The following is a 72089-nucleotide window of genomic DNA, read 5'->3' on the forward strand; positions in this document are numbered from 1 at the left end:
CTGCAGAAGTTTTTAAAGAGCTTCATATGCCTGATAATGCGGATGGCTTCAGAGTGACACACAAAAAAAGGGATTTTCTTTTTTTCCCCAGTCCTGAGGGACGTGCAGTTGCTCCTTGCTTATGCAGGCAGGCCATTCTCAGTGGCTGGAAGCATCTTTTTAATTCATACCCTAAAAGAGAATGCAAACTGATGAATGAGTTTGATTCTTTCCTTGTTTTAGAGGGAGCAGCTTCAAAAGAAAGCGCATCCAGCACTTTTACATGGAATTCAGGTCAGGCATGCACAGAAATTCATCAGATGATGGGTTTCTCTGTCTGACATCGGGGAAATTGGGCAGACTTTTTGACTGGATCGTGTTGGACCTTTGCTCTTTGGGGAACAAAGGAGAAGCCTTATTGTTTTCTGCTACATGTGCTTTCCCCTTTTCCCTTTGGTCTCATTCATGTAAAATGGAGATAATTGCATCTTCCTGCCACAGGATACTAAGGAAGTCGGCAAAAATAAAGGCTAGGAATGGGGATGTGACAAATGGGCTTCAAGATTCCACTCCTCTTTTGTGCATGTTTTTCACTTGTGTTGCTGTGTACAGGAGTTGTGGGGTGCTGTACATGTCCAGGAGGAGAGGGCCCTCACAGCTGCAGTGCTGGAGGGAGCACAGAGGGAAGCAGTGAGCATCCCTCATGTGTACATCTCTGGAGCAAGACGTGCTGCAGACTATTATTGAAGCTTACTGCATCTCTTAACACCACTTTTTTTTGGTGGTGAAACATCCCCAAGAGACTCCTGGACAGAGATGAGCACAGCTGCTCCTGGCTTGGTGATCATGTCTCAGACAGCTTAATAGTTCCCCCTTGAGGAGGAAATTCACTTTGCTCCTCAAAGCATTGCTCATGTGTTGAAGAGCTTCCTTTGGGAAGGAACCGGGGAGTTTTCTGAAGCGAGAAGAGAGCAGTTTGGGTTCCACAGGGCTGTATGTGTTGTGGCTGCAGCCGCAGAGCAGTGCCAGCACTTTCACATACCCATGGGCACTCCCAGCACTTCTGCAACACAGGGCCCCTCCCTGTGCCATACCTCACCCTGCTTTGTTGGGGGCTCTTTTTGGGAAAAAAAAAAACACTGCAAGTCCATCTATTACTGCAAGAAACCACGGAGGTTTGATCAAAATATGGTGACTGAGTCATTAAATAAGTTGTCAGATGCCATCAAGAGGGTCATGCGTGGCTGGAAAACGAGTATTATTTGGGATTATCCACTTTGACCTCCACCACTGAAACCTGGTGGTATGGAGCTGTGTACGCTGCGGGCTTGAGGCAATGTCAACCCCCACTCTTGCAGCTCTTTCTGGTGCCACAGAGAGTGGGTACCAAGGGCAACATTGCCATGATGCTGGAAGTTGTTGTCCCTGGAGGTGCTCAAGAACCGTTTAGATGTGGTACTAAGGGACATGGTTTACTGGGGAAGTACTGGTGGTGGGTGGATGATTGGACTAGACGACCTTGAAGGTCTTTTCCAACCTTGATGATTCTATGATTCCACGATTCTATTTGACTACCACATTGGTTAGTCTGGATGAGATGGCATTAACCCAGGCAACCCACTGCTTTTGTGCAGTTGTATTGTCTGGGAGACAGGAGACAGGGTACTCCTGGACCATGCTTTGTAGTACTAAAGGGACGTACAGCCATTGTCCTTCTGCTTCTGGATCCTTCACTTTGACAGGAAGAGCCCAATGCATGGATGCAGAGTGGGCAAGGTTGCTGCGTTTGCACCCCAAGGGAAAAGTGGACAGACTCTTACCCCGAGAGCTTTTGTAGCTGAACTCAATATATTGTTCAGCAGAGATCAAAATGTTTTTGTGGGAACATGTCAATTCTGACGCCGTTTTCTAAAGAAAGGAGCTGAAACGCATCGTTTCAGCTCCCTCATTTTGATAAAGCAAAAATATGTCAATAACAGTGAAATGTTTTGATGATTTCCCAAACATTCCTTCGGATAAAACTGAAAATGTTTTGACTCTCCTAGCGAGCATAAATGCAGATGTTACTCTTGCGTGCCTTTTACCTATGAAGTTTTACCAACCACCGATGCGCTCTTCTCACTTGATGAGCCTCGCACCAGTGAGTTCCACTCATTACTCAAGAAATACAAATAAATAAAGAAAATCCTCCCCCCCCCCAGAAGTACTGTGTTCCAAGGTAATTTACTATGTGTTCCCTTTTGCTGATTGTTCAGTGTTCCCAAGTTCACATCATGCAGTGAGTGGGAGCCAAGAGTGCCAGCCTATCGAGAAATTGAGATATTTTTCAGACCATGGCTCAATATGGCCGACACAGAATGGGTTAGCAGTCATTTCTTCTTAGGAATTTCATCTGAAAAAAGCTCAGTGGTGGATTAAAAAGTATTCTCTCTTTCTTTCCTGACTTCCTGCCTGCTCTATCAGGGGCCCTGCCTGGGTATCTATGCAGGCTCAGCTAAGCCAGAAGATTTTTTCATTTATTGAATCAAATCTAAGGTCTTTCTGTCCTAAAAATATATGTTTAATAAAGTACTGTGGGTTTTTTGCCCGTATATTCAGATTTTAGCGGTTTTCTTTCATTCTTCTGTAGCAAACGTCCTGCTGCTTGCCATCCGTCTGGCAAAGTGGTCTGATGTTGAGCCCCAGTGCTCCCCCAGCCACACTTAGCTTTTCTCTTCTCTTTAGAGAGGGAGCTGAAGGGTTGTCAGTGGCAACGAGAGCAAAGAAAGATGACGGTCTTTAGGTTTAATCTAGAGAGTAATTTGAAAGAAATTCCCTTAATTTAAGCATAGGCTTGAGTCAATAAAGCCATTACTTCCAGTACATCCATAACTGGAGTTTGGATGCCTCTATAATATGCGCATGTACATGCACACATACACACAAAGCCCTGTTAGATAACAAGTTGTGAAGCACTTCAACATACACTTGGTTAAAAAAAGCTATAATAAGCATATCATATGCTTATGCACTATGAACTCATGTATTTGCTTGGGACTGGGCCCTCGGGTGACACATCCTAAATCATTTGCAAACCTGAAATAATCACCCAGGCCCACGAGGTCTGGGGCGCACCAACCCCTTTCACCAACCCCTTTGTGCACGCTGGTTTTGTAGCTACCACGTTGGCAGTTTTTGAGTCTGCAGCATCAGAAGGCCCAAAGCTTAGCAGGTGCTTCAAGCTTTGGAAACTGTAGAAAAACCCAGTGCAAAGAGGTTTCAGGATCAGGCTGTGTCTCGGTATTTTATGAGACCCAGTTTATGCAGGACAGCAGTTTGATCATCTTTTTTCCCCCATGAAATGAAAATAAGTTAGTTGAAGAGCTTTTTCCTTTCTATTTGACCTAGAAAAATCAGGAATGCTTTACAGAATTAGCATTAATAAGTGCCACAGGAAAAAGGCAATAGGCCATTTAATTGATTGTGGCATTTGTTCTCTGATCACTCCATTGGTTTTTAGATGTTTTACAAAAGAACTTGTGCTCAGATAAACAAGTGGTTTTCTGGTACCCAGATTACTTTCCCCTTGGGCTCATTGGTAAAGAGGAATTGTTTGCATGAGTGTGGCTTTAATTAATATTTTGTAACATGCTGAGATGCAATTGCACATCACTAGTTTTGAAGACACTGCTTCCTAAAGAACGAATGGAAAAGCTGTCACCATAGGACTTTTTCTTAAACAACTTCTCTAATTAAGAAACCTGCTGAGCAAAGCATACAAACACATGATTAAGTCCATCTGTAGTCAGCCAGGCACGTAAGCACATGCATAAAGTTTGGCACGTGCTTTACTCAAGAGAAACTGTCTGATGAATTGGGACCTAAAAGAAAGCAGGGGAGATACGCTGCGCTTTTCTCTTAATGATACAATATTTCACATTCTAGCATCCAGATTTTTTTTTCTTCCTTCTTCCCTCAACGTAATATTTCTTGGCTTATTTTTGTCAAACTTAGTTTTGATTTTGAATGACTTGATGAATAAAGGAGCTTCGCATTTCAAACTGCCCTGAGCTCTGAGCACCCAGAGTTCAGCCCTCTGTTCCTGACGGCAATGACAAAGAGGTGCCCTAAGCATCTCATACATTTCCATCTAATAAGAGATTTCACATTCAGCATCAAAGTGGGAATTTTGCAAGGAAAGGGATCCCAGTGACAACACAACGCCCTTCACAAGCTAAGTCAATTTTAATTTTTTAAGCCATTATTATTATCACACAGCAAAATGTGCAGTGCATAAATCTCGCCCATTACCGACGGCTTTTGTTTCACAAATAATCAAGCCTGTTCAATTCAGAAACGGGCAAAATAAGATAAGGCAGCGAATGTCCTTTGCAAATGGCCACACACGAACACGTTGAGCTGGGCTGAGCCCACCGCACCCACCTGGGTTTGCACCCTCAGAGGATCTGCCCCTGTTGGATATCCCAAAGGGGCACTGGGGGATCCACCTGGGGTGAGATGGCTTTTCCTCACCTTGGCTTTCTGAAAGTCCTTTGCTTGGGGGTGCATGGTTCAGCAGCGTGTCCTGGTGGGAAGTGACAACCATGGACAGTGATGGATTGAGGGGGGAAATCTGGGACTACACCAACCCGGCCAGCACCATGGCCTCCCGCTGACCACCCGACATTTGCACATTTTGTTCCCCATTTCCTTTCGGACATCCCAATTTCCATCAGCCTGAGTGATCGTTTCGGTTTTGCTAAATTAAACCATCACCTTCACAATTTTAATTCCCATAACTTATTTTTATGAGGCAATGCTGAAAAGGGCAGAAATGAATAATTTGAATGATGTGGAAGCCAAACCTATGCTTTCCCTGAAAACTGAGCAGGGGGTGCCTGTAAGAAATGCAGAAATAATAATTATTTCTCAAAAAGAGGTGTGACCACTTAAATACGTTTCTATTAGTCCTGTAAATCCTAATGAACATGTTTTAGATTCAGCAGTGTAGATAACTGCACTGTCTTCTTGCCTTCCCATGAAGAAGATCCTATCGGGTAGCAGAAACCTTCCCATTCCAGAGAACTACAGCTCTCAGTGTGACACAGTGCTGAGAAAAGACTGCTATAAGAAAGTGATCTGGATGTCCTGGGAAAGCCTGCTGTCATTAAATGACATTATAAAGAAGTGAAATGGAGATAGCTAAAGAGGAAGGTTGTTGCAGGTGATCGTTCCTCCTTCCTCACTCTAGGTGCTGTCACTTCAGTGGCCGTAGCAAACAATGCTCCTGTAAAACCAAATAACACTGTGTGAGGGGGGAGAAAGGAGAAGGGGCTGCATGGTCTTCATGTGCATGCGTAGGGGCATAGGAATGTGGGAAACAATAGCATCTCTGTGCCTAGCATTACTGAAGCCGTTACTGTAACAGTGGGTCCGCTCTTGGCATCTGGTCTCTGAAAGGAGATTGATAAATTGAAATGTCTGCACGGAGCTGCCATTAAGGGGTTCTTTACAGGCGGACACTAAATGCATTCAGTGGCTTAAAGAAAAGAAAGTTAGTAGATAACTTGAGCGCAGTGTATAAAAGACCCAAGAAACGGCGAAAACATTCCTCTTCCTGAGCAGCTCTTTAATTCCGTATCCCGAATTCAACAACTCTAAACAAAAGCCAACAGAGCTGATCCGGTAGGAAAGGTACCCATTGGGGTTTGGGTTGGGGTTTTTTTTGGTGATATTTTATTCATGGGGTTTTAGAAATAGGCAAGAAGGGATGGATGTAGCCAAACCTTCCCAGCTCCCAAGCTAAGCCTGCAGAACTCCCTGGTGTTGTGGTCGGCCCTGGGCATGGTGGAATAGCCATAGTGGTCACTGTGGCCATTCATCTGCTGGTCAGGGCTGGCCATTCCAGTCCTCCCTTTATGAACCTGGGAATCCTCTTTGCACTTCTAGGCTGGGGTGAAAAAAATATCACCATGAGCTGATTTTCTGGCTCATCGTTTATGCTATAAATATTTTATAAACCAGCTTGCTGGCCAGGCCATGAGAGACATGGAAACAAGCAGCTTCATTCCCATGAAGCTTCTTTAGACAATATAATTCAGTTCAAAAGCCTCAACATCAGACGTGAGCGTGCATTTGACTTTTAATTACGATAAAAACATAGAACTGGCAACTAGTTTGGATGGTATCACTAGATCAAATCCAAGCAGGGCCATAGGATACCACAATCAGGGTCTGCCTACTGCCACCATCATTGGGTAGGGGGTCACCTGCTGGACCATCTGTGGTTGGAGGCAGTTTCTTATAAAACTCCTGAAACTGGGCTCAAATTCAGCCAGAAACATATATTCCCCCACTCCTAGAAAAAAAAGAAGGCAGTGGCTTGAAGATAAATTCTCAATGGCTGCTCTGGCTTGGGGGAAACGCTTTCTGCAGTTGTAGGGCTCTTGTGACCATGGTCTGTGTCAACGGTTTACAGGCGTTAGGCCCGATTCCGTGACAAAGGGGACGGGGGACCCAAGGGCCCACGTCCCGAGAAAAGGGGAAAGGGGAAAAGGGTAGGGAGATGGCCCTGAGAGCAAAGAACAGCGGCAACAATCTGAGGAGAAACAAACTAATTTACTAAATAAAATATCGGAATGCAAAACAACACACTATAATACAATATAATTACAATTTAAGCTGATAAATCCAATACAGAGAGAGAGAATGTCCCAAAATCAAGGTAGGCCTTACTCTACTACCGACGATAAGACGGCTGGAGAGCGAGGTGCTGCCAAGACGAGAGACGGCGGAAAAAGGGACGAGGTCTCGTGATCTGCAAGTTTTTATACTGCGAGCTTCTATCTTTTCCCTCCGGCTGGAAAATGGTAACAAAGGAGCAAAGTACCGTGGGGAATGTAGTAGTCCTTCTCTTCTGAGAACTAGGTATGTCCACTACATGATGTTATGATGTGGAATACCAATAACCGAAAATCACAAAACCATGACAGTCTGGAAAAGGCGTCCTGCTTCTCCCTAATGTAATTTTCCAAGATACATTTCGGAGCGTTGATTGGTGCCAGATTTTGCTTTATTTTTAGACAACGTTTTTCACACCTGGGTTTTGAAGGGCCCGCAAATCCAGAGCGGTGCGAGCCGGGCTGCCTCACACACAGCAAGAATTGAAATGGCTTGATTAATGTTGTGAATGCTGTTAGAGGGAGCAGGAGGCCAGCGGGTTACTGCTGGCAGCTTTAAAGATGTCTTTTAAAGTTCTTAAGTAAAAAGAAACCCCAAACCCACAGCATTAACAACACAGAGGGCTTTACTTGCGCTTACCCTCAGGTCATTAACTCCTCTGGGTCCTACAGTGTCCCTGAACTTTAAAGCCCTTTGTACTTTCACAGGGGCGTAGTGGGGTGTTGGAAGTTCAAAATTAGGTATACCTTTTCCTGAAACATATTTCTGGTTGCAAATTAGCAGTTTTCAGCTACCGGCTGGGGACTCTCGTCGCTATCGAAAAAGAAATTCACACGTAACAAAATGTAGGACCGATATTTTGAAAAATTATTGCAGGGGTTAGAAACACTTCTCTAAAATAACTGCTGTGCAATCTACAGCTAGGAGCATTGGCAGGTAGTATGCCAGTGGAGAATAAGATAAACTTTGTACTTTTTCTATTTCACAGAACTATGTGGCACCTAGCACATAATGGTCTATGGATTGCCAGCATTCTTATCAAGGAAATCAGAACCCACGTGTGCACAGGATGGTTATTATGGATTTGACAATCAGGATAAGGCTTATTGTACCCACCAGTAGCTCTCTGTAGAACAAATGTCTGCGTCTGAACCAGCTGCTGAAACAATCGTCATCTAGGGAAGAAAGGTTGGAATTTTTATAGGACAAGGGGCAATGGTTTCAAACTAAAAGAGGAGAGAGTAAGACTGGGTATAAGGAAGAAGTGTCTTACAATTACAGCAGTGAGGCACTGCACGGGCTGCCCAGAGAGGTGGTGGTGCCCCATCCCTGTAGACACCTGAGGTCAGGGGATGGGCTCTGAGCACTGATGGAGCTGTGGGTGTCCCTGTGCATTGAGGGGAGTGGGTCTAGATGCCCTTTAAGGGACTCGTCCAACTCAAACCATTCTGTGATCCTATGATTCTATGAATTTCTGGAGTGTGACTATTTTGGAGTATTTCAGTCCTCTGTATTACCAGATGATGGAGCATAAAAGGAGTTTGAACCCGTGGGGAGCCTGTAGAATTCTCACTGACAACTCCAGCCCTGGGCCCCAGATTGTAGCTCATAATACCCATATCTCTAACTGTTCATGATTTGCATGCTTACTGCCTTCAATTTGCTCAGGAAGGCAGAAGCTGGAAGAGATAAACAGTATCTACCTGATCTCATCTCAAAGAAGGAAATAAACCCCAGTAGAAAGAGACAAATGTTAACAGAGTGGTTAAGAAAAGCCCCCCAGCTTTCCAGGAGCAGCTCTCATGTAGGAAATGTATCAGAAAAATGAAATAAAATACAGAAACCCAATGAAAAGGTCACTGAGAAACCAGGAAGAGTATTGGGATGAAAGATCTCTGCTCCCTTGCGGAGAGAACATGCCCAGCACTTGACACAGCTTGCTACACAACAAGGCCAGCAGCAAAGAAATGTCCTTCTCAATCACAGCAGGGATGGAAGGTGTCTGGCAAAGTCTGTGTCAAAATGTTTTTTGTTTTCGGTTGTCAAAGACCAAGCAGGATTTTTTACCGTACATCTGAACCATCAACATAATGCTTCAGCCTGCGCCAGTTTCACACTGACTTAATTCTCCCGCTTTCAGGAATTTCCTCTCCACTTTATCCTCCTCTAAGGGAGAATCTTCACGTCTCTTAGCGAGACAAAGGCTTATACTCTGTGCAAAGAAATGGTTGTGGTTCAATGTATTAACTCGTGTGTTTGCACTGAACTCAAAGAGAAAAAAATGGCAAATAAAAAAATCAGATCCTAATGAAATGCTTCTATGAGGTGTAAAAATATTTGTCACAACAGAACTAAAAATGTGCTTAAAGCATCTTCGCATCATCTGCCAAAGAATATTTTTCATATCCTCATTTAACAGAATTCGATAATATATTTAAAGACGTAATTTAGCCCAAACGCAACAGAGGAATCTACTATAGGAGATGCTGTATGACATTACAGACCAAGAGGAGGAGGACAGCCAGACTGACCAATTCTCACCAAACTATGATTGGCTCTTCTGGGTTTTTAGCAGTGTTACCTAATGATAGACAAAATGGGAGAATCTTCTCTTTCCAAGTTTTGGGAACGCTTTTTCAGTGACAGTGACAGGACAAGGGCTAACTCTTTCAAACTCAAAGAGGGGGGATTTAAATTAGATGTTAGGAAGAAATTCTTCACCCAGAGGGTGGTGAGGCCCTGGGCAGCCTGAGCTGGGGGGCACCCAGCCCACAGCAGGGGTGGGGCTGGTGGGGCTGTAAGGTCCCTTCCAATCCAACCATGCTGTGATTACATATATATATCTTTTTTTTTTTTCAAAATTATGCTCATTTTATCAGCTCCGTTTTTAATTTCAGGACGAAGTCCTGTTTCTGTTTCCAGTAATAATTTCTATATGAATTCCTTTCGTTTAAGCTTGGTGCTTGATCCCCATCATGGCGTGTTTCTATTCTCTCTCATCCTGGCAATAAGCCAATAGCTCATCATTTTCCATCACTATCCCACTCAAATATGCCATGGAAATTCAGCTGGCAGGCCCTGCCTCTCATGCATACGCTGCTGTTAATCTAATTCTGAAGGTGACATGCTCAGTATCATGTATGCTTCCCAAAATATTGATCTGTTGGGGATTCTTTCATTATCCCTATGTCATTCATTAGGTTGTAATGAAAACACTTGTATAACAAAACTGGACGTCAATAATAAGTACTGAAAGGCTCAACATCTATTCACGTTTTTTTTTTTTTTGGTGCACATCTTTTGCCACATTAGACCTTTTTGGTGAAATCCAGATGAGAGAAAGGATACAAAAGTAGGCTGTGGGAGAATGCAATCTGACTAATGTACCAAGAAGCAAAGTCCTTAGGTCAACATAGAGACCGCTGACGGAGAGGGTCACAAATGAAATTTTAGACAAGATGGAACACGAAGTGAGAAATTTCAAAACCCCTGCCTATGAAAGAAAGCAGCTGATGAATCACAATGTCTGTTTTTTAATCTGACCATATTTCTGTTAGTCAGTTCATTTCTATTTTAGGGATGGACCTCAGGGTAAATCAGAAACGGGTCCATCAATCTCACTGGAGTAACATCACTGTAAAATTGGTCTGAAATCTGAAGCAGATTCAATATCTGCTGGGTAAGCATTAATCAGCTCTTACCACTAATTCCTTGTGCAAAACAACACATCATTTGCCATTTCCGATAACATCATTGCTAAGGGAGTGGGGAGAGATGATGAGAAGGGCAGGAGGTCTTTCCAGAAATACCCTATTTAAGTTTTTGAAATATCGCTCTGAAGAAATCATGATTTGAGAACAGAAGATAAGGCAGAATGAGAATTATTAATAGATTTGATAAGAGGGTTGGGGTTTTTTTGTTTGTTTGTTTAAGTGCCATTAATAATGTACAAAAGTAGAGTAAACAGCCCTTTCACTACTTGGAAATAACATATCATTATTGCTAACCTTGCGGAAGCTTCAGAGCTCCCAAGGAGATAATGGGAGCCTATAACTGGTTTATCAAATACTATATCATAGCTTTAATACACCGCTCACTATAACTGGAGTTAGAACTGTAAAAGCACTTAGGAATAGACACACACAGAGAGGCACAATCCGTTTTATAGATCAGTTTAAACTTCATCTCCTGCGTTTGTCATTTTGAAGCCTAATTCCCATTTCCATCCGAAGTCCAGCAGACATTTTTAGCCCCACCATCTTTTCACACTTTGCTGCTTAAATCAGTTTCATGCGTGGACTCATTCACCTCTGTTGTAGCAGCTCTTGAACTTTTACTTACCCTTTGAACAGCCAGCTATAAACCGAGTTGAGAGCCAGCTGCTAAACTGAGTAGGGTCCTTTCCAAAACTTCAGTTTCAAGGACCCTCCCATCCCCTGCAGTGCTGTCTGTGAAAGCATCTTCCCAGCAATGCCATCCTCCTCATGAGTCATTCTAATGGAGATTGAAAGATTGTTTGTGTCTCAAAAATGAACAGCTCTGACCTGCGGGGAGCGGTGACATGGTTAGCAGGTGATTTCCCAAATCTATTGGGTTTCCAGTAACTTCTGTCTGCCCGTGCTATTAAATTTAGAAGGTTAAAAAAAAAATGAATTTTGAGGGGTTTTAATTGTTTTAATGACTAAGCGTGCTGATTTCATAATGAATTAGGCTATTCAAAGAAAGTTAACAGTTAAAATAAAAGATAATACGGCTTAAGCAAAGGCACATACTTCCATTTCCACCAGTATTTCCAAGCAAGCTGTTTGCTTTCTCTATTCCTTCACATAGATTATAAATAAAAACTGCAGAGCTGAAGAGCTGTCAGTAAAGGCAATGGGAGTTTGCAAACACAACGGCTTTTTGGCTAATCTTGTCTCACATCAGTGGCTCACATACTAATTTGATTTGATTCTGGATAAAGGTCCAGGAGGTGAAATTCTCCTGCTGGCAGCACAGTTCTCCTGTCCTGGAATAACACACCTGTAGCAGAACTGAAACGAAAATACGCTCAGTTGGGTTGGAGGGCCCAAACACAAGCGACATTCCAAATCTTTACAGTAACAGAAATTTGATGACCAATGTTTTACCCTTGTTTCTACCAGGATTTCCTTCTCAGTATTTCATTAAATCCCCCTTCATTTAATATTCTTGCTCCTAGTTCTACCACAAGGTACCAACAGGAACAATCCTCGTGGTGACACTGGAGTGGCACCTCAGCCTGTTAACCCTCCCTCAAACTACACCACGTAAGCTACACCGATCTTCTTCATTCCACCCAGCAGTGTATTCTTCATTCCTGCTGCTCTCCTCCTGATTTTTATTATCTGTTGCTCTCAAATTTAGATGTTAAATCTCTCAGATAATACATTGTGCAGAAGTGGAAACCAGATGCTTTGAGCCATGAAATCAGAGCTGTACGGAGGTTCATGTCTTGCTTTAAATTATACTGGAGAGGTGCTGATGGTTTTCATGCCATATCACGTTGAAAACTCGCATTGAAGAAGAATGTGTAGGAGAGTCACCATGTTATACCGAACAGTCCGCTACCTGCTCTATGGCAACGGTCAATACTAAGGCCAGGATTGTCAGCTGCAGGCAGTCTGCCAGCCAAGTAGTGCCTGGGCGTATAACCATACAGCTCTGGTTCAGGCTCCAAAAACAACATCTCCCTTCCCTTATAAAACTGTACTCACAGTGATTAAGGCATCAGGTGCTCTTGATTTTCACAGGCTGGTTATTCTTTTTTAGTGATTTTTCAGAATCAGCATGTTTTCTTTAGCAATGACCTAACGTGGTTCTCATGGCCCAAAGTGACAACACTAACATCTGCAGCCATTTGTGTCTCCATTCCTCGTTGAGTCACATCCCTTCTCCAGACTCAACCCAAGGAAGCTTCAGGAAATGCGAAACTGAATTTTCCATCCATAGCAACAGCGCTCTCCTTGCTAGCCATGCAGAATCAGTAACAGCCTCCACGAGTTAATGAACAGTGATAAATACAGTGGTTTTTTTCTGTGTTTCACCAGAGGTGAATATTTCTGGCTTTGCTGAGTCCACTTTTCCATATGCTAACAAAGCCTGAAAAAAAACACAGGAAAACAATCTAAAAGCTCTTAGTTCCTTAAGCTCTCATCTTGTTTTCTAAGCTGAGGTCCCTTCCAACCGCTGCAATTCTGGGATTCTGATGTTAATTCTGTGAGATCCTCATGGATGTGCAGCAACAATTTGAAAGCAACACTTCCCCTTTTCTGTACATCTGCTTACCTTTTCTGTACATCTCCTGCACTACACAGACATCTGTTTTTGTTTTGTTGGACCGTGCAGTGACTCGGGAGAGAGGACACAGAACGGCAGGCTGGTTAATAAATAGCTCAGGAATGAGGAGTAAACCACTGGAGGAAATTGATTAGGGTGATGTACGGCAAAGATAATTTATCATTATTAATTCATATTGGGAAAAAAAATAGGAAAAAGTTTTGGGTCTAATTTGGGATGGTGTAAATAGTTACATCCTTGTTGGTGGGTAACTGGGTCACCTGAGTTTTGAGTGTGACCCACCGGGTCATTCCAGCAGTAGTGTTGGCATATGAGTACCAGTGTATGGACGTGTTTTCAGGCATTTCTTTAGTTCCTGAGAAAATGATGCCTTCTCCTTCTGTCTCTAAAACAGCTGGTTCAGTTAGGTTCTGGTGAAAGCATTCCTTGTGGAATCCAAGGGATCCATTTTTTACTAAGGCTGCTCATGGGAGTGCTGTACTGCAGAACTGGCCCAGCAAGGGCACTGCACAGAGCAGGACGTGGCTCCCTTGTGCCCAGGGGCTGCGCTGTGCCCAGGGCAAAGTCCTTCCCCTTTGGACACCCCTGTCTGGTGGTGACACAGCAGAGATTTCCGGGGCTTTTCCACCTTGCAGTAACCTCCTGCTCAGCAGGCAGACCTGCACAGCAAGCATAAAGATGTCCAAAGACCAAATAAACAAAAAAAACAGCAACCCCGAAACCTAGCATAAAAATAAAAAAAAAAAAAGATTATGAACTGATAAAATGGGTACATCTGCTGAGTCCCTTTGAAAAAGGAGAAAGTTATAGCCTTGAGGAAAGCTGCTCAGGTTTCAGTAGACATGGTGATCATTTATAACTCCTTGCCTTTAAGTAAAAAGTGTTTTATGGTGTCTTCCTCTTCCCACCTATTACTTCATAGTGGGAATTGGGCAACGGCTGTTATTTACAGATATTAACTAGATCACAAAAGCAACAGTTCTTTATCGCTCCCACTGAAATCTGGTGGGATTCACAGAAACTTAATTAGAAACATGGAGAAATAAGATCAGAAGAGACAGCTGACCTACAAAACACGTTGCGATAAAAGAAGCTGCTTTATTAAATATTGTAAAAACAAAGATTTTTTCCAAAAAGGGGCAAAACTGAGATTTAGGAGATGTGTTTCTGCTCCTGGCTCTGCTGTAACTCTCTGAGACCAGGGTATAGACATAAAGCCCATGTTCTGTACAGACAGCTAATGATCCCCATGCTCCTCCACAATGCCTGTCCTCACCCCGTGCCTCCACACCCAGCAAGACTTTTCCCTGCCTTCCTTCAGACAGCCCTCATAAAGCAGCAGGTCCCTGACTGGAGGTGTTGACCATGGGGCTCCAAATACTGACCTTAAGGGTATAACATACTGAGGTTTTAACAGCCGAAGGATGTGGTAGAGGCCAAAAAGCATCAGCAGGTGGAAAAAGTGTTGGCAGAAGTGTGGATGTTGTATTTCACAGAACCTCTAAGATCATCTAGTCCAACCACCAAGCCATCCCCACCATGCCCACTTTCCCAGTGCTGATCAGGACACAGCCTCCAGCACGGGCGGTCAGCAACCTGCTGGGTCCGGGGAGCTGGAAAGCTCACTGCACTCTGCCCTTGCCCTGCAAACTCACTACTGACCATGTCATGAAGGGGATACTGGGGTGGACGTGGCTTTGGTCCAGGCACAAATGAATTTGGGTTCGTTCTTGTCCTAAGACAGGACTCCTGGAAGACCGTGTCCATTCAGTGCATGTTTAGTGGGGTTTTGTTCACAGATGCTTGCACAGGAAGGAGACAGCTGGCCAGGTGTCACCAAAGGGTCTGCACGTTACTTAGCACCTGGGGAGAGGTGTCAGCAGTGCCAGCGATTCCCCAGACCCCAGTCCCTGAAGCAACACTGGATTCCTATTAGCAAGAGTACACTGATGTATCTGGCTGCTAACTGGGTGCTGACCAAGGCAGCCTTGAAGCATGAAGCCTCACCTGCAGAATAAGGCTTCTTAAATCTGTTTGCTTTAAGCTGGGAGGACAAACTGTGGTTAATTCTGGAAGTGCCTTTCCGTGACTTCAGAGGAGGAACACAGCTTCTAGCCCGTGTTTCCCCTAGGGGTTTTTCAAAAAGAGGACCCTCACGTAGGAATTAAAAGCCCCAAAGGTTTCAGTATTCTTGAGGGGGGGAAAACAAATCAAAGAAAGAGAAAATAATAATATTTTATGGAATATTTATAGCGGCTCCAAGTGCAGATTGAAATTATTGTTCCAAATTAAATCCACGAGCAAACAGGAAGGCAGTTCCAAGGGGTGCTGCCTGCTCCCTGCTGAAGGTAGGGTCTGGAGAACTGTACTGAAATTCATTTCTTACTGGAGGCTGTTTTAGTAAACTCTTGAAGAAACGAACTCAATTTAGGAATTATACCTTATATCCTTACATATACCATATCACGGTGGGTCAGTTGTACTAGGATTTGGATTTTGCAGGGTCCTGGTAGGTTACGGAAATGCTCAGTCTGGTTTTTTTTAGTAACTCCTTGATTTCTATTGGCAGTGAAAATATTGGATGAAAAAACTGTTTGAGCTTTGCAAAGAATGTTTCAGAGAGAGCCATGCAACTGCTACAAGCTGGTGCTCCTTTTAAATCCTTCTTTTTCATAGAGATTACAGCATTTTGCTGGGAAAAAACTTTAATTGCTAGATATACTCCTCAGGTTTATATCAGTCGGGTGAATTATTGTAGCAAGCTGCCATTTGTTTCCCGGGTTTATTTTTCATGATAAATGTAAATTACTGCTTAGATTGATGGCGCCTTCCTGGCACCCTGTTCTTCAATGTCAACCTTAGGGCAGCCCTGGGAATATTGCTGCTGGTTACTGGTGCATTTCCCGATGTTCAGATGTTTTGAGAATGACACTAATCAGAACCGTGGCTCTCTCCCATCAGACTCTGTCATTTTTCAGGAGGTGATCACAAAACACGCAGCATGATTGCTTTTGCCCCAGTGATGCTATTTATTAGAATTCTTTGTCTTTCCATTTCATGAATACTCTTTTTTTTTCCCCCGATGGCGTTCATAAAATAAAATGTGACTCTGCAGTGGGACTTCAGACCATTTTCAAATGGCAGTTCCTGCCAGAAGCTGTGATTTTGGGGCAGTACTTCAGTCTATACTCAGAATGCAGAAGCCATGCATACTGCTGGGGTCCCCTGCTGGATGGCCCATCCCAACTCCGTGTGGGAGAAGGCTTGGCTGCCCACCCTGCCTTTTCCCATCCATCCCCTGCTTCACATAGAGCAGCAATGCTCTCAGTGGGAGTATGGATGGGACTTCCACCAGCCACGGTTCGATCCTTTGGGGTCTGAAAAAACACATTGGAAAACTCAAGAGTGGTGCTGTCATAGACTAATTAAGGGCTCTGTAGTAGATACAGTAGAAACCTACTGGTCAAATTAATTCACATTTGGGTCATTAACTTGACTGACGTCACAGCTCTGTGAGACCAATTTGAAACACATGACAAAGCTTTCAATTGTTGGGATGCTGAGAAAAATGAGCTGAAAAACAGTGAGCCAGTGTCTGCCTACAGAGGAAACCCTACTGCCGGAGGCCATGAAGAAAGATCTAAACAACAGTGCGGTGTTTTGATAAGACACTTCTTCCTTATCTCTAATTTGGGATAAAAAAGTGATATCAGCGGGCACAATTCATAGTTCAAATGACCTCACCTGGAGTGCTGCATGTGTTAATATAGAAGAGGGAAAGCACGATGTCCCCTCATCACAGAGCAGGGGTGCAGAACTTTAACGTGCATGGAGCACTGAGATCCACAGTTTTGGAGAGAGGATGGGGTGAGCAGCAGCAAAATCAAGGATCTCAAGTATCTTTCAGTATCTAAAGAGGGGCTGTAAGAAGGGGACAGACTCTTTAGCAGGGGCTGTTGTGACAGGAAAAGGGGACATGGTTTCAAAATGGAAGAGGGAAAAGTTAGACTGGAGATAAGGAAGAAGGTTTTTACACTAAGGGCGGTGAGGCACTGCACAGGCTGCCCAGAGAGGTGGTGGTGCCCCATCCTGCAGACACCCAAGGTCAGGGGATGGGCTGTGAGCACCTGGTGGAGCTGGGGGTGTCCCTGTGCATTGCAGGGAGTGGGGCCAGATGGCCTTGAAGGCTCCCTTCCAACTCAAACCATCCTGTGGTTCTATGATTGAAGGCAATGCCCATCTGTGAAAGCAGAGCAGGGCCTTGGGAGCAGGGCCTCTCAGTGCAGAAACAAAAAGGGTGGACCTGGGCTGTGCACGCTCCCTCAGTTAAGGTGTTTCCTGGTATCTGACTTGGCAGCATTCGGACAGAATTTAGGGACTGACACCTGTCTGTGCAGCTCTGCCCGCAGCAGCCGCTCCTGGGAAGGGAGCAGCCCTCACCACAAACATCACGGCCGAATCTGGGCCACTGTTATTTCCTAGCAAGATGCCTTGCATTAATCAGCTGGTATTTAATTAATGGAAAAGATCAGTCTGATTACATTTCAATTAAGCACTTGTTTGAAGCAGTGACATTCTGGATGCTGTTGGACAACCTTGCTGACCACACAGATGGCAGGCAATGAAAACATTAGCCAAATATTTTTACCATGACTGGTTGAACAAAATCAAGTACATCCATTATAATGAGCCATGTTATCACGCAGCCCTCGGTGGTACAGCAAGCAGTGAAATTACCACCATAACAGATTGCTGCTCACTCTAACATATGCTGACTCTCCAACTTATTCTGTATTTCTGTGCACAAACAAGGATATACGGATGAATTAGGTTCTTTGATCTGTAATGTGTGCCACGAATCCACAGGTTCCCAAACAACAGCACGGAGAATCTAGTAGCTATTGTATTATTCAAATATGATGTTTTCCCCCCTCTCTCTCTGTCTTTGTGGATTCTTATTAAAATACCTTTGCAGAGGGAAGTTATTAAGGAGCCTGTTTGGATAATTCATCAATAAGAAAACAGTCACCAAAGAAAAGTCACCCTCGGTACTTGGGCGCACAGACATTCATTCCAGTGACAAAACTCGAACATAATTACTTAGCTGTGTGATGTGATGACTTTATTATATGAATCTGAATTAATCTGACTTTGAAATGACAAATTTCACAGCAGTTTATTAGGATGTGACTGCTAAATGACTGATATGACAACGACACGTGTAGTAATCATAACCTACTAATACAGTTGTGCTTTTTATCCCCCAGATGTAGCCCTGACAATGGTGCTTCAGCTGATTCCAGTAATCTAGGGAAATTGTACTGTATTGCATTATAAAAATACCTAAAATCTCTTATTTTAACACAATAGACCCACACTACACTGTACTGTAAAACCACTCTACTGGGTATTGATGTTGAAAGGATTGCCATAGGGCTTTACAGTGTAATTAAGCAATTACATTTGCAGAATAAGAGCCTGCACCAGCAGCAGGCTGGACCAGCGGTAGGCACATGCAGAGCAAAGCCATTTACCCACGAAGGGAGCCAGAGCACTGCTGCAGAAGGTTTCCCTGCTCCATTCCCACCACGCCATGCTCAGCACCCCTGAGCTCTGCTTCTGGTGGGGACTTTCTTCAAAAGGACGCACTGAGCTCTCCCCATCCTTTTGCCATAGCCAACTTTATCGGGAAGACGGAAGGCTGTGCAGTTTCAGGGATTCACTGCTTGTGAGGAAACAAAAATAATGAAAATAAAAAGTCAGCTTATTGTCCTCCAGTAGGGCCTGGAGGACTCAGCTAACCTGGAGCCTCCCAATTACTCTCTTCAAGCTCCTTGTGCACGCTGAAGAACTGCTTTAAAGCAAAGGCTGCAGGTGGGACAGGAGCAGTGCTCAGCCTCTTCCAACAGCACAGAACTGCCTTTCTCTTTCTTCCCTTGCTCTGCATGGCCCCCACTCAAGGTTGCAGTTAGGGATCCCTCTGGGAACCAGTGATGTCATCAGAGGTGGAATGCGGAGACATCTGCCTGGGAGCATGGAGACATATACCCTGCTTTGAGTTATGCCCTGTTCTTCACCTCTGCCAGCACTGCCTCCTGATTCACGTTTTTCAAGCACCACATTTTGGAAGTAATGTGGTGTTGGGTTGCAGCCTGATGGAGTAGGTACCCACTGGCGCAGCCCATGGGGGCATCACTAGAGCTTTGCAATAACTAAAAGAAAGCTTCTGGATAGAGCAGATGCAAAACCTCTTAAAAACCAGGTCTACTTCAGGGGAATTAGTTCTATATTTAGCTGAAATTTTCACTGCTGCTGTACCTGTAAAAGAGCGTTAGTATCCTCATTATTCAATTAGACAGATACACTGGCAATAAAATATTCATTTTTTTTTTTTGCAGCAGAAGCTGAATGATATTTCCTTGAATACCTGCAGACATATTCCCTAATTGTTGCCTCATATATCTTAACTGTATTATTTTTTATTTCCAACTGTAAATAAATGTACTGCTTGGGATGATCGTATTTCACACCAATTTATTTGAATGACATTAATGAGTTCTCCCTACCAGTGAGACCTTGGAGAGCTAGACTGTGTTTTGCTACCCACCATCATATATTAAAACTAAGTAAATAAATAAAAATCGGCTATGGGAATGCCTGAAAGGATTCATGTTTTTGTGAGCTATTTGTATTCCTCAGTTATGAGCCCATGGTAATATTAACAAAACAATAATAATAATAATTTCATTAAAATTCTGGAGACTTGGAAGTGCTCCTGATGAATGTGAAGGTCACAATTGCTAACGGGCCACACTTTGCAGTTGGAAGTACTCCACAGGTATGGTAAATTTAGCATTGTAATCCTGGAAGGCACAAACAGTGGAATTTGGTTAGTTTCAAAAAAAAAGGAACTATGTTGAAAGGGGAACGATATGTTTGCTATAGTTAGTGTTAAAAATATATGTTTATTCCTTGCCTGAAGACCTAAATCACATTCATGTTAACTGCAGCTTCTTAATAGAAATATCTCAGCAGAGTCCCTGCCACATTTGCCTCCCAGTTTACATCATTCCCTCAAAAATACATCTGGAAATCACCGCTTTTTAGCCCCTCCACAATGAATGGTATTTTCTCCATGCCAGGAAAAGCCATCTCCAGGGCTACCTGCACTTCCTTGTCTTCCTTCTGCTGATGCTTTAGCTCTCACCTCGATCCTGGAGCAGGGGCATGACTCCAAGCAAACCAAGGGCTGTGCAAATAACAGCACCAACCTTATGAGCTGTTGTATGGAAACAGAGGAGTCTGAATATGAGGAAAAAGACAGAACACAAAGAAAAGGTTTTCACAGTAAGGGTGCTGAAGCATTGGCACAGGTTGCCCAGACAGGTGGTGAGTGTCCTATCCCTGCAGACACCCAAGGTCAGGCTGGATGGGACTCTGAGCACCTGATGGAGCTGTGGGTGTCCCTGTTCATTGCAGGCAGTGGGACCAGGTGGTCTTTAAGAGTCCCTTCCAACCCAAACCATTCTGTGATTCTATGATTCTGTTCTGACCTGGCAAAGAGTTTCTCTGAGATAAGAGTGACCTAGGAGCTGGATGGAACACTAATGGAGATGCACGATGGGATTCAGTTTCCATGTTGCTTTCAGTGGTATTTGATGCTTTTGTTGCACAACCATGCATTTTTAGGTGCATAAATAGGCATGCTTGAAGGCTGGGTCTCAAAGGTCGCTGCTGGTGAGACTAAGACAGGAAGGGTGAACTGACATCTGAAAGGGCCTTTTCTTCCACTCTACATATGGATAAAAACACTGTTTGTCACGGCTGCAAAAGCTCTGGGTGCTGAAATGACACATGGTCACCCCCTTCTTCTGCCAGCTGCGCTGCCCTTTCTCAAAGGGATGTCAGGATAAGGGCATATGGAAGGTGTCCATACGTGGTACTAATGAAAGCCTGTAATGACCACTGATGAGATGTTGGCACAGACCACATGGGGAACATTGGCACTGAAGCCTGGAGATCATGCTTGCCCACATGGACAGTATCACCCAGCCCTGTGGTACCCACCAAGATAGAAGCACAAAAGTAGAAGCAGAAAAACATGCTCCCAGATGAGTCCTTCCTTTAGGGACGTGAAAGGTTTTTCCCCTACTGCTATTTATCAGCGGCATTTCCACGGGGTGCCTGCATCAACATTCCTGTGCCACCAGCCTGCCTGCTGAAGCATAGTATATTCTGCACTTTATATTCACGGCAGCCGAGTGATTCTCCTTACTTTGAGTGGCATTCTGCCACCCATACATTACAGAGAGAGCAAAACTCCGCAGAATCATTGAAGCTAACCACACATTACATGCATGATGGGCTTACCAGATGTCATTCCTTACATTGTTATGGTTTCATAAACTACACTGACATTGTCATTATGCTCAAAAATTTGATCCCACTCTTCTGTTCTTGAAATGGATCATTCTGAAGGTTGTTGCATTAACAAATAGGAGTTTGCAGGAAGGTAGATTTGCAACAGGAGTTTGTGAATGACTGGGTTATAACATTTGCTGGAAAATGACATGACAACTGATTCATTGCTGGAGACAGTAACAAAAAAGGCAATGCAAATTGAAAGGTTAGAGGAGCCATAAGGCTTTAAGAAAAGATTTATTACAGTAGGTGGACATATTTTGCTCACAAACTGAAACTGCAGCTGTCTTCCCTGTATTTATGAGGCATTTAATTAATCAGTCATAATAAGTATGTTAAGAACTAAATCTCTCCTATTAAGATCTACATTCATCTTTGATGCCTTCTCCATTATGACTTGTTTGTGATAGCAGACAAATTCACTTCAGGTGCATGAAGAGGGATGAGTCCTCTTCAGCGGAGCTTGCAACCAAGAGCGCCCAGAACTTGGGCAAAGGGGAAAACACACAACAAAAGGGGATACACTTAGAACACGCAGGAAAAAGCTCTGCTTGGTTCCACATCACATGGAAGAAGCTCTGGAGGTGGCCGTCTGGGGGAGCAAATAGGCACAAGCATGGGTTTGCTTCTCACCAGGAGTGGTGAATTGGCAGCAGGGAGATGCAGAGGCTGACAGCACTGCAGACACCTGCAGCAGGGAGCTCAGCCTTGCTCCACTTTCCGGCAGCACGTGGCAGAAATGTCCATCACCTCCCTGACCTCTGCACAAACCGGAGCGAGTCAGCATCTCTAAAATAAGACTGGGATGCCCGCAGGCAATGGGCAAATGCAGAACTAGGGACAGCTTCTTGTCTTTAAAATGCACATTGATTTCTGCAGGCCCATCTCCATTTACACAACTGGGGGATTTGGCCCTGTGCCTTTCCAGGAGGACAACCGCTGAGTATTTGGGGTTATTTTCTTTCTTTCTCAACAGGCTTCCTCCGTCTCTCGTCTCACAATGAACACACAGAGGACTGCGACAAGAAACGCAGAGACAATAGAGGACCCCAACAGCATACATTATTAACAATGCCTGCATTCCTTAGTGTCCTTGCTGCTAAAATTAACACAGCCCGTGTGGCGCCCTGCCAGAGCAAGCACAGTGCGCGTCATAAACAATACAGGTGGGTGCGATGTCGAGCCATTTGTCTGCTCCTGTGAATGTCCCATCACGTCCTTCTCAGCTTAATAATGCCTTAGCTAACTAAACTGAGTGATAGTTTTCACAGGCTAATAATGACTCATTTGTCACAAAGTCTGACTTTCATTTGCAATCGCATCGTAAATTTTCTGCACTATATGGCATGCCTGAAAAGCAAATGATTTTTTTTTTTTTCCTCCTCTTGGAGCCAAAGTACCATGTAAGCTTTTTCTGAAGGTATCTAAAAAAAGGGATCTGGAAAAATCCCACCTCAAGGGGAGCATAGAAGCCAGCTCCACGGGGGTAGACCCAGCATTGCTTCTATCTCAGGTACAGAGTCCTGCTGTGTCTTGCTTCCATGGTGGAGCAGCAGCACTTCCCAGCATCCTCCTTTCTTGGATGTCTCAGTTTGATGTAAAGGAAAACTGGGTCCTCAGGCCACCTAGGAGCCACGTCTTCTCTGAGGAGGTCTCCACGCTAGGTGATAGATAATGCAGGACCTCTATCATGGCTTGCAATTTGACGGGGGGGAAATTTTTCACTGAAAGGATGGTGAGGCCCCGGCACTGCTGCCCAGAGAGCTGCGGGTGCCCCATTCCTGGAGGTGCCCAAGGCCAGGTTGGATGGGGCTCTGGGCAGCATGATCTGGTGCCTGATTTAGTGGTTGGCACCCCCTAGATCACAGCAGGGGAGTTGGAAAACTAGAAGTCCCTTTCAGTCCAAGCCATTCTGTGATTCTATGGCTTGCATCCATTGGTTTTAGACAGTGTCCAGGAATAAACTGCAGACAAGGGAAGTTTCATGAAACCCATAAGCCAATACTATTAATTTCCATATGTGCGTGCGCACCAAATGCAGAAGGGCAATCTATAACTCACACCATGAAGAGCTGAATGAGGTACATGGACACTTGCACAGAAAACAGAAAGTGTTATCAGGAAATAATACGGAGGGACAAGTATCCTTGTAACATCCAGATGCCTACCCGCAGTCAGATCTTTCCCTGGGTTGTAGGTGCTGGTGCATCTGTATGAAAGGAAATGGTGGTTGGTGCCCCATGCCTGGCAGTGTTCAAGAGGTGTTTGGACAATGCTCTCATTAATATTTTAACCTTTGATTAGCTCTGAAGAGATCAGGCTTTTTGACAAGATGATCTTTGTAGCTCCCTCTCAACTGAACCTCACTGTTCTATTCTCTTGCATTTCCTGTAGTCAGCGTAATACAAAGAATAACAAATCGTGTACAACCGCATTACATTTATAGGTACATGAACTCTGAATTATCTTAAGAAAACAGAATATTCCACAAGTGTACTCAGGCATTTATTTGTGTTATAATGCAGCAACACAGAATTTAAAGAAGGTGAAAGTTATGCATGATGGCACTCCTTTAAACAGCAGCACATCTCAACTGTTTCCTAAATAAGTCTCACGGTAGCAAAAGACTTAGTCATTTTTAGCAACAGAAGCTAAGCAGAAGAAAATGGATAAAGCTCCCCTGAAGTCTGTGATGTCTCTGAGTTCCTTCTGGCAGAAGATCCAAACTATATTTTATCAAAGACAGGACAATACTCATTAGCTTTTACTGTGTTGTATAATTCATTCCCCAGCATCCGCATTCTCCCACTTAACCCCTCCCTCCAAAAAGATTGGTATAATTCTTAGACCCCTAGCAGCGTCACCAAACATCATCTGAGCAGTAACTCTTCCTCTCTTTTCAGAAGATGGAGAAGACATTCAGTGTGGCTCTTCACACTGCGGCTCATACTAGAAAGCAAGAGGGACTCCCGCATTTCATTTGTTGTATCTCACTTGCAAAGCATCTATCAGTCCTCAGGGAAGCAGGGAGAAATAAAACACCCACTGTAAAAAAATGAACTATCAAGGCAGGACTCTCGCTTTGTTGCGAGGAATAAAGGAGAAAGGGAACACCTGAGATCCAAAACTGTGTTCTGCCTGGGAACAAGCAAAGCAGTACATTGGACTGTTTAGGCATGGTTAAGCCTTCAGCAAAGATAATTTGCCACTTTCTTCTCTGGAGCAGTGGGAAAGAAGCTATACTATCAATGGGAAGGAGCCATAAACTTTTTCTGTGATCTTATAGAAGGGACAGCATTTGCTGATGTCACAGCATTGTGGCAAGATGCTAGACAAATTATCTGTAAAATTCATTAGTCATGGATCAGGGTAAACAGCTACAGTGTTTGGTAAAGCTCCATTGCCTGCTTCCAGGCAGCTAGTACTCTGCAAAGGATTTCAGCCTCTGTGTAATTTTGGACCGGCAGGACTATATTCGTCTCCTGAGTTTCTCAAGTGATTTCAGCAAAATTACACTAAATTTGACATTGGCCAATCTTGTCTTCTAAATATTCTTCTCAGAGAGATTAGCAAGACCTTGGCTTTATCCTCCTGTCACGAGACTGCTCCAGTTCCATCTTCTCCAGTAATTACGGGAAATGATTTTCTGGCAGTTGACCTCTTTGCTCTTAATCTCCTTGTCTGATCATCACATTAGCCATTTTCTTCTTCTCTAACACGAATGGCCAGTTCATTTTCATTCTTCTGCAGCTGATACCTAACTTTATTTCTTATTCCACATCATATTGCCCTGCACAGCTCTCTATGAACTTCCATGGCCTTCTACCACTGGTAATTGAATATCTCTACATTTTGTAATATTCTTCCCCTTTGTGCTATAGAAATGGGATGACCCTCACTTTCTGCTGAAGTGCTTTCCATGCATGGTCTGCACTTCTTCTGAACAAGAGGCTTTGTCTCTTGCAGCAAAAATATATGCAAGCTGGGATGCATTCAATCATTGTGTAAGAAAGATTTGTCAGATCATCTCATGTAGCCTTTGCAACATTGCTCTGATTAGAAATTGCCTGAACTGGAAAGTTTTTAATTCATTTTAGTTTATTACTTGGAGACTAAGGGTGCACATAAGCCTGGTAAGCCTGGTATTTACAGGCATCAGATGACTTTGGTTTGTTGGCTTGAAAGCTTGGTAAACAAGCAGAAACACAAGAAAGGCAACCCTACGGCCTTTGAGAAAAAACATTAGTACACAGTGAGATGAAATAATTACCTGGCCTGTACACCTTGAGGGAAACAAACCCTGTGAAGGCACTTATTGAATTACGAGTGTAGAGGAAAGAAGATAGCAACTACCATGCATCAACTCAGCTGGATGGGAAAATCCACTGACAACCACCACCTGTGGATGGGATTTCCTGTGCTTGTAGTCTTCACATCACCTAAATAGGGTACACATACTGGGGCGTCTCAAGTGAGATGTGTTGAATCTCAAGTATCAGTCTCAAGTGGTTGTGTTTTCCTTTTCTGCCCCAGAAAGAGCTCTCTTTTATCTGTAGTATTTACCAGTTCATGCTAGCTTAACTATTTATTTTACCACTGCTTGAAAAACTTGGGGTCAGCTTTGCCTTATGGCAAAAAAAACCCACCCAATTATTTGGTTTTAAAGAGTCATCTTTGCCAAACTTGACTCAAATTAGCATTCAGTTAATTCCTCTGAAGCACAGGCTGGGGCAAGAATATGCAACACAGGAAAAGATAATATTCTAAGGATGTCTTAATCTGACACAGAAGGTAATATTTGTATGAATGCATTTGAAGGATGTTTGTGCCACAAGCACTACAGAAATTTTGCTTTCACTCTAGGATTTTGAAGGTTTTTGGATAAATGTTTCCATTCACTCATAATATGTATGCAGTTTTGCTTAGGAACACTTGAACCTTTCAGTGATAGGCTAATCTCTGGCTGCTTGCCATGTATTTTTAATAAAGCCTGGACAAAGCAACAGCTGAATTTTGTTATTGAAGAAGGCTGGCCAGAATGATATAACACAAGATATTTAGTAAATCAAGCCCTGGGAAACAGTGGAAAGGATTGAAGAGCTGAGCGAAGGTTGATTTCCACATCAGAGTGCTAAGCAATGAACAATGATAAGGCAGAGTTTAATTTAGTAATGAACAGAAGTTATCAATAACCTACTGGTTTTACACCAGCGATAACAATATAATTAGATTTGAAATCAAAAGATGGAGATGAAAAAACTCAATTAGTAAGATAAAAAATGTAAATGGTGGAAAATGCAGCTTACTGGATTAAAGGAAATATGAAAGGTTAATTGGGAGCAAGAACTGAAGGAAAACTAATAGCAGAAATCTGAAAATGTTCAAAACAGTGCTGGGAAAATTACATGATAAAGCTGGGCACCGCACACCTAGGAGAGATAAGGAAATTGTATACACCGCTCGCCTCTCTGCACACACTAAGGAGGAAAATTACTACATAGCAAAAATTCTGTTCGTGGTGAGAGGAGGCCAGCAAGCTGTCCAGCCCTATGAAAAGCCCCAGGGCTGCCATGGCTTTGCTGGGGTGGGGACAGCTGCCCAATCAGTCTCTTCTCACCTGAAATCTTTCAGAATACTAAAACCTGTTGTGACAATGGTTTTCCAGCCTGTGGGAAACACTTCTCACTTAATGTGAGAAATATCAAGACAAAGCTGAACTGAAGTTTCTGGTTCTCAGCTGATGGGAATGGTAAGCTATTAAATGAGTCTAATCAGGCTTGTCTGAGAGAGAGGTTAATCTTACTGTGGTTGCTTTCTGGCATAGAAATGAACCCTCCTGTATAACTTAAAGAGGACTTGCAGAGATTACAATAAAATGAATTTCTGACCTGGCCATGAAGCTCCAAATACAGTTATGGTTTGAATTTGTGGACTGTAGCTTTAGCACATACTGCAGAACTGCAAACTCCTTGTCTTATAAGGCTTGGCTAAGCAAAAAATTACATATAAATATAAAGTGCAGTTTTACTTCAGTCATGAAAAGAAATGAAAAAGTAAATGTTCCCTATAACTCACACATTGAGTTACTTTTTCAGGTACTTTTCATGCTAAGGTGAATTTTCAAAGCTTAAAAAACTCAGACTTGCAGAACTATGCTCAGTGCTCGCATAATGCACGAGAGGCTTGAGAGATTGACCCATGTGAACCTCATGATGTTCAACAAGGCCAAGTGCAAGATCTTGCACTTCGGTCGGGACAATCCCAGCTGTGTGTACAGATTGGGAGAAAAACACTGAGAGCTGCCCTGAGAAGGACTGGGGGTTTCTGGTGGACGAGAAGCTGGATGTGACCAGCAGTGTCTGCCTGCAGCCTGGAAGGCCACCTGCATCCTGTGCTGCATCAACAGAGGGCAGGGAGGGGACTGCCCCTCTCTGCTCTGCCCTGGTGAGGCCCCACCTGCAGTGCTGTGTCCAGGCCTGTGGCCCAGCACAGACAGATGTGGGGCTGCTGGAGTGGGTCCAGAGGAGGGCACGAGGATGCTCACAGGTTGGAGCTGCCATCCTGTGGAGAAAGGCTGAGAGCTGGGAGTGTTCGGCCTGGTGAGGAGCAGGCTCTGGGGAGACCTCACTGCGGCCTTCCACCACCTAAAGGGAGCCCATAAGAAAGCTGGGGAGAGACTCTTAATCCAGGAGCGCAGCAACAGGAGCAAGGATTAACAGCTTTAAAGTAATAGAGAATAGATTTAGATTAAATATAAGGAAGAAATTCTTCTCTCAGAGGGTGGTGAGGCCCTGGCACTGCCTGGAGCTGTGGGTGCCCCATCCCTGGAGGTGCCCGAGGCTGTAGATGGGCCCTGGGCAGCCCGAGCTGGGCTGAATGGGTTTTAAAGTCCCTTCCAACCCAACCATTCTTTGATTCTCTAATTCTGTGAAAGCAGCAAGAATTTATAAAAGATGCCTCAAAGGAAAGCTAGAGTCTGAAATAAACAGATGAGGAGTAACCTGCTCTGCAAATAAGATTTTACCTTTATAGCTAGGGATTGCTTTGAGCAGTAGAACAGGAATTTTTAGCTTTTACACAGCATTTTTGTTGCGACTAATTGCAGTCGCTCTGGATATTCCTAATATTCATCCTAGCCACTAATTCTCCGTTTTGCCATTTTCTTAACTTCACTGACTCACTTAAGTGGTGAGTTCTATAGGGAAATCACGGTTTTGCATATAAAAACATTTTTCTTTCTAATTCCTTTGAATATCTTTATTACCGAGTGTTGGGACAGAGAAGTAAGCATTTCCCAAGCTGCCTTCTCCAGGCCATTTGTTATCTGCTAAATGCTGATATTCCCATGCCATTGTCTTCTTCCAAGTAATCTCTCTTCATCTCCTTGCTCACCAAATCTTTTCAAGCCAGAAAAAAAAAAAAAAAAAAAAAAAAAAAACCACCAAAACCATTATTTACTCATTTACTCCTTTCCTTGAATTCCTGCTGCTTTTGCATTTTCCTTGTGCAAAGAGATTGGTCAGGGATGTTCCAGGCACCCTGGCTAAAAGTCTTCAATATTTTGCCTGGTCTACCCTCCTGACTGATACACATTTCCACATATCTGTTTTATGGATCACAGACAAGCATCAACCAGAGTTTTTGATTATACCAGAGCAGATTACTCTATTTTTTAAAATTTTTCCAGTAATATAGAAGTGCCAATTTTTAAGAGCTTTCGAAATGAATAGAATATTATTTCCCTGATTCTTCTGTAATCCATGTTGAATGAAGAAAATGTAGCCATCCTCCAAAAGAGCTGCCTATATTGTAGCAACACATTTTGTAGGCATTTGGCATGCCCCTTCAGCATATACAAGTTACATGGCTTGTGGAGAAGTGGAGACTGGTGCTGGAGCATAATGACCATATTCAAACATAATAGCTCAAACATTAAATATTCTCAATACTTTTTCCTTTCAAGTTATTAAGCTCTTTGAGAAGTCCTTCTGATGCCATAGTAAAACGCTGTGTAGAACAACTATCATTTGGTCTTTCCTTTGCATCAGTAAACTGTATTTTGATAAGTTTTGTCTCAGAATATTTCAGGCAGGACTGTGCTAGATGTTAACAATTTTTTTTTTTTGTACTGCTGTTCACATTCCTCTTTATTGAATTTTAAAAGGCCAGAATGAAAATTGGAAATTAAAATCAAGAGAGAAGAGTGCTGTTTTTTTTTAAGCAAATAATTGAGGGCATCTATGTCTCTAGGGATAGAGTAGCTCTCAGTGTGCCCTCAGAGCTTTTCACGAGAAGCTCAGTGCTAGAAGCAGGCTAAAGGATGTATTAAAATCAGACAAGAAAGTTCCCAAGGAAAAACAGGAGGGCAGGGATAACAATGTTCTGGAGCACAGCATTTGCTTACAGGGATGCAGTTAAAGTATCACTCTTCATCTACCTAATCTCCTAATGAGGAAGACAAACAGGAGAGACAAAAACCCACCAACTGACCCACTGGTTCCCATCCCAACTCCTCTGCAACCACAGCTTTACACATCCTTCAGCAAAGAGCACTCACCCCATGTGGTGGTGGCCATGGCACCTCAATGGAGAGAGGACAGGTCCTGCTCCTGACTGACAGCTACCGCGGATGCTCCATGGAATCATCATTACTTTGGATTCCAGTGAGATAAATACAGATTTGGGCTTAGTTGGAAAAGCTCCATCTTAATTCTTCTGCAGACATAGTAAATGTATTTAAAGAAGAGAAAAAATGAATGATGTCATTATTCTCAAAGCTGAAATGCAAAACTCAGCATGTGATGCAAAAGACAATTCTTTCGTTAGTTAGTTGGACCTGCTGGCTATTTACATTTAATGTGTTCTTTTTCTGGTAAAGAGTAATTAACCCCAGCAGCCTTGTCAACCAAGTAGTGAGGACTTTGTACTGGAGCAGAGCAAATTAAACTTTGATGTGACAACGATGACTGCCAGCTACTTAAAGGTGAATCAAAAAGACTTCTAAAATCCTGCTTGCAAGATTCTCAAATGTGAACAGAAGCCTTTGGCTTTAAATGGTAATTAGCACTGTAGTTAAACAGAATTTGAAATTATAATGAGGACCCACACATTTTCCTGGAAGTTGATCTTCACTTCTCCAGCCAAGACATCTATTTCATAAAAAACCTGCTGGAGTTTGAAATAACAGTTAATTTCCAACCCAACACTTTCTGTGGCTGGGGATTAAACTCTTTGGTGTCATTCCTCTTCAGTCTTTTAGGGCAGCTGCTCACTTTGTTCAAGTGGCTCCTTACTTCAAGATAACAGGCCCTGCAGAACTGGACCCAGTCTGGTGGAATTTCAAGAGGAATCCAAGAGCCATCCTCCCATGTCTGCACTGTTAAGCACCCCACAAACCCATGGCCTACAACTCTCAGAATTCGGCCTTTCAGAGCAAAACACATATTGCACAGAAATGACATTTCACTGGAAAGATGGATGGCCTTATGTCTGTGCTTCAGTCCCTGTAGATGCCCTCAAATAGGTGATCACCAATGCACGTGTACTGGGGCTCCTGCTGCAACAAAGAGGCCATCAATTTTCAGAGCTGCCACAGATAAGACTTCTTCTACCTGGAGTGTTCCCATTTTGGCTCTTTGGAGAGCAGCACTGCAATCAGGCCCCGCTGCTGGTGCTAGGCACGCTGTTTGTCCATCCCTATCCAGGGCCTGCAGATTTCTGGGTGGAAACCTCACCTCCTGCTCACACAGCCTGGCTGAGCAGCCAAGCAGGTAATCCAAGGAGACATTCTCACCAACAAGGCTGTGCATAAAGTGACAGTTCGCACACTCTGCGAGTCTTCTATGAATACTGCTGCCTTTGCTATACAACAAATATATACTTCACAGCTTAATGAGTGATAGCTGAGCGTGGTGGAGCAGACAGCACCATCAGCTGGGAGACGGCTTGCTTAATCTCCAGTGTGTGCTGTAATTTCCTTTGGGTTTCGCAGTCGGTAATATCATCTCGGATGGTGATAGTATTGGAGAATGTTTTTGGTATTCCTCTTGTTATTTTTCAGCATTAGGACTACATTGCTTTTTCTCATTCACCTCTCCCCATCAAAACCTGCACAGTTTAGTATTAATATTGTGTTTTTTCCTTGAAATTTTCACGAGGACTGTGCCAGACTCTGCTCAAGTTCTTGCAATGCATTTATGAACAGAAGACTGAGTCCTGAAAGCATTTCTGTATGCACTGAGAGGTGCTTTGGGACTTGGAAACCAAACACTGAAGCTCCAGCCCTAAGTGTGAAAGCAGTGATGGCCTATGGTGAAGTCTCAGATCCAAAGGGAACTCAATAATCAAAGTATCTTCCAAAGCAATTTGGAGTAAATAAAGAAAAATACATGCAACTGGGGTCTCAGATTAAAAAGAAGTCAGCTGTAGGAACAGCGGTTTACAAAGAGTTAAGGAGCAGATGAAAAAGCAGACGAACAAGAAAGGTATAGAGGCTGTAAGAAATGTTTAGACATTGTACATGAGACATGGTTTAGTGGGGAGCAATTGGTGGTAGGTGGATGGTTGGACTGGATGATCTTGGAGGTCTTTTCCAGCCTTGGTGATTCTATGAACATCTTGCTCATATTTTCCTGCACCAGAGCTTTCCAGATCTTCAGGCACATGAGATCAGGCTGCACCACAAGCCTTTCAACTCTGTTTGCAAGTGCAGTTCTGCTGAAGCAACTCCTGATTTCAGGTCAGAAACGAAGAGTTTCAGAGTCAGGTCCCTAAAGGGTAGCAAGAAGGAAAAGAAAAGGTCTGGGAGCCTCTTTGAAAAACTGCAAATTACCAGTGCCAGCCAGGCAGACCTAGATTTCTGCAGGAGGTCCTCCTGTGCATCACATCTGCATTTTGATCTGCTCCTCAGCCCCCTCAGTGCTGCATGACTGCTCCAAGACTCAGACAGCTGAAGGGAACTTTGCTGCATGTTAGGGCTGCCTATGCATCCATGTCAAGTGTTTCACATGAATCCCTTTGCATTTTTTTAGTGTACTTGGTAAAGGAGACGTTCTACAGAAGTTAATCCTCAGAATTTTTCTCCAGCTTTCCAAAAACAGACTCTAAATCTGACAGGTGAAATATGCTTAGAGTTATATACTATAATTTTCAGTGATTTACAACTTGTGCTCTGAACTGGCTGGGCTCCAAGTACATATGAAGAAGATTAAGGAATAGAGAAGAATTAACAGCATTAGAAGACATAATAGCTTACTCTTCCCTTGAAGCTGAGGTTTGACACACATCACTACTGGATGTTTTTCTTCTTCTTTGCAGTTCTTGACAGCCAGCAGGGTTCCTACATAATTTAAATTTCCCGAAACAGCACTGGAGCAGGAGCAACCCAAACCTCAGCATTTAAGAGTGCGTGGATTTTCTTTGGTGTTTGCTTCACTCAGGACTCAAACTCAGATGAAGTCCTCTTCTCTGCAGCTTTAACTGTTGAACAAAACTTTTCATTCCCTTATTCCTCACTGGGTGATAGCATGCTCACACCAGAGCGTTGCTGTGGGAAGTAAGCATTAGTTCCCAGCTAATGACTTTTTTTCCTTTGAAATAGCAGAGCTTATTAGTAGGTAGGAGGGAGACTGCTGGAATCTGAGCACTGAGCCTGCTGCAAGCTGAGAGCTTTTCTAGGCGTTGAGTGTTTTAGAGAGATGCTCCCACAGGGCATCATCTGTGGGATCTGCTCTGCAGAGGCTGTAAAAGGAAAAGGTGAGCTCATACAGGAGAAAACATCACAGCACTAAGTTGCTGTCACATTCTTTAGTCATTATGGTAATAGTTGTATAAATCTAACTGCAACAACCAAGGTGAAAGCTTCACCACATCACCAAGGAAGATGCTAATCAGTGTGTTCCGTTACACCCATGCTTGCGTCTCTTGCCCAGATATTCTGTCTGCTAATGGATGCTAAAGGCTCCTTACCAGGGCAGAGTGCCCTTCAGCATTAAACATCCATCAACATGTTCCTCTGAAGCCAAGGTAAAGCCTTGTTCAGTAGCAACTAGACCGCAACCAAAAGTTTTTCCGAGGTTATCCACTACCCACGAGTACTTCAGCTGAATGCTTTGATAATGTGCACTGCAGCTAGAGACCTAGACATTAAAAATAAAACTCTCTCCCTTTACCAGCTCCCCTGAGCTAACATCTTATGATGTCTGCTCTAAGGTCAGTATTTAGTGTTCATCGCTGTAGTCCAGTGATATCCTCAATTATCTTTTATTTTCACACTAACGATCTTTGGAACTGGCTCTCGGGAAATAAAATACCAATTTAAATACATTACTTTTGTCTGTGGCTTTCAGAAACAAAAGCTGCCTTGCTGTTTTCTTGTCCTGTCCTCTCCTTTTGCCACGACTCATTTTATAGATTATAATTTTTTAAATCTCAAGCACTCATGACATATGTAGTTCTTGCTTTTAAATACAGATTTCCTTACAGATGAAGATAATTTTAAATGTCTGTTTGAGGTCCGTGGTGTGAAATTACTTGCAAACAAACAAGAAGTGAGAATTGAATGTATCTCAGGATATCTGAGAGCTGTGATTACCTCCCATACACATGGCGTCCATGCAATCTCAAGAGTTGCTTTTCATTGGGCAAAAATAGTGCTGCAATTTTAATTACTCGTTGATCCATTTTTGTCCTCATCTTTTGCTGTACGTACAACAGCTTAACTAACTAGATTTCTTTCAGTGTATTTCAAAGCTCTCTCCCATGTTTTCAGTAGTTAAATCATCCTACCAAGAAATGAACTGGGATGTTATTTTATAGTTTTGATCCGATTTTCACTGGAACAATTGGACTCAGTAATACAATAGCTAATTTGTTATAGCATTTTGGGTTGTAGATTGAACAGTGTTTTCCCACTTTGACAGAAAGTTTTAGTTTGTCTAATTGTTGTTCACTGCTTTTTTTGAAAATGGAGCAGGAACATAAAATAAGAAATAAGAATGTTTTATTAACTACCCGTTCTAATAGGAGCAGCATTTACTATTCATAGCAATATTCATAAAATTACTTATCTTCAATCCTCCATCATCCCCTGTGCAAACACTTGGAAAATGAATGAGCTAATTAGAGTCGATGTTAGTGGAGCAAGGACACTGGGGCTCACTTTGAACACAGGAAAGCTTCATGCAGCTCATTAAAGCTCTGAGGTTTAAACATGACTGGTGGAGCTACCTGCTCCCTTAGAGCTTCTGCACTGCCTATTCTTCAGGTATTTTCTCCACATCAGGAGTGCATCAGTGGCACCACAACAGCTGAGTCGCTTGGAGTGACAGAGAGCTGCCTTGCATCCCCTGGGCGCCCGCCTGGAAGAGAGGTTTGATCCCACCAATGATTACAGGCCATTTTGCAACCAGTCTCACAGTTCAAGCTAAAGATAGCACCAGCAGCACTGGGAAAACTCAAGGATCAAGCTGGAGCCAAGGAGATTTAAGACTCAGAGGGACAGCGGGCTACCTGGGCTTGCTTTCTACATTTCTGGAATTAAACAGAGCCTAGGGAGAAAAAGCATGACAGCTGATGGGTTGGCACAAGTTTGCACCCAGTTCTGTTCTTTTTGCAGGTGATGTATGTGGAAGAAGGAGTGTGACAGGTCACACACCCCCACGCCTGCACTGCAGCCATCACAGAGCCAGCTTGATCCCCCTGCAGACCCACCGCTGGGCTGCCGCAGGCTGCAAGGGCAGGGGGAGGCTCCTAGAAGTGACCCAAGGAGAAACTGAAATCTAGCTCGCTTCCACCATCAGAACTCTCCATAGATCATACTTCACCAGCAGCCCTTGCATGACCACATAGAATTTAGAGAGCTAAAATAAACTCCCAGAATTACTGTAATGCTTGCAGCTCAGAGCTCTTACCAGGAATACACACACTCCTGTTGAGAAGCAGCAACACCCATCCCCACAAGCCTACAGAACTAATTCCTCTGTCCTGTAATGGGCTTTACAGCTTCCTGAGCCCCACCTGCTGTGGCTTTTAGCCAACAGCTGACCAGAGGATGGTTTTAACACTGATTGCTAATTAGCACTTTGTGAAGGTAGTTTCTTGACTTCCCCTTATAATGGAGGATGTTGTAAGTTAACGTTTAAATCCAGTGTAACTGGCCTCAAAGATTCATCTGCAGAAGCCCTGAAGGTAGCTTATCATCAGAGCAAACTAAAACTGTAAAGCATAGGTATATCCCATTAAAATCAAGTAGTATCTTTAAAATTCTTAATTATGTCCTGTCTGAGTGGGTAAGTACCAACCTAGTGTTATGTGCTCTGTAAATAACTGCTATTGGTGCTGAGCCTCGGGTGAGGCTCCATTATGTGACAGAAAACTGGAGTGGAACCTGGGTCTTCTTGGATTTGCTTAGGAAGCGCTGTTTTTCTCTGAGCCTTGTTTGCTCATATATTAAATGGGAACAATAGCCCAGACCTGCCTTTGTGAAAGAAATCATAGGCGAAGAGGTTTCCCTAAGGACAAAATATTGCTAATAGGAAGGCATGTAAATTTCACAGTGGTATTCAAATAGTATTATGAGCAACGGCAATATTCAAGAACCCAGGTTCATTCAGTTAACAATTTCACAGCCTTGGTTGTGGTTTGTTTGAACTCAGCATGCTGTAAACATGACTGGATAACAATTTTGGGGAAATCTTACCACATGCATCAATGCTTTTGGAGTTTCAGCCTATTCTTAGAGGTTGTGCTCTAAACCTCCTGGAGACGCGGTGTTTTGTCTGTGTGATGTGCCATGGTTCCTACTCCCTGGCAGCAGCTCTGGACAGAAGTGCCACCAGGCCAGAACCTTTTGCTGCCTTCTGTAGGATCTGTGTCACTTCATTTTAGACAGCTTGGCGCAGAAGCTCCTATTTGAGCCATTCCGTCTCAATTCTCTCCTTAGTGGAGAGAAAGCACATTTAAGGTGCTCTTGCACGCCCAGTGTCTGCACTGGAATGAAAAACATTTTCTAATGGGATTCCTCAGACTACCAGTTCTAAGGGAAATGTAGATCACAAGGTGTGATATATATATATATATATATATAAATTTGATACCATATATGCGTATATGTAGGTATCTGCTTTTGATCAGATGAATCCCACATCGTGTGTTTGATAGTGGTACTTTAGTAACATGAGTCTTTAGAAAATAGTCCTTGATAGGAATACAGTTTAATAGAGGATCAGGAGATCTTTAGAGCTAAAAGCGTCACTGAACATTGAACATGAAGAGACTTGTAGCTCACCATAACCATAACATAATAACTCTTTGGCATAACTCACTTACTTGTACTCAACATTAATACAAACAAAGATGAGTTCTTATTTCTTTCCAACCTATAGATCACAATGAAGAAAATAGAGTGGATATTGGAAAGTAGTAAAATGGACATTAAAGCAACCCTGAGATATAGAGCTGTGAAGGCAAGCCAAAGCAAAGAGTGACCTTCATGTAGCTGCTGCTCTTCAAAGTGCCTGGGTAACGCAGGGGATGACTTCCAGCATCCCTCTGATAGATGGCTCAGCTATGGGGAATGCTGTCATAGCAGAGAGGAAGGAGTGAGCTGAATGATAAAATATTCAAAATGCCACAGATAATTGAATAGGTAATCTGCTCATTTATTCAAGTTCTGTAAACCTCAAAATAGCATTTTCAAGTGTTTTAATTTTTTCTTCATCAGTTCCACGTAGACTCCTCCTGGGCTCAAATAGCTGCTAAAATGAGAGTATTTAAGGGGAACGAGTGGGCTGGTGTGCTCTGCAGCCCTTGTACGTGAAGCCATGATAGCAGGAAGCTCTGACCTGCTGCTCTGCAGTGAAGGTCCACGAGACGTGGTGCTCTGCTCAGAGCATCAAAGGGATTCACTGCACACAGCGTTTCAGAGTGCAATTTATTTATCAGTGGTATGAATAGGTTTCCCAAACTTTAGTTCACTTTTATCCCTACATATTAAATCACCACTTGCACACGAAGATAAAGTAACCATGCATTGATGTAGTGCATCCATGTGCAGACACTGTTTAAGAATGCACCTACCTGGCTGCTCCCCATCAACGATCGCAGTTCCTTTATCTCACATTCATATTTATGGCGATATAAAGCACAAATTGAATATATTTAGCCTTTTGTCATATACAGTTATTCTCTTAAGCTATCTGGTATCTTGTTTTACTTAAAACTGTCTACTCGATTGAATAGGCAAAAGTTCTTACCTGGAGGATCTCCTGCTTTGTAGAGCAGGCTGAGAAGCAGTTGTGCTAGGAGTGTGATCGTGCATCATGTCCAGCGTGCCTGTGGGTCTCTTCTACTGCTGGCTGAAGGTTCAACCCTTTGGATAAAGGAAACATGGCTTTAAAACTGAGGATCCTGAACCTTTCTGGAGTGGATTTACAGCAGAAGTAACGGACAGACCCTTCTGCCCATCCTCTTGGGGTTGGCACCCAGCAGCAGTGTTGCTCCTCTCAGGGGTTCACACAGCTCAGAGGCATTGGTGAATACTCTGCTATCAACAATCAAGTGTCTGGATTTGAACAACCGAAAATTCAGGGAAACTTCTTATAGCAAACAGCAAGTGCTTGAGAAGCATGCATTCCTGGCTTGTGTCAGCACCAGTGCGGCCAGCAGGAGCAGGAGGGAATTGTCCCTCTGCAGTCAGCACTGATTCTATGACTCTGTGAAAAGCAGAGGCTCAGGTGATAATGTGCCTCCTGATGCTGGAGCTCTGAGGAAGAAAACCAACCATCTCTATCCTAGGAGCACCCAGCTACATGAGCACACATGGAGTGGTTCTAATGCCTCTAAAGTTAAGCTTAGATTAATTACTAATCTGAATCACATCAATGTTTTCTGTACTGACTCTCTGGTTCAAAGGGAAGGAGATGTTTTCCATCAGACATCTGTACGTGATTTCTTTCCACCCTGAAGACATAAAGATGTGTAGAGGACCATTAATAGGAATGGATGTGCTTGAGGAGAAGGTAAGTGCAGCAGAGGGCTATCTACAACCCCTGCTCTCTGTGCCCCTCCGTCTTCCTCTTACATTGATTGCTGGCTACAGTTTAATGCCCTGTTAAGAGCTAAAGAACATTGACTCTGCAGGCAGCGGTCCTCTCCTGGGCTTTGAATTCCTGAAACAGTTCAGTGCAAGAGAATTTTCTGTGTGCAAATATTTACCTGTCTATTCTCCTGCTTGGCAGGTGAAAATTAAACCAGCAGCCTGGGTGTATGCCACGGGTCTCATGGGGCTTTTACTGTTCGTACAAGGCTTGTCTGTGAAACAAGTGGCTTGTGTAAAGGCATTATACTCCTAGCATGAATGAAAGATGGGTTAACTGGTCAGAAAAGCCTCTTAGAAGCCAGGGAAGTGCCAAGGATGTGGTGAATCTCCCCTGCAGTAAATACTGTGGGCAGTCTGGGACAAACACAGGGTCTTCGGAAACCACCTCACTCTCCAGTGGAAGTAATGTTTTCTAAAATGTGTATTGGTTCCAGGCTTGGAGAAGGGTATCACTTTGTGGGTGGGATGAGACCAGATCTTTGTCACTCAAATATGGGAATACAGGCAAAAATCTCCTTGCTTCAGCTTCCCTGTCCGTATGTGTGCTTGTATGAGACACCAAATGCAACAGGTGAAGCTTGTGCATCTCACTCAGGGTAAGACAAGCCATTTCCATGCTCCCTTACTACAGACAAGTGGGAATAATTTGAAGAAGGAAACTCAAATCTGGCAGGAATGGATTTTTTCGCATTGCTGGCTGCTGGGGTATGAAGGAGGAACTTCTGCTGTGTAATGAATTATGCCAAAGTGATAGCACAAAAATTGTAAAATAATGAAAATATTTAATCCTAGCAATGACAAACTGAACTATGTTCTCGCATCCGGGATTCATGTTCATGTTTTGCATGGCTGAAGCTGTTTGCTGAATTCAGCTTAAATTCACAAATAGCTGTGGCCACTCTGTGATTGCATTCTTCTCAAGAGATTAAGTGATAAATGAGGAAATAAAAAATATCCAACCACATAAGGAGTGAGGTTTGTGCTCCAAGTCTGAGCACAGGGCTACTCTGTGGCTCCTCTGTAGTGACAGGATTAGAGGGAATGGCCTCAAGTTGCTCCAGGGGAGGGTTAAGCTGGGTGTTAGGAGACATTTCTTCTCCAAAAGAGTGGTCAGGGACAGGAATGGGCTGCCCAGGGAGTGGTGGGGTCACCATCTGTGGAGGTGTTTGAGAAATGTTTAGATGTGGCACTGAGGGCCATTGAGGGGTACTGACAGCAACAAAATGTCATGGAATATTGGTGGGAAGGTTCAACTTCTACTGCCCCACCAACATCCACCTCTTATGGCGTGGGCCCAGAATAATAAAAGAGGAGGCATTACTTTCAGAACAGCCCTCATATTTCCATGTATGCTGCATTGCACTGGACATCTGTGGTGCTTAGGCATCTCTGTTAAAATTCCTGTTTGTCTCACATATTTTATCTAGGAACAAGCAGCTGGAGAAGGAGATGTGAACAGACTGACCTGCTTCAGACTTGTCATCAGGTTGTTTGTTCTGGTCACTACGACTGTCACAGGGAATACAAGACCATGGATGGCCATGGCTGCACGTGACTGGGATAGTCAGATAGGAAACCAACCTTTGCAAATTCCCATCACAGATGACGATGATGATTGCTATTAGTGATCATGGTCCTGTTTTGCTTATATTCCTCTAGGAATATTTGCATTATACATTAAGATTGTATTTCTTACAATCTTAATGTATAATGAAAAAAAAAAAAGAAGAAAAGTTGGGAAAAGGTAATGACAGGTCATTAACAACATTAATAAGTTGGGATTAGATGTGTGTTCCTAAGCTTATGCTGATGTACCACAATGATTCCTTTTGACTTCAGTGGTATTTTCTTCAGAGCCTTATATCCCTAGGTGGATCCACATACGTCTGAGTATCTGAATGATAATAGCTAATAATAACCAAAAAGAATGTCTATTAAAAAATAAGGAAAAGCAGCTCATTGTGTGCACCCTTCATCAGGTATTATTAGAATATGCCATTGATAATGCAAGAAAAGATCTTCAGCTACAGAAGAGATGAAATACTGTGATGTGAAAAGGATAAGCATAATAGCAGTGTGCTGGAGCCTGGTACCACACCACAGTAGCACCTGGAAACTGGCTCTGCTGTAAGACTACAGAAAGCAGCAGTGGTGCCACCTGAAGGGATTCGCTTGTGCCTGGACCTTGTATGACTTGCTTTATCATTTTCTTTTCTTGAAAGTAAGTACTAGCCATGGCAGGACCCAGAGCTTAGAGACAGACATTTCTGGAGCCTTAACCAGTCATTTCCAGCAGTGTTTTGTGAGGCAGTAGCTGTACTGATCTTTGTTCAGCAGAAAGGGAGGAGGCTGTTGGCAGGTCACTTGGCAGTCACCAGCAGCTACCATCCAACCAGCACCAAGCGGGCAACAAATGAGCAGATGCACCATAGAATCATTACGTTTGGAAAAGACCACTAAGATCATCTAGCCCTACCATCAACCCATTGCCACCATGGCCACTAAACCTTGTCCCTCACCGTAACGCACCCAGTCGCAAGAAATGGATAGTTCTTAACACCTTCCATCAGATTAACAACTGGGACCATGCAAAACAGGGATTTACAGTCCGTAAGTGCACACATACATCATTCCAAAACACAGGCCAAAGCCTGACATTTCCTCAGTCCCTGTGGTTTTTATCCAGATCCTGGGAAGCCACCCTTCAGATTGCTGTGCTACACACTGATGAGTCAATCTGTTGCATTGGATGTCTTCAGAGAAGGACGGAAATAATGATCCTACTGTCCTGGGAAGAGCTGGAGAGGAAATGTCAGCCAACGGCATATGCAAGGTATGGAGCATGTGGGCACTGCAGCCACGTAGGGATCAGATGAGCCCAGCATCTGCTTGCAAAGATGAGGCCAAGCAGAAATGAAGGCTGACAGATGGCTGGATGGGGTGCTCCATCCTTGCCTCACGTGCCAGCCATGCCAGCAATGCAGGAGCACAGAGCCAGTCTCTGAGAGACAAAGAAATGAAGCAGCTCAGTACTAGGACACATTGCTCCTGCCACTGGCAGAATGGGTCAATTATTTAGTGTTCACGTTCAAAAAAAATTATTTTCATGAGTGACACGTTGATGATCATGGTTTATCAATCATGAAAAAGGTAGAGCCATCTCACAGCTTCCTCCTGAAGAACACATCCTAGGGGAAAATGATTATTCTTGCCACATTCTGTGGGAAAAGTGACAGACTAAGATCACTCTGCTCCTTTGAGTTGTGCTTTTAGCTCCTCACTCTCTCTCCAAGTTCAATTCACGCTTTCTGTGTCTGGAGCTCTTGTACATTAAACAGCATGCTGTAAAGATTTGAAAATATTTGCCCACGTATTCTTCTGCATTTATTTTTTAAAATCTTTTTTGTAACTTGCCTAGCAGCAATCTGAGTGACTGCACAAACCTCTCTCACTTACAACAGTTCACCACGGCAACACCTCTGGAGCACTCGGTAATGGAGATGGAGAAAACATGAAGCTTGGAAAGAAAAGTCTCTCTGAATAACTAATACTAATGTGGAGGATAAAGAAATCAGAGTGATCCTTGTTCAGGAAAGGACCAATGTGAGAAGTGTGTATGGTGGTGGAAAAGAAGATCTGCTTGCATTGATATTGCTGAAAGACAAGGAGTTGTCTCTTGAATTTTCTCTAGGGAGTTTTTTTTTCTGTATATTCTCGTGTGCAGATAAAAGAATAAACAAGGTCAAGAAGATGATGAACTTATTCTAAGTGTACCTTGCATCCCAACAGGTTCTTCTTTCTTACATATTATGCCCAACAGGAGAACATGTTGATTTTCAGGCTTTCACTAACTTCTTTTCCAAGGCTGACCGTACTTGGATATTGTCAACAGGGGAAGTTTGTATTCTCTGGAGAGTTTATATCAAATTTTGCACTGGCAGTCACTGGGAGGAGGTTCAAGGAGAGCAAACACACCACATATATAGCACTATTACTGAGCCTATCCAGGCACTTAAATGGCTTCTTCTGTGTGAGGCCCCTTACAGTGCAGATATTCTTATCTCACAGCACTCTGATATATGTCTCTGTGCTATTAACACCAGTCTACACCTAAAAAAAAAAAAATAATAGAAATTGCTGCAACTCTCTGGCTTTGTGAATAAAGCCAAGGGCTCTACGTTGCTTTATTTCCTATTGAAAAATAGTATATTACTCATGTAAGGCTTTAGTCTTATTTTAGAAATTTACAGTGATGGGGAATGCAAAATGAAATAGTTCCAGGATTAATCACCTCGCTGCTTAAAAGCTGTGCTGCATATCTAAAGCTGCCTTATTTATTTTCTAGCTATTGGAATAAAGAAAACAACTCCTCTGCAGAAATTCAACGAATATCCAATCTGAAAGGATGGCATACATTCTTTGTTCCTCGATGTCTGAGTATTTATTAGGCTGTGTTCAGTTGCTTAATGTTTGTAGTTACCTTTTTTAACCACCTTTACAAGACCTACCCATTAGTGCTCCAATCTATTTGTAATTTACTGGTCTCCTAATTAATGTCATCTGCTATCTTAATTAGTGAGGACCTGGGGTTATTGATTCAAATATTAACATGGTTAAGATGTAATTTTAGGGATATTAGTGAGATAATAACTTCCTGACTGCTAGAAAGGCTTCAATTCACTAATAACTGCCATGCTGATTGTGTACTGTTCTATTGATCTGAAGGTCAGATGGTACCAAATGTTTTATGGAAATCTAAGGATACATCAATACAAACAGTTGTATGGACCCAGCTAGCTCAGATATTTCTAGCAAGGTAAGTACATAAGTAATAAAACTTATGTAGTCAGATGAGTCCACACTGAGATCACTATCCACTCAAGCCCATCCTGCCCCACAGCACTGGGGCCATCACTGCTTTTTTTATTGTTTTCATCATAGGGTTAGTGAAGTTATGGGCATTGTCTAATCCATTTGATAAAGAAAGCCCTACTGTACAATTCAGACAGCAGATTTCACCACTGTGCATGGCACCTCGTGTCCTTTACAAGGCAATACCCTGCCGTCTGACCAGTTTGGTTTTCTTTTGTAGCTTCTCCATTTGTGTTTTCAAACTGACCAACTCTGTTCTGTAAAGACTCTATTGTAATACAGGCACCCAGTGGTATTTCCTTAGTAGGTGCTGTCTTCTGCCTGCAGTAACAAGCTAATGGGAGCCTTTTTCATCCGCCACCAGTCAGCGTAGCACAGATCATGCAGTTGTGCAGTATTTCCAGCATAGTTACATTGACAGTGTCTCTCTAAAAGCGAAAGGACAAGATTCCTAAATGAAAAAAAAATCATAGAATCTTAGAATGTCCTGGGTTGAAAAGGACCTCAAAGATCATCCAGTTTCAACCCCCCTGCTGAGTGCAGAGTTGCCAACTCTGCAACCAGGCTGCCCAGAGCCACATCCAGCTTGGCCTTGAATGCCTCCAGGGATGGGGCAGCCACAGCCTCTCTGGGCAACCTGATCCATTGAGTCAAAGAAGATGATGTGATCTCCTCTAAGACAGAATCTTCACAGTGGTTGGATTCGGAGTGAAAAGCACCTTAAAAAAGTCACATCTCTCATCTTGAGTATATATTGCAGAGTCTACGGGGCAGAGACCAGTGGAGGCTGAATGTCTGCATTGTGCTAAACTCAGCCAGGTACTTGCTTCTGGATGTTATTAATATACAAGGATGAATAAGTAATCACTTTAACAAGACAGCGTGGAAAATACACCCGTTTTCCTCTAAAAACCACAAGAGCCTCCTGTCTGTGTTCAGGTTAGAAAACCTACTTACGATTTTTATTTTTTTCAACAGCCTAGTTTAATCTTTATTGAAATTCTTTCCAAAAAGTTGAAGGTATTAATTTCCTTTTCCCCCCTGCCAGATATGACATTTATCCCTTGGTAAGTCTGAAAACCTCAGGCACTTCTAACGAGAGAGACATTTTAGTTTCCCGCAATGAGAGAGGCATAATGATGTGGTCCATTCCAAGATGGACTTGTTTTCAAGCTTTCTAAAGCAGAATTAATCAATAATTACAGCCATCATCCGCATGTGAGCCCCTGGAGTTTTATTTATACTCCAGTCACATTGCTCTGTGACCTAGAGCAATATACAGTAGTTTCGCCTGTTGGAAAATAAATCATATTACATTTTTGCATGCACATATAGTTAAGGCTTATCTTCTTTAGTTGTAAAGGAACAGAAATTTCTTCTGGAATTGCCTCTTTCATCTGCATTTAGTAATCTTAATATTTGGGACACAAAATGATTTCCAAGCCATGTTTGCCAGTTGGGTTTAATCCTTTGAGTTTTTAATTTTGAAAACTACATGACTATGTTAATTTGCAGAAGTGAGATTAAAATAAAGACATCTTTGTGTTTGTACTTAAAGTGAGGAGATTTCCATGCCTGAGTATCCGAATTAATAAATAGATGTTCATTTGGATTTCTGATCAGGAAATTTTCCACAATGGGGAAACTCTCTTTTCTGATTAACTTTCTTAACTAAGTTGAAATGTATACTCAGGTTAGGCAGTTGAAAGTCTTAAAACTTCATTTCCAAATACTGGGGATTGAGGATGGGTGGGAAAAAGAAAGAAAAGTAGTTGTAACTGACTCAGAAGGCAGCTTTGTGCTGAAAGAACATCAGAAGAATTGTAAAAGGCAACAAAGTCAAAAGCGAGTGAGAGGTTTAAATGCCGTATCTGTTTCAAATAAAGAAAATTAATATGTAGTGAAGTTCATTAGAATGCCCATCTCATTCCATAGCTAAGGTTGAAACTCAGTACTACCTACCATGAAACATGATGTAGGAGCCTTTCCAAGCATGTGTTATCTGGATTGATAAATGAGAGATAGTAGCAGAGAAAGAATGAGACAGCGTTGAACTTAGGATCCAGTACCTGTAAAAAAGGCTGCATACTAAAGTGTATTACAGGGGCTAGCCCTACTCCAGCACATTCAGAAGCATTAGCAGGACAAAGAGCCAAAATTGCTGCTGTAAGGATTAATGGTGGGTTCCTTGGTCTAAGCTGCCTTAACGATTTGAGGAGAGCATACCACATTCTTGTTTGCAACACCACCTGCAATATTGCAGATAGAGCTGAAGGAGAAGATGGAGCTTTTTCCCAAAAACTGAAGTTTAATTAGAGTTAAAATAAAAGTGTTTGAAAGCAGCTATTCCAGGTAGCTTCTTAACAGCGCAACAAACCATGCTGATGTTTTCTTTCCTTTTATGAAAGCATCATGTTCTTGTTTTCTGTTTGATGACTTGTACATTCTTCATAGATTTGGAATTTTAGAAGGCATGCTTTCCTGCAGTATGAATGAAATTGGGTGGGCCAGGGGAAGGACTGTGGTCTCCAAGCTATACTAGTAATATTTTGGGATCCTGTGTCATAACCAGGTTTTATGGGCTCCTTGGTCCATCTCTACCTTGGAGCTCTGAAGAGTAACCAGAGTACTATGATTTTGATGACCTGGGAGTAACCAAAGCCTCTGATGTTGAGTTTTTTTCCACACTGTACTTAAAGTTTTCAAAATACCATGGCATGGGAGCTCTCGTAGATGTGTCCATGTAATTCTCCTAGTGACTCATTGAGGTCTCGCTGGTCCAGAGTATTCACTGATTCCTTGTGGGCAAGACTGTTTTTCAGGGCAGAACAGCTGAAAGAGGCAGGGAGTTTTTGCCATGCATGTTGTTGAGGAAGACACACAGGTAGACAGACAAGCTTCCAAAATCAAGTAAGACTGAACAAGGAGATGTATAAACTACTGCATCTGCAGAGATATGCCCCAACAGAGATAGCTGGTGAGAAGTCATTTACAGAGCACTGTTTTCCTTTAAAGAGTCTCAGGTTGACATTGGTTAGCAAACAGTATTCAACATCACAGCAAGACATATGACTTCCTGATGGATTAAATAGACTATGAATAAACTCAGGCTTCAGTTTGTAGTTTGTGGCCCCCAAAGCAGCACAGTTTTGGAGCAGCTTCTCAATGACACCACCCGTGAAAGCAAATTTGTAGCATACAGTATGACTTACTTGTGATCTTGGTGACTCATTGCTTCAGGGGACCTGAAGGTGTCCTTGCACTCTGCCCCAATTGGACGGAAGTGAAGGCTTCAAGTGCCCAGGACAAAATGTATCTGTTCTGCTCCTGCATAACCCACTGGTGCCATTGAAATGATGTCCTCATCCTGCTATGACCAACAGAGAGGTGAGCAGCCTTGCTTTCCTGCCTTTGTCCTCCTGCTGGAGGGAATCCCACAGCATGGCCTACACAGGGCTGGTGAGTACTCAAGTGGAAGAGGAGGAGCCTTGCAGACGGGCACTGCAGCAGTGGGGGAGTATTTGCTGGATGGAAATGTAATATACGGGTCTAATTAGACAAGCTTGACTGGTGCGTGTAGCAGCCCCCTGGGCAGAGCTTAGACAATTCTGCTCTACTCCTGTGATCAGAGCTGCTCAAGGCATGCTGCAGCAGAGAAAAATCTCTCAGAAAATGGTTTCACCCCCTCCCCTCGTGCTTGCAACCTTCTGCCAGTTTGCCCTTCCTCGGTCAAATCGGTGCATCAAATTTAATACTTCATCATCACTCTCTGCTAACAAGAGAAAGCAGACACTGATTCCCTACACTATAAGCACTTCGAGGCATAATACATCTTTCCCAGTAATTTATTCAGTGCTAGTTTGAGTTCAGTAAGTTAGGTGCCAAACAAACAGGCAGTATGCAGAAGAAAAAAAAAAAAAAATAGACCAGTCAAAAAAATCAGGAAGGAACAAATATTTTGTTGGGTTACGTGGTAAAAAGCTCATCTACACACCTCCCAAGGAGAAGGGAGAGACAGTGGGGGTACCCCAGCCAAATACCACCCTGCCCAGCTGCCCTCAGGCCCCAGCTGCCCTCAGGCCCAGCGGCCCACCGGGCCCATTGCCACGGGCCCAGAGCAGCACAACAGCACCAAGACAGCGGTCTTGCCCTGAGTGAGGGACTCCCTCGTTTGTGTGCAGCACTTATTTGAATCAAGCGATTTGACTCAGATGTGTGAACATTGGGTTGTGTGGCTCACACACTGCATTCCAGTGCAGAGCCTGAATCTGTGAGGTGAGAGGCCATGTACCATGGAAGGCTCTCCCTGAGGCCATTAGTGCTGTGCATTAGTGCAGTCACAGGCCCTGTGAGGAAAACATTTAAAAAATCATGTTGAACTGAAAATTATTATTGTTATTATTATTTATTTATTTAGATATCTAGTCTCCCAACAAACAACCCTACCCACCGCCCCCAAACCCAGGCTGCCATCCCCTTGTAAATGAAATACAGTGCTATGGTTTTTGAATGAAATATGTGAAATCGTGCCCTAAAGCAATCAGTATGTACAAGGGCAGTTAAGATACCCTGGTATGAAAACAACCAAGCTTCAAAGGAAGGCTACAGACCTTCCTTTATACACGTCTTAGACTGATGTGTTAGAAGGTTTGGGACTCCTTGGCATCTCTCTTCAGAGGTGACCCACTGGTCCATGACAAACCTGCTGCCAAGCAGTTTTTAGCTTTCTTATAAGACAATATCATAGAATCAGAGGATAGTTTGGGTTGGAAGGGACCTTAAAGCCCATCTGGTTCCAACCCCTGCCATGGATAGGGACACCTCCCACCAGCTCAGTCTGCCCAGGGCCCCATCCAGCCTGGCCTTGAGCACCTCCAGATACATAGAAGTGAAAGTTACAGTCCTGGGAATTGTTCTTTTCCTTCGTTGTTTATAAGAGGGAGATTTAAAGAAGGGAGAGTAAATTCTCACATTTGACAATATGAATAGCAGGATTTGCTATAATTCTCACCTAATCTGGGCTAGGCACAATCATTAATGCTATCACCAAATGCCTTTGATTTAATATAACTTATGAAAAGAAGCTTAGTTATCAATGTATATATATATATTTTAGATGAAAGCCTTCTGTGCTTCAGGAATATTGCTACATAAAAGTTAATGTGGAATAGATGATTCAATATCCTACAGCAAGCATAGAAGCAAACAATGCCTAAATATTTAAACAGCAAGAAGATAAGAATACCACAGCATGCTAATATGGTATGCACATATCCCACATCTCTGATCCGTACTCTTTAAGCCTATAAAAATAGTTATGAATTCTTTTATTTACCATTTTAAAAGAGAGCTTCATAAAACCTGATTTAACTGCTAAATGCTGAATGAAAATCTCTGTGGGGGTTATATTTAGAAATTCATATTTATATTCAAGCAAAGACCAACATTTCTCAGTGATCTCCAAAAGCTTTACGAGAATGAAATCTGTGCTCAGCATTTTCAAGTGCCTGGAGAGCAATCGGAGGGAACTGCCTCCACCGGTGGCACTTACTCATCTGATACCCTTGTCACCACCCTATTTCTCAGTATCTTCCAAGTCACTGTAATTTGGCACGACGGTTAGATGGAGCATGAACAAAAGGGAGAGTTCTTATGCTGCACTGATCCTGCCCTCACACCAGGTGAGATGAAAAACAAGGTTCTCAGTCAAAGAACAAGCTTTTGCTATGGCACTGACCTGAGAAACAAAGAGCCAAGCAAGTGCAGTAAGTTTGCTACCCATGTGACCACTAGCGAGTCACTTATTTTCTGTCTGCCTTCATTACCTGTCAGCAAATGGAGGTGACATTAATTCCTACCTCTCTTCTGTGGATGTCTACTAAGACTGCACTGCTGAGTTATTTGTTCAGCATGCAGCGCTGTTGGGAATGGCTCTGCGTTTAACCCCAATTCCTGCCACTGCCCTCAAGAAACCAATTGTAACAGCACCCTGCTTGTCGCAGGTGGCCGGGCTGTTACACAAGTGGGACTATATCTAAGACAAGACCTAGGGATGAAGCTACATCTTTTCTAACTGCTGTCATGGTGTTTTGGATGGGCTTAATGGGTGCACAATGAAACCATCCCTTAGTCTACAGAACAGATCCTGCTCAGGAAGGCAGTGGTAGGGCATAGGCAGCCAATCGACTGAGCAGTGTGTTCTCCCTATGGACAGAAGCTAATTCAGTGTGGGAAGGAAGACTCAGGACCACTTGGCTAACTTTAGGTAGCATGCAGGACCCATTGAATCAATGCATTTTTAAAATGTCTGCTCACCTACACAGCCGGGAGAGGTGGAATGCCATTGCAGCTGTAATAAAGAGCCATAATAAATCAAAATCTGGTTCAATCTTTGAAAGCAAAATTATGGAGCAATGAGCTCAGCATCTGCCCTCAAATGCACCTGTATTTCTGCTGGGGCTATTTGCAAGGAGGGGAGAGGAAGCAGCTGGCTTAGTATGCCTCGGGCAGGGCCAGCAGCTCACAGCTCCTCCCTAAAGGCAGGGAACTCAGCGCTGAGAGGACCTTGTGCCCTCTCACAGCTTTGCTCAGACTTCAGTCATTTAAATCGCATCAGCAGTCAGAAGCAAATCTGCAACATTGCTACTGGAATTAACAGCAGTAAAATCTTAGCTGTGCTTTACACAGGTGCTGCTTGTAGGGCTTTCCCATAAAGCAGATACACGTAGCACCCTAATCAATGTGAAAGTTGTGTATTTCATGAAGCATATTGGCAAAAAGCTTCTAAAGGAAAAAAAAATGCTAAAGAAGGCTTTTGAGAAGAGCAATTTTCACTTTTCCTCCAAAACACTTACTTGGTGAAGAGAAAACCTTTGGAAACGCCTGAATGTTTACTGCTTCCACCTAAATCACTGGTTCCTTGAATCTTTGAGAGACAGCAAGTCCCACTTTGGAAAATGAGCCCAAATAGCTCAAAAAGCGGATGCATGTCAGCAATATTAAGCATTTCTACTTTGCTTCTCTGCACTGTAAATTGATAACGAGGTCTGGTAACTAAACCATATGCAGGATATGACACATTTCATCTCAGAAATTTTCTAAAGAATGAAGGTACAAAGATGTCAATAAGAGTTATTTATTAGAAAATAGTGCTGCTTCTAATAGGGGCTGAATGGAATGGAAAGAGTTCCAAAGAAAGGAAATACTGCCAATATACTCAGATTTGATTTTTGCTTTGGTATTTTTTTCTGCTTTTTGATATTGGATTAGCTTCTTCTGACCCCACGAGTCATTGCCCCATGTCCTGGTGCAGGGACAGCACCTGGACAGGGTGCAGAGCAACTTACAGGTGTGCTGGGCACAGCGGTGACACTCGTGTACATGTTACTCCAACACACAGAGTTCCTGAAGCTCCTTGAACCTGGCCTCAAGCAGACTAAAATTTGGTCTATCTCCATGAAAATGGCCTCTGCTCCCTGATGAAACCATCTGTGCCTTGCCTTTTGGAGTGCTGTAATTGGTTCCAGCGTGGGAGATTTGCTTCACCGATGCTTCACACAGATCAGAAATGATGAACTCTGCACAGATTCAGTCACTGTCGAGCATGGTTTTGTGAAGAGGTGATCTGCAACACGGCAAAACCCACAGCAATTTTCAAATAGATTAAAAAAACAACAGTAAAGAGAAAGTAATGTTCACTTCAGACTGGATATCGGGGCAAGGTTCTGCCCCAGAGGGCGGTGGGCATGGCCCCAAGCTGCTGGAGCTCAGGGAGCGCTGGGACACTGCTCTGACATTGGGTTTGGGTTTGGGTGGTGCTGTGTGGGGCCGGGGGTTGGACTCTGTGATCCTTGTGGGTCCCTTCCAACTTGGGATATTCTATGGTTCTATGATTCTACGACTTCTCTGCTCCCAGGAAGATTTTAGCAAGAATAAACGGTTTCCTGTTGTTGCAAGGATGATTTGGGCTATGCAGTGAGAGAAACTTTTTGGTGTAAAGGGTCATGGAGAGATGGAATGGGCTGGTGGATGTTGTAACATCTCTGCTCTTAAGGTCTTGGAGCACCAGTTAGTTGCACATCTGTCAGAAAATGGTTAAGGTTAGTTCTTTCTTGAACCAAAGAGACAAATTACATGGCTTATATTCAGTACCTGCAGGATAACATTGTATGATCACAGGATTCTGGGTCCCCCCTTGGTGATTCATCTGAAGATTTTCCTTAAATGTCAAGTCTTTAGGTATGATTTGGGATTTCAGAGACTTTTGAAAGTGACTGTTTGAGGAAAAAGTGGAATATTCTTCCTTTGATCAAAACAGAGAAAGACTTGATTATTAATAATTCTTACACCAAAACTGCCACCACATATTGTTTTCAAAATGAACCAAGAAGCCTGGAGACCTTACAAAAGACGTTTCCAAAATGCCTCTCGGTCTGTATAACTATTCCACCTGCGCCCTTGCATGTGCTAATATCAACCATGTGCTATGAGCCCTTGGAGCACATATTCCAATTGCTTTTTGCTTTGACAATGAGCCGATAAAACTCCCTGATTGTTGCTTAGAAGTCTTCTCATATTAATAGAAACATTTTCTCCGGGCTCTGTTCATTGTGCTCTGCCATGGAAATGCAGAACCCTGTTTCAGATCCAAGCGATTTTGTGTGTTGTGTGCTCGCATTTTAACAATGCTATCACTCTGCTCGTTCGTTTCAGGTGTCACCGGAGACCATAACTCATCTTTATGGAACCTTCATCCTTGTATTCTTTTTCCTGAAAACATTATCCTTCTTTTTTTTGGCTCAAAGGCTACATTGCTTTACAGTTTTTGATGCCAGCTGGAACAGATATTCTTTCCAAAACATCTGACAACTATGCTTTACTGTCAGAATATATTATTCAGAAGTTGAAACAGGTCTGTTCAACGTGGATTAAAGCAGAGACATCCCAGGTAGCTGGAGCAGGGTTCTTCGCCCACCACTGCACATCTCCATGGCAGTCGCACTCAGCTCTCCTCGTGCTCAGAGCAGTGACAGAATTGCCCTGGGGAGGCAGTTCACCATGCCACTGGATAATGGGAGTCCACCAAAAATGCCCTTTTCTCTCCATGGCTTTTGAAGGGATCCACATTTTTTTACAGGTGAGTCCCATCCCAGGTACCTATGTTAACAATACAACTACAGGTTAAATAATAGCAGATGGCACCATTCTGATGCTATAAACTAGCTAGTGATGAGGAAGAGGAGGAAGGGGATGGAGTCAGCGATCTGCTTTTGATCCTAGTGGTGGCTTGGCTTTGGTTGACGTGCCTGAGCCATTTTAGGCTACTGTAAATCGGTGTCTCTTCTTTGAAGATAACAGGCCTACTCTGATTGATTTTGATGGATGAAAAGGTCCTATATGTGTAATGAGAAAGGACAGAAAACTTCATCCATCAAATCTTCTGGAAGCTTTAAAGCATTTGTTCCCCTGGCCAAATGCATGATGCTGACCAGTGCTCCCCATCCACAGCTCTGTCCAAAGAGCAGTGCAGACCCCTTCCAGGTGGTCAGGAAGGCTCTCCTGAGGCCAGGATAGGTACTATGAGGCTTTTTTCATTGTTTTTGTTGTTGTTGTTATTTTAATTAACATTCAGAAATTTAGCTTCCCAGGCGAATGGGCATTTGTGTTTTGCTTTGTGTGTTTTTTGTCTGTTTGAAAGTATTGGCTGGTGGATCACCAGTAAGCACTGTGTGGTATGAGCAGTCTGAACTGGAAGTACCCCAATAAATGGGTGCAGTCAAACCACAATGAGACTAGGAATGCACTTAGAATCATAGAATTGCCTAGGTCAGAAAAGACCTCTAAGGTCATCCAGTCCAACCATCCACCTACCACCAATATTTTCCCACTAAACCATATCCCTTAGTACAACATCTAAACAGTTCTTGCACACCTCCAGGGATGGTGACTCAACCACCTCCCCGGGCAGCCTGTGCCAGTGCCTGACTGCTCTTTCAGAGAAGAAATCATTCCTAATATCCAACCTGACTCTTTCCCAGTGCAATATGAGGCCATTCCCTCTAGTGCTATTGCTTAAAACGAGGCATGAATTCAAAGGCCTATTCTAAGCAGTTGTTAAAGTATCTCACCAAATTTTGTCCTTGATAGTAAAAAAGATATGCAACATATGAATGTATGTGCATGGTTATGCACATTTGCATATATGTTCACTTTATTTACCAATCACATTATATAAACTCTATACATAACTAAGTCACACAGATGGCAATGTTCATTGAATGGAAATGGCTTATTTGATTTTCCATTTAATAAAGAATTAATAATATTGCAACTGCTTGTATTTGAAGAGTAATGCAGATCAGGTGTCACCCATATATTACTCGTTTAAGTTTTGAGTAGGCTAGGCAGCTTAAATTAGACTCCAGCTTCACATGCAGACTATTTCAATTAGAGTAATCTCTTGTGATCTAATATTCTTAGCTTTAAAGTCATACTGCGTAAATATTTTATTACATATTTAATAACACTTTTTCATAATCAAGAAACTAATGCACATATATAATATATGTGCATTTAAAGAGCCGCTGACATGACACAGGAAACTTTGAAAAATATTCTGTTTGGGAATTAATTCAGCTCGGGGCAAAATTCAGAAATAATATTTAAGTGAGGGCAGCTGAATACATTACACATTGCTGCACAAATCTGAAACAAAAGCCCAGTTTTGCTCCACCATTTATTTTACATGTAAGAGTGTAGTCAATTCATATCCACGCTATTACAAAACAATCCTAAGTACCCTACTGAATCAATACTAAAGTGAAATGTAAAAGGAAAGACCTAGCCCCAACAATATAACTGAGAATAAATGTTTAATATAAACGTTAATTAATAGTGGATTTTTGTTTAAGTCCTATGTAAAGACACATTTGGGAGAAGCAGTGAGGAAGTCACTGTAATTTGCCACTACAAAAACAGTGTTGGGACTCAGCCAGCTGGACAGTGGCAGTCATTAAATTTAAAGGCGTACATTTTTTTAAGTCATTGCCATAATCACTGTTCTTATTCTTAATAATAAGCAGATGTTTGTGGCCTCATTTAGTACACCAATAGCAGTAGAAAAAAAGATGTCACTGAGCATAAGATGCTCTGGAGATGAAAGGCCCCCAGTCCTGCAGGACAGGATAATATAAAGCTTTGGTCCAGCTCGAATGCCAACACCAAATTTCTTCCAGTGTTTTTGCTGGTAGAGATGTGATGATGCTTTGCTAAACCACAGCAGGTCATGAGACCAGCCAAGGACAGTGAGAGATGCAGTGGGGAGGATGTAGCACCCTCTGTCCCCCATCAGACTCCATCACTGAGCACACAGATCCCTGGAAATACAGGCAGGTTTTTACACTGCAGAATTCATACTTATTCTGTGTGGAAGCATCTTCCTTCCCATTGTCTCTATTTCCAAATATCTATCAATTCGTGCCCCTTTTTTTAGCCACAGGCAGTAAGAGTAGGCACTGAGGAAGTTTCATCTGGATTCTCATCAGAGGAGTCAGACTTTTATCCTTTTTGCAACATTTTAAGAAAACATGTCTAATATTACAGAGGAAAATCTTCTGGAGGAATGCTCATTGCCTCCTGGAGTAAACCAGGCTGTGGGACAACGGCCCACAGCCACAACAGACTCATAGAATCATAGAATCATAGAATGGCTTTGATTGGAAGGGACCTCAAAGATCATCCATTTCTAATCCCCTGCCGTGGGCTGGGTGCCCCCCAGCTCAGGCTGCCCAGGGCCCATTCATGGGATGTGGCACCCACAGCTCTGGGCAGTGCCAGCGCCTCACTGCCTCCAAGTGAAGAATTTCTGCCTAACGAAAGCTTATGAGAGCAGAATTAAAACATACTCAAAGTTGGCATCCAAGTTCTGAATCAGGAACATGATATCATCTGTCAAGAACAATACATCACCATGTAACAGTGTTTTGTTTGTCTTCGTTTAAACAAGCCGTTATGATAAATCTGAAGACAAACAGCGGATACGTAATTAGGACAAGAATCTCCCATCATACACAGATTAAGTAAACAACGTGGCATGTTGGCATAGGCAAACAGTAATCCATCATTGACCCCGTGGCTCAGGTGTCATTTTTTCTCACCGTGGAATGGGATCCAGAATCCCCCTGTAGTCCTGATGCAGCAAGCCCTTGACTCGAAAACACCATTAATCTAAGAATAAATAAAATGATTGTGTTGATGTAATTATAGAATCATACCATCATTTGAATGGGAAGGGACGTTTAAGGGTCACCTAGTCCAACTCCCCTGCAAAGAACCAGAACACCCACAGCTCCATCAGGTTCTCAGAGCCCCATCCAGCCTCACCTTGAGTGTCATGCTTGTCTTTCATGTCACTGTTGCCACTGCTGAAATGCACAACCCGCTGCCTCACTGTGCTCACATCCACTTTTTGGTCTCCATAAACATTCAGCAAGCATTGATGAATGTCAGTGGGCGCAGTTTTTTCTGCGTGAAGTAATTCAGTTCCACACCTTTGCCCCATCCACACTTCGATGTCACATGGCATTCTGTCAGAGTGCCTCTCTGCTGCCATCTGTCACATGGCAACAACATGCCATGGGATATTGGTGGGAAGGTTTAACCTCTCCTGCCATCCCACCAACATCTGCCTCTGGCATCATGGACCAACAAACCAAAATAGGAGGCATTACTTTTGGAGCCCTCGTGAATATTTCTGTCCATCCTGAGATGTGCAGACCACTACATTTAGGAAGTCTGTCTCAAAAGTTGGACTTCTAATGGGTATGAGCTGCCCTACAATGTGTACTCAGCTGCACACTTGCGTGCAAGTTTCATTCTACATGGCTCTGCCTCTTCCTTATCACAAACCCTTCTTCTCATGCCAGTGGAGTTAGAGACCCAAACATACCATAGCACTCAGATTATATCTGTCCGATCACCTATAATTTCATCATTCATAAGCCACAATTTTCAAAGCAGATATACGTACAAATGTCTTAACTTTCCAGAACATCCCGAGCATGACTTCTTCTATTCCCTTATTTTGAATTTTGTAAACAGTAGTTTCTTACTGTTTCTCATTTAATTGTGCTGCTTTTATTATAGATGATATTAGTATGGGCATTCTGTTATGGGGGGAAAGAAAAGGCTACTCAAAGGAGATATATACTTCATATATTTTCATTGTTTATAAAACTGGACAGAAAAATCAATTTTAAGGAGCATTTTTAAAGCATTTCTAGTGCACTCATGAGGCTGGAAGGAGTTAGGAGCAGGAGTCGACAGATGTGAAACGACAGAGACAAACATTTTCTCTAAATAATTACACAGATGCTAGAGAATCATAGAATCACCAAGGTTGGAAAAGACCTACAAGATCATCCAGTCCAACCATCCACCTACCAGCCACCATCTTTACTTTAACAAACACTTTGCAATGGGTTTCTGTAATATTTTAGATCCTAAGTGTGGAAGAGACCCTCCGGTGGGGTGGTTCATCGCTGGAAGGAAAGGCATGTGAATCCGAACAGCTTGCACAGCAAAATTCCTTCTGTACCATGGATGGAGGAAGCCTTTTGAGCTAGGCCACTCTAAAACAAGAGCTGTGAGACTGTATTTTGAGTTCTGTTTTAGCCTGGAACTTCCCTAAAACATCCTGTTGCTGCCTTCCAGACAGCTTTTCTCTTAGTCGGGATTGAAGACATACGAAAGCTGCTGCGCTGGGGAACTCAAGTGAAGGCTCCAGAATGGGATTTAACTTGGATCCATCTGTTTCTGATGTCTTTCCTTTTTTTTTTTCTTTCTTTCTTTTTTTTTTTTTTTGACAAAACGATGCAATTTTGAGTTTTACATACGTCTCCAAATACTTTAAAGTTAGTTTTTGGCGGAGGGATTGTTTTTTTGTTTGGGTTTGTTTTTTTTTTTTTAACATTTGGGATTCTTGCCTATGAAAAGCAGAAGTCTTCGAGAATCAGAACCCCTGGCAGCAGAGAGGTGACAGGAGCAGCACAGAGCATTTCTTATCGCTCTACTCTGAAAATCCTCTATTCTGGGAATCTCCAGAGAGGCCGAATCTCAGCTCCCGTTAGGAACACCAGGCATGCAGCCGGGCACTCAGCTCCGACGAGGTAATGCCAGGAGAGCGGCAATTTCAAATCCTGATGTGTCTAACTGTGCTCAGCTGTGGCAGCAGGCACAGCACGGCCGTGATCGTATAGTGGTCAGTACTCTGCGTTGTGGCCGCAGCAACCTCGGTTCGAATCCGAGTCACGGCAGGAACATTTCCCAGGAGCATGGCTTGAATTTTGCGTGCTGCTGGGCGGTGGGTCCCTCCCCGATTTAACTCCGTGATACTCTGAAATCCACAGTTGCAGGCACAGCGCTCCCGCCGGCACGCGGGGAGCGTGGGCGCTGATCTCATCCAGCGGGCTGAGTTTTTTTTGGCTGAATCTGCATTTTGCACAACGCAGCAAACAGAAGGGCGAGGTGGGTCCAAGGCTCACAGCCCGAGCAGAAATGCAGGCCCCACTGCCGGTGCTCAGCTCTTGCAGCAGCCCCGGCTGCCTGCAGGCACAACGCCAGCAAAGCCCTACTAAGTTTTCTGTCCATGTTCTGTTGTTATTTCGCAGCGCAGGAAATTGCTGCTAGCCCTGGAGGGAGGAGATTATTACACGAGCCCTCAAACCAAGCAGAAGGAGCAAAAAAAGTTGTGAGAAGAGTTTGCGCTCCCGTGTAAATGGTTTGAGAGTGCTCAGAGGCATCGAGGAAGGAATTACAATGGCTCAGCCAACACCCATTCACACACACACGACTCTCAAAATATAGTCCTGTAAGTGGGGTACAACAGAGCTGTTACACTGCCAGGGAATCACTGCGCAGCCCTAATCCAGCATCTGTTATCTCCAGAAACATACCTCAGTGAATTCCCTGCGCTCTAAAGGCAACCGCGATTTGAAAAACACCGCTATTAATTGATTCCCCAAATTAACTGTTAATCCAAGAGCCCTGATTATGATTAGTGTGCTAATCAATTTATTTGATAGAAAGCTTTTTAAATTTTCCAAATTACAGCTCAGCTCTTCTCTCTCTCTCTTTTTAGCTTGTTTCATCTAATTAACTGTTTTTCCTAGCAGTGAAAAGCAAGATCTTCCTTACTTAATTGCCTCTTGACCCTTTCTCCCTCTCCAATGCAGTTGCCTTTAGAGGTTCTTCATCATGAGAAAATTAAAATGCTATCAACGAATTAAAAATATTGTTTGGCTCAGAGGAAACTTCCCAGCACGTCTGTGAATGCTTTGGAGTTATATTTACACAGCTTTGCCGGGGAAAGTCTGACTCCCGAGCAGGCTGGATTGCCCTTCAGTTAATGCATGCAGATGAACAACCTCCCTGGCGACTTTGCAGGATCTGCTTCGGTAATTGCTGATTGCAACACCAGGCATGGAATGTCTTCAGTGCATGAGAGAGCTGTGTGGGCAGCGGGGCCACACGGATGCCCCCCGGTAGCCCAGGGTTTGGTGGGATGGCCCCGAACCATGGGGTGCTCTCTGACCTCAGGGTGGATCTAACCGTTCCAGCCTCAGATGGGCATGGTGTGTGTGTGGGAAAGGGAGGACTGCCTCGAGAAAGCACACAGAAAGTTACCGTGCTTCTTGGAGAGGGAAAATAAAGCCCAGAGCTTGGCTGTCACAGCCACATCTGGAGGCTGATGGTTGTTCTCATCTCCAACCTCCCCCACATCAGTGGGTTTGCAGAGGGAACTGAGGCTCTCCCTGCTGTTCCTCATGGTCAGAACACACAGGTGAGATTTCTGAAGCAGTCCATCCTCAAAAGCGAAGAAATAGCTCTTTTTAGAGACAATGTCCATGTTAGAGACAATGTCTTGTTAGAGACAATGTCTATACTGCACCATAATCTCTTGGTATATCTAAATAAAGGTCAGCTCTAAATCAGAAACTCAATTTAAAAAAAAAACAAACAACTTCCTGGGCTGCTAGTGCTTGGGGCAAGAGGACAGGACTGGATAACTCCCTTTCCCTCTCCTTCCCAGCCCTGCTCCCAGTGTCAGCAGTCTCCATCACTTAGTGCCGTGGCTTTACCCATCAGCTCGTCATGCATTTGTACCACCTGGGTGCGTAGCACTAAGCCTAGAGAATGCATACTGTCTTCTCAAATGTCTTCCCTCATTTCTTCATTGAAACTTTTATTTTCACAGCAGAACCCAGAATAGCTACTGCTCAGCTATTCGCAGCCCACGTCCTCACCGAGGGATCCTTTCTCATCTGTGAGTGCCGCTTGCTGCTGAAATATCTCACTGCTTCCATGCAGTGATCAGGGTACTGTGTGATCAGTGTACTTCTCCTCCTTCCCCTCCATCCTCCTCCTCTGGAAGCTGGAAGATTTCCATTCCGGTTCCCTCAAACACCAAAATCTTTGGGAACTTTTCCAACTCTGCTCAGCTGTTGCACCTTAGTCAGAAACCCCTCCTTGAGGCCTGCACCGTGTACTCCCCCACAGCCATTTTGTCAGGAGCAGCTAAGCAACAGGCTGCAATTTTTTGGCATCAGCGTGCAAGTACTCTGTGATCAATTGCATCTGAATGGAAGCTGAATCATCCGACAGCTGTAGAAACCATGCTTTGCAGCAATGTACCAAAAGGACTTCTTCCTGAAGCACACAAGCCAATGAAACACGATGTGCAGGTGAGTAAACTGCAGGCCATGTTTATGCCTGCTGATCTGATCCAGATGTGATGGTCTAGGAAGAAAAGGGAGTTTTATAAAAGAACTTTCCAGCATGGAAAAGCTGGAACTTGGGGAAGTGATCGCCGCTGAGACACAATTATTGGATAGGCCTCATATCTGTAGCATCTTCCCATCCCTTTGGTCTCAACTTGCGGCAGCATTGCTGCTGGTGGTGGCCAGGATGACTTCTCTGAGGCATTTCTTCCTCACCCTCCAGGGTCTGCCTCTCTGAGCCTCCAGGCTGCCTCAGGTTGCTGTGGTGCCCATCGCCATTGCCACCTTTTGGACAGTTGACTTTGTCCTAGGACTTCTCTCTCTTTGCTTTCTTTCCTCTCAGAGCAGGATTTAGCTGGCTTCTCCTGGAGAAAAATGACAACAGGAAGATCAACATTCACCTTGTCTTGTTTTGTCTTGTTTTGTTTTCCCTTCAGCCACTGGTTTTCAAATGCTTCTCCCTCTCTCATCTGCTTTTCCCTATTCTCTTCCTTCCCATTGCTTTATCACTTTCCCATACCCTCTTAGACAACTCCAGTGTCTCTCCTGGATCTTCCCTCATCCATACAAACATTTTCTTTCTCATCTCTTAAGATAAAGCGAAGTGAGAACACATCACTCACTCTGCTTGGTTTTTGCAACCACTTTTACGTCTCCTGTTGTTCCATCACTTACTTTCTTCTTCAGCACTTTGCCTGCTTGGGCTATCATTTCTTTGGGACATATACTGGCTTTAATTGGTATTTGCATAGATCCAAGTACAGCATCTTCGATAGCCTTCCTGAGGCAAAGAAGTCTAATACTTATAGCATGGGAAAACCTCAAACAGTGACTGATGAACTTCTGTTTTTGCCAGCTTGTCATTCATTTCACCTAAACTTTGGGAGTCGTTACTTTCAGCATGATAAGCTTTTAAAAAAAGATCTGGAGGAAGACTAATACATTGGTTACATTAATTTTTAGAGCTCAACTGACCAATGTCTCATTTAAGATTAGCCTGTCTGTACAACTATTTCAAAAGCTGGAATGATAATCACATTTTTAAATTCCTCCTTGGCAACTGGGAATGCCCTCTTTCCACTCACCTCCTCATTTTCACCCCACCTTTGTTTCAGCTTCTGGTTGCTGCAGCAAAGTACTCAGCTAATGCTCAGGCAAGGTATTGGGTTTCCCATTAACATTAGGATTGAAAAGTCACTCATTGATTTACCTTCATTACACAGATAATGAGAGGTATTTTTCATTCAGAGATGTGTAATGAAAAATGGCTTTCTCATTCATTAAGTTGTCAAATTGTAATGGGTCTCTATTTACAGGATTCTCACATACAAGAGCCAGAACCTGCCTGGTGTACGTGCAGGTATACAACGCCGTGGATGCCGAAACAGCAAACTCAGCTCTCCGTGTGCTTGTTTGGATCCTGGAGGAACAGCACGTTAAGGAAAAGCCCTGCCAAGGCCAATCTATTCTGCCTCATCCTTCTCAGAAGGACGTGGGCCCTGCACACGATGGGATGAGACTATACCTGATGTGCCACAGTCATGCTCGGTGTGCTCTGACGTAAGCTACCTTAAAAAATGAAATTGGATACTTCCTTGTATTCAGGCCTGGTATGGTCTGCAGAAGTGCCAAGAGCCTGTCTATTGTGCTGTTGCCCACAGGCTCCAAGTAGCCGAAGTGTTAGGAGATCATCAAATTATTTACCAACAACAGAAGGCTGTGAGGTCCAAACACATCCATGCCCCCCATGCCTTTGGATGAAGGGGCTGTGGGGTGAGAGACTGACCCTGTGGGATGGTTACCATCGGAGATGCTGATCAAAGATATTTGATCTCACCACCTAGACTGAAACGGGATGGCGGGTGGGGAATCAGATGCAATTCTGCTCCATCATTTCTCTACCAACATTTATTTTATGGGAAAAAAAAAACACATAACACCACCACAAGATGACAACAACAAAAACAACTTTCCTCTTTTTTCCTCTAGACAAAGAGCTGCTCATCCAGCAGAATCAAAGCCTGCCATGAGGTCTGCTCTCAGTTCAACCAGCATTCCTTGGAAGAAGTGCAAGGAGTAATGGTTGCAATCTTTCGGGCATTTTGAAACTGTAAACCTAAGATCAGCTACTGTGCTACCTGGAGCAGAAAGTAATTTGATTTTCCATTCCTGGCCTTTGCAGCAGGTTGACTAAAGAACAGGCCCAAACTTTTATGAAGATCAGCAGTATTTCTCCTGAAATCACTGGACTTAGACCAGGGCAGAGTTGGTGTTAATGAGAGAGAAATCCTGCAAAGCCTGTAACCAATCCAACTCCTCTGTCCTTCCCAGGTATAGTAATTGATTCAGAGCCCTTAAAAGTTGTGTTTTGTGGAGAAAATCACAATTCTTTTCCCTTTTGTCCCTCCTTTTTCTGCAGGTCAGTCTGTCCCTAAAGGGAAGAGACAAACTACTGCAGTCCTTCCATGTCAGAACTGGACGCCCTCGCTCCTGGCCATCCCTTTGGCTCCTCTCTCCTTGGCTCTGTCATGATATCAAATGCCCTCCCAGCACTCGGCAGGAACCACTCAAGGATCTGTTATCTCTTTCCAGGCAAATTAAGGACATTGCTGTTAGAAAAATACCCACACATCCCAGGGAAATATGACTCCCCAAATAAAACCCACCCATTTCCAAGGAAATCTCGTCTGCTCTTACTCTGACCTTGTCCTCACTGGAGCTCGTCTCAGCACAGTTTCTGAACACACGATTCATCTTCGGTAACCATTTGCTTGTCCCTATTTTGCATGCTGTCCTTTGCACTGAATTTAATCACTTCTTACTCTGGTTTCTTCCTTCCTCACCTTTCCAGGCCTATGCATTGCCAGCAGCTCTTTTTCCCTCCTCAATTAACCTTATGTTATTTCTTTCCATGGGAAAAAATACCTTATACTGCAAAACAGCTGTCCCTTCTTACAGTGTTTGCTCTTCCAATAATTACTTTATTAAACTTTTTTCCCCCTCATTTTTATTGGATGACAAAAAAACGCCCAGTGAAGAAACAGAAAAATAAACCCATTCTGGCATTCTTAATTAAATGTGGCCTTAAAGAAGCCCTATAAAACTCTAATAATATTTTTATGTACAGAATTAAATCCTTATTGATTTTCATGTAGGTTAAATCAGTAAGCAAAAGCAAGTTGCATCTTTTTTAATGGGAACTTCATTTTCTTGCTGTGGTGGTAGTCCAGGAACATAAAAGCATAAAAAATGCACAACAAAATCCATGAAAATGAGGCAAAATGAAGGAAGGAAATGAAACACATACGGAAGCTACCTGGAAATGTATATAAAAGCCTAAACTATTATTTGCAGGCACAAGCAAGAATAAGAGAAGACGGGGCTTTCTTATTTTGATTTTAATATGCTGTGATACCCTTATATGTAATAACATAAATAAGTAAATAAACCAAAAAGCAGCTTGCTGAGAAATTAATCAAAGTGTGTTATAATTCTGGGAGATGATGCCAGAGTGTACTTTTAGGATCACTGGTATCTTGTTTTTCAAGCATCTGGCCCTTTATGTGCCGCAATATTTTTACTTCCATCAACACTAGGACAGAACCATAAGGAAAGCAGCGGTAGGGTGAAATTTATTTATTAGCAAGTTTCATGATACGGATTGAGGGAATCACACCAAGTGATATTAGCTGAGCATTTGGGACTCGAATCTTTATTCCTTCACGCTACATATAAATATGTATACGTGAGGACAGAGGTGATGTATAATGCCATGTCTATGCATTTATGAAAAGACCTGGATGTTAACTTCACAGAGAGATGACAATTCACACCAGCTGTGAATCTGCTTGTGGTAATATATGACAGTAATAAACATGTGAAATATGCTACGGCTTTTCCCTAGGGTAAGCATTTAGGGCATGGCAGCATCCAACGGTGTAAATCCATGGAGCTGTACTGACAGCAGGGAAGCCAGGCTATTAAGAAATGTTATTAGTTGCAGATTGTTCTAACTTTTAAACCAGGTTTCCAAGTCTGTGAGGTGGGACCTGTCTGGCCTCTCCGAGATGGGAACCTTGCATCAAAAAAACATGAGCTTCCTTAGTATGTACCAACATGGCTGCTCACCACATCATCGTGTAACCTACAGGTTGGATATTAGGAAAAACTCAGAAAGAGCAGTGCTGCACTGGCACAGGCTGCCCAGGGAGTGGTGGGGTCACCATCCCTGGAGGTGTTCCAGAGCCGTGGGGATGTGGCACTGAGGGACGTGGGCAGTGGGCATGGTGGGGTGGGCTGGGGTTGGGCTCAGAGATCTTGGAGGTCTTCTCCAACCTGAGTGGTTCTGTGATTTTATTCTCTGATTCTACCTACCTATTTATATACATGTACACGCACACCTGCTTACATAAGTATGCATTCATATCTTTCTACCTACACCAGCTGATGGGGCTGTAGCTGGTGGGCGTGCAGACGAGCTCTCATTTGACTTCATCTGCTGAGAGCTTCCTGCATGGCACGTCGGATCGAGGCCGGTGTTTGTGCAGCTGGGGGAACATTATCGCCTTCTTTGTGGCTGTAGGTGAATGCTAAGGGCCGCATTTCTCTTTTAATTCCTATAGGCTGTTATAAAACACATGCAGGGAAAGGGTTTACTGTGCAAGCTGATGAGTGATTAGTTATACATGGATGTTTTTATACTTCTGAAGAGATGTTAGAGAGTGGCTGCAACTGCATTTTGATTCGATAATTGGGTTTGAAGGGTTCTCAAATCTATGAAAATGCTTTTCAGTCTTTAAAAAGGTGGTATGAAGCCCCTTTATGTTTGATTTTGACAGCTGCTGGAATCGTTGCAGTAAGAGATCAGATAATCAGCTGGGGAAGTTCTTGGGAAGTTTGATAGTGCTGTTTACCAAGGAAATGCTGCCCACCCAACCGAGTGACTGTGCACACTGGGTATTTATCCCGTATTAGCTACTCATTATAATAATAATAAAGAAATTATAATGTCTCCTGTCACTGGAGACACCCAAGGTCAGGAGATGGGCTCTGAGCACCTGATGGAGCTGTGGGTGTCCCTGTGCATTGCAGGGAGTGGGACCAGATGGCCTTCAAGGGTCCCTTCCAACTCAAACCATTCTGTGATTCTACGATTCTACGAAAACAATGGAGTCACCACGAGGGCTCTCTTCTGTGGTGGTGGTTATACAGCCAAATTGCCACAGAAGGACAACTGGAAAGTATCTCTTAGGATATATACTATGACATGGAAATATCGAGGTTTTGGAGGTACAAATTCTCCTGGCAGAGTCTTGCGCTTGCTTTGGACAGTGCAGACTCACACTGGCAGTTTCTATAGCTTTTCAACTAGAACTACAGTCCTTCAGTTACACTTTCTCATTGGGAAAAAAAAAATAAACTGGATTCTTCTTTTTTCCAAATACAGCAGGAGATCTTTGGTTTGTGGGAGAATTAAAGCAGTAAGTCACATTGCATGGCTGAAATTCTTCAATCTGATAACATTCAGTTCTGTTGCAGGAGGCTGCCTGAAATCACTGAAAGACAGTTACCAAAAGAGCCACCACGGTGCTGTAAACCCAAAGGCAGGTGGAGAAATGTGGCTTGGCTTCAAATCTTACAGGATCCGTGCCAGATCTCCAGCTGATTAAACTTGCAAACCTTCATCAGCATCCCTGGCAACAAGGATGCCTGATGCACTTAAAATCAAGATGTTTGTGAAGTAGCTAGTGAGGACTCCCAATGGGTCTAGAGGCTCTACCCTGGAAAAGGGGGAAAAGATCCTCAAGGTCAACTCACAGACCAAAGTCGTAGGGGCAAGCTAACACCCTGTCCAGGGGACTTCACCTGAGGGGTGAAGACCAGTCACCTACCAGCAGCCTCAAGGAGCAAAGGCAGTGCTGGGGCTATGAGGACTGCTCTGGATAGATCATCTGGATGGCTCTTTTAGTGCCGAATTTCATGTAAGAACTGCTGTTATTCTTAAAATCAAACACATTGAAGGAAGTCCCGTCCAAGAGTTGTGTATTTACCACTTACGTCCTTGAAGAAAGGGGTATAATTTGTCACTTTTTCAGCTAGACAGGATATTTCTAGAAATTGGATACGCAGTTTAATGGCAGGATGGAAATCATTCCTATAAAGTTACATGGGGTGGTGGTAGAACTTCCACCACTGATTGCTAGGAAAAATACCTACAGTGCATCTGTTAGGAAGGATGTAGGTGGAGTCAGTTCTCCTGGAGGTGACAGGGACAGAGTGATGGACCAGACAGCCTTCTGAGCTACCTTCTACATGCATCTCCTGGTGTTCCATGTTGAGATTCCCACCCACAACTGAAAAATGAATAATAAAGAACAAAACGGGTTTAGCCTAATGTCCTGTGTGCTACTCCTTTCTCAGGCAATACCTTTAAAAGCTATTTTATGTACGATAAAAGTGCAGTATTTTATATAATGAGCGAGCAGAGCATCTTTCTTTCCATTGCACATACTCTTACCAGCAATAAATCAGCTGAAGTGTGCACTCTTCTGTATTAACCGTAGTCTAGATGGATGTCTGGTCTGCCATCTTCCCAAGCCCTTCCACTGAAACGATCCAAAATAGCAGATTGCCTTGTGCAAATTAGAACAATTATGGTGCAGCCCTGGATCAGAATTTATATCAGCAAAAGCATTCTGTTGTTTGTTCGTTTGCTTGCGTAACATTTTTTTGCTCCACAGAAGGAAGCTCAAAACCAAATAAATTTCTTGACCATGGGGCTATGTTCTTTCTCTGCATCCCTGCAGTAAAAAGGTTTCCCAGGCTCTGTCTTTGCACTGCTGTGCATTATAAAACACTTTTCCTTATTAGTGCAAATGAGGAAATTAAGCAAGTGAGCAGCCTACTGGTGGGAAAGACCGAAATCATGCTACAAAGCATGCGTGGCAGGCTGTGCTCACTTCCCACTGACCTCTGCATGGAGGGAATAGCACAGGGCTGGAAGTCCAGACCCTACCTGGGCTCACTCAGGCCCTCTCTCCAGCCAAGTACACTTCTCCCAAGATGCTCAGACCAAACTACTTGCTTGGGTTTTAATTAAACCAGGGTGTTGGTCTCCATGCTCCCCTCAGATGGACACACTGACCATACCTTCCTGTCCATGCAGCCACACAAACCACTGGAAGCTTGCCTGGTGCTTGAGTTACTGGGAACACAGCTTAGTGGTTTAAATGTATATTTAGCATACCATAGCAACGCACCCTTTTATTTGGTGGCTGAGAAATTTTTTTCTATCTATTTATAGATAAAAACAGAGAGAGGAAAATTCAGAAGATAATCTGTAAGGTTTTTAGTGAAGGATATTACAAACGAGTTCTGGAAAAATGTAGTTTTCTTAAAAAAAAAAAAAAATTGGGTACAATATTCTACATTGGGAATTTAGCAATATCCAGTAGTGTAAAACTGGATTGCTCTTTTAAGAATCATTTTTATACTTCAAAAAGGGTGTTTGCCTCTGCAGACTGTCATAGACAAGAAAATAAACCATATTGATATGTGGGAAGGTGGAACGCAGCTTATCTGTTTGCCTCCCTAAATAAAGGCCAGACCCAGACATTGATTCTTCTGCTGCTAAGACATAATCTGTTGAACTAATTACGCTCAGAAACGAGCACACTTTTCTACAGCTATAATAAAGCAACACCTCACACTCCTCTGTTATTTCCCTGCATTGCTCAGTTTTGTAGCTGTTTTAATGGGCTTTGATTCTTCACGCTGAGCCATCAGTCAAACACTCAATACCAGGCACCTACGTTTTCCCTTCAGTTTTCTGCCTTCCTTGAAGAACAGCTTCACCAGCACTTCCTTGAAAACCCATTAGACAAATACTCCATAGCTTTACTCTTCTATTGCTGTGCCTGTAATCAGCGTGTAGGCTTCCCTTAAATTCAATTATACCGAACTGGTCTCTCAAGCCTTGCTCATATGACTTGAAAGAGTTGATGACGGCATTAACGAAAATACACAGGTCCACATCATCTTCAAACAGCCCCGGTATTTCATTGAAATAGATTCGTATTTCATTCCAAAGAATTCTTTAAAGTACCGATTCCAATGTCTTATCATTTTTATAGCTGCAATTTAAGGCAAGCTCCATGAGTTGTGTGCTTTTCTGCTGAAGTTGATCATTGCCCAAAGAATCCGGGCTGCTTTAATCATTTCATAACCCAGCGTGAGCCAGCCATCAGCTGTTAGGAACAGCTCCACAAATACGCGACTCGTGCAAAGAAAGGAAACCAGCATGCCCTAGCACAGAAAGCAAAAGGAAAAGATTTATCACATGTTTTTCACAGTCAAAATATTGCACCCCGTGGAGCACACGCTCCCCAGAGGATTTGCCATTCAAAGCCACTCAGCGTGCGCTGCGCTTCCAGACTTGACCAGTGTCCTGACGTGTTTGATAAGAGGGTCATCCAATTGATCCTGGCAATCAGATGAAGAGAGGCTTTCTGTCTTTATGAAGAATTGCACCATCATTTTAAAATATACTCAACTCAAAGGCCATGACCGATGATTAAAAAAAAATCAAAGAATAATAACGGGGGATAAGAAAATGATCTATTGCAAACTGAAACCAGGTGATGTGTAACTTTTGTGGAGCCCATTCCAAAAGGACAACACTCTTTTCTGGTTGATGCAAAATGCTTCCTCCTGGTTAAATCCTAAATTCTCTTGAGAAGAGCCTTAGCCCATTTCTCTGTGCACATTCTTCCGTTGTTTGGAAGCGATTAGATAATTGGGTACCTGGGAAGTGACGCCAGACTTTCATGTAATCTGCACTGCATTGTGATCCTTCTTCTGGTTGTCTACTCTAAGTCCAATATCTCTAAAGTCAAAGCAATCCATCCATTCATAATAATTTTAAGCTGTTACAAATATTGCTTTTCGTAACTAATTTTTGTTAATGACCTATATAATTTTGCCCATCTCTGCATCTGAACACATTATTCTGAAATTCAAGATATTCCTTAGCTTACAAAGATGCCTAAGTATATTCTTTGTGACACTAAAACCATTTGTAGGGAAGGAGAAACCTTTGTGCACATAATGCAGTGGCAAATGCCTTCACCATTCGCAGCTGTGATGTACAGTGTACATTCCCCATTCAAAACAGCTCTCATTCGTTTCTGATCTTTATCTAAATTCTGAAAACAGTGACCATGCATAGCTACAGGAACATTCTTTATTTCACCGGATTTTTTCCTCCTCCGGTATTCACAGATGATGTACCTGATTAAGTCCGTTCCAATATAAAAACTCAATTTGAATCCAGCAGATTTTTATCTTTTCCACTTTTTCAGCGGTTTTCTTTTTCCCCCTGTGTGTCTCCACCTGCATATGGACTTGTCAAAAAAGATGATACAAGGATACGCTAACGCTGATAACACAGCAGCAAAATAAGAACAATAATGCTTAGCCCAAGATATTGTGTGTGCAATGAGTAAAGCACTGCAGCCTAGGAGGGGATTGCTAGCAGCTAATTGCCACAACTGGTTGCTGGTTCTCTTTTGATCATTAATAGCGTAAACGAGCATGAGCACACACAATTTTAGCAGTTTGGGTGCTTTCGGAACTGTCCTTTTTTGAATGTTGGTGAGCTCGGAGGTTGAAGGGCTGCTGCTTCTGCTCTGCCCCTACGTGGTGGGCATGGACAAGGGCACATCCTGCACACCACTGAGCTGCCCCAGGGCCTGGCAGCCTCAGCTGGGACTGGTGGTGGCATCGTCCTAAAGACAGGTGGTGATGGGCAGGTTGGCACAGGGTGCTGCTTCTCTGATTTGTATCACTGAGCTGTGCTACTTTGGGGAAAAAAAGTCACTTGTACTATACCCACAGAGAGCTCCTATCCTTTTGTACATCCCCTGGTAATAGTTGGGAAAATTCTTCTGGTCTTTAGTGCCCTTACTGCTTTGCCAGTGTTATTTATGTGCTATGTAAATGCATATGTTTTAATACAGAGATATTTATCAACCCAATCTTTAAGCGGTGAGAAGGAAAATCTGCAGGTTTTATCTCAGAATGATGTTCAGAACACATTTTTTGGAGAGCTGATTGTTCCTGCATTCTGATCTACAACAGTGAATGAGGTCCACATTCACCAGCACTGTGTGTTGGTATTTCTTGGCTGTCAAGTCATTCAGTTAACTTAGGGGTTTATTCGAGGTGTGTAAAATTTAATATCTGGTTAAATCCCAGTGAACTGGTGTCTGACTTGGAAGTAAGAAAGATCTTACTCCATAAATAATATAATGCCAGTGAAATAAAACACAGGTTTTGGCTCTTTATGCTGATGCTAAATAAGTATGGATGTGAATATGGCATCAGCATCAGAATCTGAAAAGGAATTTGATGGTTAGCAGCTAAAAAAAAGCCAGAAAAACCTGATGATTTTCAGCAATCCTCTGAATTTTAAAGCTATTTTCTGACTGCTGTAGAATAAAGTCAAACAAACAATAGTTTAAAATTTTTTTAATATCAGTCAAATCTCAAACAGGCTTATAAGTAAAATAAAATATGAACAAAACTAATAGATTCCAGTTCCCTAAAAATCTGTGTTTTTTTTCACAAGTTTAGCCATTCATAATTATTATTTTTTACAAGATATCCAGGGCAGCGCAAATCCCTGGGTTCCCACATTTATCCCTTCTCTTTCTTCCTTTGCCAGGACACTTTTTCATTTCATTTCATTCAGTGGTTGCGTACAATGGCCACATTTTCTGGCATGGGGTTACTAGAACAAACAGCCCATGATCTCTTTCTATGCATTGCTCATATTGCATTGTTTCCTCTCAGTGTGTATACTTCAGAAATCCTAGAGCTTGAAGATCTCCTTCCCTTCCTATCCTCCAAGTATTTTCCTCTATAAGAATTTTTTGCAAGATAGAGGGAAGAATACAGTAGGCAAATGGTGAATAAATAGCTTTTTCTACCTAAATATAAAACAATTATATCCTATCTGCCTTCTCTTCTCCAGGCTGCACAGCCCCAGCTCTCAGCCTGTCCTTGTAGGAGAGGTGTTCCATCCCTGGGATCATTTTTGTGGCCTTCCTGTGGACGTACTCCAACAGCTCCTTGTCTCTCCTCAACTGAGGACTCCCCATCTGGACGCAGTGCTCCAGGTGAGGTGTCAGCGCAGAGCAGAGGGGCAGGATCCCTTCCCTCACCCTGCTGGCCACGCTGCTTTGGATGCAGCCCAGGGTACAGCTGGCTTTCTGGGCTGCCATTCACCAGAACCCCCAGTCCTTCTCAGCAGGGCTGCTCTCCAGTTCTTTCCCAAGTCTGTACACGTCTGGGATTGCCCCGACCCAAGGGCAACACCTTGCACTTGGCCTTGTTGAACCTCATTACGTTCACCTGAGCCCGCTTCTCAGTCCTATCCAGGTCCCTTTGGATGGCATCCATTCCTTCTGTCAGATCAGCCACACAGCTCAGCATGGTGCCATCTGCATGCATTCCTTTGTGTGCACGTGTGTATTTACACACACACAGCACAGAGTGATCTCAGTCCTGTCCTCCATTCCCCCAGTACAGTCCTTGCTGAACAGCTGTGGGAGCCTCAGGTTTCATGAGCCACACCAAGCCGACAATATCCCATCACACGTTTGGAAATATTGCAGGTTTCCAAGGAGTTTTAATTTTTTATTCCCTGATGCAGATATAGATAAGAATTTTGCTTTGCTCGTGTTTGTTTTCCAGTCAGTCTGAATGATTTTTTTCCCTCTGCTCTTGTGATGGTTGAATAAGAGAGAAGATTAATACCGAAAAGAAAATGAGACTGCTTCTGTTTCCAATTCTGTGCCTTATTTATATTAATAATTGAATACATCTAAGATTACTTTTATTGAGGAAACAATAAATGTTTAATAAGTGAATGAGCAATCCGTCATAAAAGTAAGTGCCAGTTAGAA

The 72089-nt window shown here is 43.1% G+C and overlaps 1 long non-coding RNA gene and 1 other non-coding gene across 2 annotated transcripts; both read left to right on the top strand.

The window, feature by feature from the left end:
* LOC110402136 lies at window positions 35420-42575 on the top strand. The gene is made up of 4 exons (XR_002440920.1): window positions 35420-35666; window positions 37618-38396; window positions 39904-41309; window positions 41938-42575. It is a non-coding gene; the product is annotated as an uncharacterized LOC110402136 (long non-coding RNA).
* TRNAH-GUG lies at window positions 57589-57660 on the top strand. Its single transcript has one exon. It is a non-coding gene; the product is annotated as a tRNA-His (tRNA).

The sequence above is a fragment of the Numida meleagris genome, chromosome 6, assembly GCF_002078875.1.
Source record: "Numida meleagris isolate 19003 breed g44 Domestic line chromosome 6, NumMel1.0, whole genome shotgun sequence".
Lineage (NCBI taxonomy): Eukaryota > Metazoa > Chordata > Aves > Galliformes > Numididae > Numida > Numida meleagris.